This window comes from Rattus rattus, chromosome 10 (genome assembly GCF_011064425.1).
Source record: "Rattus rattus isolate New Zealand chromosome 10, Rrattus_CSIRO_v1, whole genome shotgun sequence".
Taxonomy (NCBI): domain Eukaryota; kingdom Metazoa; phylum Chordata; class Mammalia; order Rodentia; family Muridae; genus Rattus; species Rattus rattus.
The window spans coordinates 60580030-60652118 of record NC_046163.1 but is presented as its reverse complement, the minus strand read 5'-3'; the positions used below and the strand labels follow the sequence as shown (position 1 = coordinate 60652118).

The following is a 72089-nucleotide window of genomic DNA, read 5'->3' as shown; positions in this document are numbered from 1 at the left end:
TCTCTCAGCTGAGGTCAGCGACATCAATGTCCTGCATAGCTGGAAACGTCCTCTGCTTCTAGACTCACACTCATTCCAATGCATGCTGAGTAGATTGTCCCTCCCAAAATAGAAACCCAAGCTGCCATTCCCAGACCAAGTATTTTAATGGCTTCTCATTACCTCCATGGGAGACCGAGTGACCACAGAGAGAGATGAGAATCCATGAACGGTCGGTCTCTCTTTTCCCTCTACGTCTTCATCATGCAAAGATGGAGTCTTTCCTCGGTGTGACCTTCGTCCCTCTCCACACTCGCTCCAAACCTCCCTAGTTCCTATGCATCCCTCAGGATGCGGCTCTGTAATCCATTCTCTGACCTCTTGATCTAGAGGTTTCCCCTACCTAGGGCTCTGGAGCACCCGTCAGAGTGTTTAGAGCTCGACTCCAGTTTCTAGAACTCATCCAGTGGACAGTAATCTATAAAAGTCCAGATGGCATCTGTTTGAGTCTATTAGCTATGAGTTGACTAGCCGCAATGCCTCCTCTCCACCTCACAGCTCCCGGGTGATAACTCATCGACTCATCTGAATCCGGAAGTGGAGTCGATCTCACCATGACAGAATGAGGACGAGCTACCCTCCTCGGTTTCCTATTCATTCTGTTTTACAGGTAGGTCTTGCTCTCTCTCTCTCTCTCTCTCTCTCTCTCTCTCTCTCTCTCTCTCTCTCTCCATCATTTCTTATTCTTCCAGACCATTCTTATTTGTAGGATTCAGGAATTCAAAAACCACATGGCCTTCCTTTCTGACTCCAGCAGAAGAATCCTGAGAAGGACTTGTTTACTTTGCTGGAGGCAACCCCAGTACCTGAACAAAGGAGTAAGTTTATGGGCCAGCCTTGGGTTATCATGGCCCAAAGGACTGCTTGGACAATCCTATTGGCCAGGTCTGGATCTATTGGCCAGAAGAAGGATGATAATGTTCTTGGAACACATTTTGCCACACTCACTATGTCCCCCATTGCCCAGGAAGTAAATGTTCTGTGACTAGTGAATAGACCTGCTTTTGTGCCCACCAGTGCCTGCTACTGTGTCTGTTCTGTTTGCTGAGGAAAATGTAGCAAAATCATCATGTTTTTTTTTTTCCCAGATGCGTTGGCACACACCTATAATATCAGCTACTGGGAAAGCTGAGGCAGGAGGGTTGCAGGTTCAAGGTCAGCTTAGGAAACCTAGGGGGAAGTGGGGTTGGGGATTTAGCTCAGTGGTAGAGCGCCTGCCTAGCAAGTGCAAGGCCCTGGATTCGGTCCTCAGCTCTGAAAAAAAAAAAAAAGAAAGAAAGAAAAAAGAAAAAAGAAAAAAAAAGGAAACCTAGTAGGACCAGTTCAAAAGAAAGTCCCTTTAAAACAAGAAGACGAGGGGAGGTTGCTCAGTGGTCAAAGCACTTGCCACACAAGCAAAGAGACTGGAGTTTGAATCCCCAGAACCTGTGTAAATGCCAGGTAGGTGTGGCAGCCCATCTGTACCTATAATTCCAGCCTCAGAAGGTAATGACAAGGGATCCCCAGAGCAAGACGCTAGTGAGCCAGCCATATCTAAAAGCTCTGGGCTTGACTGAGAAACCCTGCCTCACAAGAATAAGGCGGAAACCATCACAGAAGATGTTGCTCATCAAACTAAGGCCCCGATGTGAATGTACATACATATGCATTCACACCCACCCCCAGGCACTTGAGAACATACTTAGACACGCAGATCACACACATACAAACACATGAAATGAACAACAACAACAAAAAGTCAAAAGAGGTGTGAGGATGTTAGCCCAGTGGTTAGCTTGTCTAGTGCACGTAAGATTCTGGGTTCCCACAAAAGGAAGGAAAAACAAAAGGAAGGGGGTGTGTTAGATTGCTACAATCAATCGGACAAAGTAAAACTGCTGGCCTCCATTGTTTATATGACTCTTGTGGCATGACTCCAAGCGCTTCTTGTGCACTCGCTTACTTCATCTGCAAAATAGCTTGATGCCCTGGACTCTACTCACGCTGTTGAAATTGGAAGTGTATCTAAGTTCTCGAACCTGGAGGGCCTGGCAGCAGATATGCTTGAGGAATCTGGAGGTCGTGGAGGTGGGAGGAACAAGTAACTGTGAACACCAGATCTAGCCTTAGCCAGAAGATATTGCACAGACTCACCAGTGGCTGGAGAGACTCTGAGGGAACACTCCCCACTCCCCAGGTCGTGGCCATGCCCTATCAGGCTCTCCTCACAGAAACCAAGTCATCAATCACACAGAAAAAGCTCCCTGAATTAAAGTATTCTCGTGTGTGTGTGTGTGTGTGTGTGTGTGTGTGTGTGTGTGTGTGTGTGTCCACAGGTTTGGGAGATGTCCATGAATACATGTCCACTCATGTGTGGAGGCCAGCGGGTAATATTGGGTAACGTTCCTTAGGTATCATCCCTACTTATTCATTTTTCATTAAGATAGGGTCTCTTATTGGCCTGGAATTTGTCAAGTAGGCCAGGCTGACTGGTCAGCAAGCTCCAGGGAACAATTCTTCTCATGTAGCAAAGCAACTCTACCACTGAGCTATCCTTCCGACCCCGAAGGCATTTGTTTTTAAATGGATGGTACCTCAAACTGTGTGGCTGAGAATGAGCTTGAACTCCTGATCCTCCTGTCTCCATCTCTCAAAGTATTAGGAGTTCGAACATTCACCAAACTAAAAACATTATCCTTTATCCTTGTTGTTGTTATTTCACTCTCCTCTCCTTGCCTTGGCAAACACTTGGTTCTGGGTTGCAGTGAGCCTCAAGCAAGGGTCCCTCGAAGCAAATTACCCTCTCCCCTTTTAACTAAGTCACAGAAAGGTGAAGACTGACAAACAGAAGGAAGATTGTAGACAGCAAATGAGAACAGAGCAGACTACATTGGCTTCTCATTGTGGCCGAGACTTATCCTTTTATGCAGTCATTCAGTAAGGGTCTTTTCAACTTCAACCAGGCATAGACACTAGCGACACAGCAGTGTCTCCCTAAAGCCCCTTCCATCCATCCACTTCATGCTATGGTTCTTCAAGATGTGGCTGTTTCTCAAAAGAGAAACAGGGAGATAGGCATAAGATGGGACGTCAAAACGAGCTCTCCATTGGGTGACCTAAAACTCCACTGAACTTTCCTCCGGACAGTACATGCCTCACCTGACCTAGATCCAGGCATGTTGCCTCATCCACCTTAAGTGCTGATCAGCACCTCAGCGACACAGTTTAGCACGGAAAATAAGTGTAAGCCAAAGAGCAGCCCTAACCCTAATCCCAAGGAATCTTAATCCTGCAACATTACGCAAGTCCCTGTCATGTTGAAGGAGTACAACTGCCTACGCCAAGAGCCGAGGTTCTTGTGAGTTATGGTTCCACAGCTTTTGACTTCCTCAGCCACAGAAAGATGGCGGGTTCCTGCGGGTGTGCGTTCCTGTGGATGCTCTGGGAGTGTTCACTCTGGAGCCATAATTACCTCACTTTCTGTTTGTCTGAAACTTGTCTTTTCAAAAAAAAAAAAAAAAAAAAAAAAACACTTAAGATAGAACACTACTATAACACGGAGAGACTGAATTATCTGGGTGCTGTTCTCTAGCCTTCAAAACGGGATCTGTACAAAGAAAAAGATGAGGAGGAGGAGAGGAGGAGGAGGAGGAGGAGGAAGGAGGAGGAGGAGGAGGAGGAGGAGGAGGAGGAGGAAGGAAGAGAAATAACCAGCAAAGGAACATACATAAATGGCACTCGCAGTTCTCTGTGTCAGAAGAGTAGCATTCAAACTATACACAGGACAGCCAGTGTTTTGCAGATTAGATACACTGCGTGCTATGCAAATACTGAGAGGAAGTGGGTTTCTTTTCAAGCTATAAAGATGAAGGTAATATTGTCAGACCCAGTGCTGTGATGTGAGGGTGTGTCAAGCATTGTGAGAGGAGCCATTTCCTGCAAGAGTTTAGAACGTGGCCATAAAATAAGCCACTTACAATAAACTACCCAACAACAACCGGTTCTTCGTAAGACTCAGAGCATCATTTTTCACTTGACGGCTTCTTAGCCTAAGTTATTCACAAATTTCCTTTACATTAAGGACATTTCTGACATCTGTCACTTTGACTTCCCTAGGGAGAGCACTACACTGGTGGACTGTGTGTGTGTGTGTGTGTGTGTGTGTGTGTGTGTGTGTGTGTGTGTGTGTGTGTGTGTGACTGGTGTATAGGAAACAGAAGCCTGAGAGGACAAAGCTACTTTTCCTAGGTCAGTGCAATGGAGACCAGCGAGAAGCCCTGCTCTTGGAGGACAACCTTCATTGCCTCTCCAAGGCTCAAGCTTGAGAGACATTTTAGGTGTTGGAACTATTTGAATGTAAACAGGAAGGAAAACAGGTTTTAGCCTTCAGGAAGCTTGTAGCATGACTTTATGGATTCGAATGGAAATCTCAGTTTAGGTTTTCCTAATTCGGGTCATAATCAAAGATATTCCCACTAACCATGAGTACATATAGGCTTTGGTGGTTAGTAAGCAGCCATCCACCAACTTGTCTGGTAGAAATGGGCCTGGCAATCATGTGTCCATGCTGTCAACATGGACAACATGAGCAACAGCTAAGCGGTGCCACTCTTGTGACAGCATCTCCAAGGCTGGTTCCCAGGAGCTGCCAGGCTAACAGGGAAATAAAATGATAAGTAGAGAACTGGGCACCTGTGGAGTCCGACTTCAAGTCTTGGTTTGTCCTATGACCTATGACCTGAAGCAAATTACTTCACCTCCCTCTGCCTCAGTTGCCAAATGTGTAAAGAGACAAGGGGATGTTGTAGCATTTTACTTTCTATAGTCAGGGGAAAGGAAAAGAATAAACTCAAAACATTTTGACCAGTACAAAGTCCAAACTAACAATTATTCCTTCTTTTCTCTCAAACGGTAAAGCTATAAGTATTTTCTATAAACTCCTCATCTGATGTCTTTTTGGTTGTCACTGCGTTGGTCTCTGAACATGTCATGACTCTTTAGAGCCACTGTGAGTTTGGAGTTCTTGCTTTTGCTTTTTCTGTGTATTTGGGGTTTGTTTGTTTGTTTGTTTGTTTGTTTTGTTTCCTGCTGTTTTCTTTTTTTAAGTTAGCCTCAAATTCACTTCAAAACTCAAATGGGCTTTGAGCTCAAGAATGTCCTACTTCAGCTTCCTAAGTGCTGGGCTCTTTCTGTAGAGTCGGAATGTATCAGCCAACTGATACATCAGTACAATTGATCACGAGCTAGGAACTGTGCCTGAACTTCAACGTCTGGAAATTTCATCTGCTGTTCGTAGCGGAATGATTGACTGGACTGTTGGTCACGTGTGTGACTGGCTTCGAGCACTAACCTTGTCTATTTCCTGAAGGTCAAGTTGAAATCTCTAATCGTGTGATCGATCACATCATTGGTCTTCCTAGCATAGTAGCCTGGATGGGTCTGTAATGAGTCAGTTCCTTAGTTAATCCGGGTGCCATTAAGGGCACTCGCCGTGATTAGCAAACTCACTCCCACGCTCAGGAGATCCCGAGGAGGTAGCAGAACTTTTTAATTTCAAAACATTAAGTTACCAAACCCTGTGACTGTTGTCCTGATAGCAGAATGTCCTGGTTCCGATGAACAATAACAAGGTTTGAAGGAGGCCTCAGGTAACACAAGAACTGAAACTCGGCAATCTCATGAGTCCAGTTAAATTAGAAGCAGCCCTTCCACAGTGTAACCCTCAGCTGAGGCTCACTGTCACCTTGTGAGATTCGGGAACAGAAGGCCGCACGAAGCCCTTCTCAGATCGCTGGCTCTTGCTAACTATGGGATTTTTGGTTTTAATTACGTTTTAAATTTTCACGTGTTACAGGTGTTTTGCCTGCATGTGTGTCTGTGCACCGTTTGTGGGCAATGCCTGGAGAAGCCAAAAGAGGGCGCTGGAGCTCCTGGAACTGGTTTTACAGACAGTTGGGTGCTGGGAGTTGAACTCAGGTCCTCTGCAAGATCAGCCAGTGTTCTTAATTGACGCTGAACCATGTCTCCTACCCTCTATATTATATTTTCATCAAAAAAAAATGGAGGTAATTTGTCACACGGTAATATGCATAACTAATGTATTAGCTATGTCATGACCAAAAGTCAATGCAACCTAAACACAAAGGACTTCCAGTAGCAAACAGACCTATGTACCACAGAAGGAGCTAGTCCTGCTGAGCACAAAACCATCAAAAGTCTGGGCTTCCTGACTTACAAAAAAAGTTGGAAACGCTTGGCAGTGATTCCTGATATATAACAATGTTCACCTTAAACTGTGTGCCATCCACAGTTCTATGTGCTTAATGCATTTTATCCAATTTAATTTGATTAAAACATCATTGTTATTTTTGTTACAGCGTACAAGGAAACTGAGGCAAGGATTAAATACCGTAGATCCATCAGGAAATTAGGAAAGATCTGATTGGTTTTGGTTTGGGCTGTTTTAGTTCGGTTTGGTTTTTTGAGATAAGGTCTCACTATGTTGCCCTAGCATTAGGAAAGATTTAAACTTGTCATTAGCTAGAATTCAGAGTGGGTGCACTAAAAACACTACAATACACTACTCCAATAAAGAGTCAAATTATAGTAAATTACTTGTTCATTAAACAGGTCCCAAAATTCCTATTAAAGTGCGTAGCTCTCCTTTTAAATTCTTTCTTTATTTCTATATAATTGTTTACAAAGACCATGTAAAGCATCAGAATTCTTCTACAATAACCCATAAAGATAAAAATAAGGGGATACACCGGAATGAGGAGAATAGAGAGTTTGAAGAGCACAACGAAGCCAGGGACAAAATGAAAACTGTAATGTCTTATTCCCAGGTCAGCCATAGAGCTGGACTCTAACTATGAGTGTTAGCAATTCCAGGACAAAGGAAAAGTATATGATCAATTTTACAGGATGCACAGTGCTTTCAAAGATTAAAGCCATTAGTTTCGGAGGGAAAAAAATGTATTCCTGGTTGAAACCAGAGGAGAATTTCCTGAAAGCTCTATATTACAAGACATTGTATCAACTCCCTTCTGCCAGAAGGGACCTTGTAACAAAGTCACCATTACAAAAGCAGTATATAGGAGGCTTGAAACAATCTTCCAGCTGCTTTCTCCTGCACAGATCTTCCAGTAACCAGAGTATCTTTTCTCCTTTTCTTTTTATTTCTCAATTTGAAAAAAAAAATAATCTTCCTACTCTTGCCATCTGCTGCTTGATAGTTTGAGAATGGGTTGAGAAACTGCCAGGCTAGAGCTGAAAGAGAAGAAGTTTGAAACTGCTGTTAGAGCAGGGTTCTTACAAAGAGCAAAGACAAGGGGCCAAGGAGGTGGCTCAGTGAGTAGTGCCTGCTGTGCACGCTGAGGGAGGACATGTGTATGAGGTGTATCAAGGGTGTTGAGCACATCTTTAACCCCAGTGCCGGGGAGGAGCAGGCAGGTGGATCTTTGGTGCTAACCAGTCAGCTAAATTGGGCTCCAGGCTCAGTGAAGGACCTTGTGGAAAGTAATTGAAGGAGAGACCTGACATTGACCTCTGGCCTCCTGCACGAATACATGAGCACATACATAGCACACAGAAGAGGGAGAAGGAAAAGAGGACGTCCTTCCCTAAAGAAATTAACTTCTTTGTTTAGATTAAACTTCCTCTCTGTGTTTGTGTGCGTGTAGCTGTGTGCTGCATGTATGTGTGTGTGCACATTGTGTGTGTGTGTGCGTGCGTGCATATGTGCGTGCATGCTTGCCTGCCTGCCTGCTGTGATCTCACTAGTCAGATTGTAAATGTCTCTATTAAGACACACTAGATTCCAACACTTCTCTTCCTGTGTCTGCAACATGATTATTTTTAAATCTCTGCTGTGAAATTTAAATCTTCCATTGCCAACTTCAACAGCCCAGCTGGGGACCATCCTGCCCCATGGAGCTATTTGAAGTCACTGGCTAGCCTATTTAAGTGGTCATTATTTCCTGGAGCCCAGTGACCTTTTAGAAATGAAGCTGTTATATGGTTATGGAGGAGCTATTAAAAATAATATCAGGAAGCCAAGGGATGTAAAACAAAGACATGAGCAATTGCTTTGGTTTGGGATTGGTAAATATGTGGTATCCATCAAAGGTGAGCACTTAAGGAGAGGTGGGAATGCTACTCTGTGTCTTTTCAGAACATCCTTTAAGTAGGTCGGTGTCTGTGGTTAGCACATGGTCATTAGAATAGCCGAGTGATTCTCAAGGGTTACAAAGGTGTGAACTCACATTATAATGGTACAATACTGTCTTAGTCAGGGTTTCTATTCCTGCACAAACATCATGACCAAGAAGCAAGTTGGGGAGGAAAGGGTTTATTCAGCTTATACTTCCCCATTGCTGTTCATCACCAAAGGAAGTCAGGACTGGAACTCACTCAGGTCAGGAAGCAGGAGCTGATGCAAAGGCTATGGAGGGATGTTACTTACTGGCTTGCTTCCCCTGGCTTGCTCAGCTTGCTCTCTTATAGAACTCACAACCATCAGCCCAGGGATGACACCACCCACAAGGGGGCCCTCCCTTCACGATCACTAACTGAGAAAATGCCTTACAGCTGGATCTCATGGAGGCATTTCCTCAAGGGAGGCTACCTTCTCTGTGATAACTCCAGCTTGTGTCCAGTTGATACACAAAACCAGCCAGTACAAATACCGTTCATATCGGGAGAAAGGAAATGCAGAGAAAGATTGACTCTGAAGGTCATTAGAGAGTAGGAGTAATGGGGTCATGCACAATCTCTCAGGACAAGACCTGACATTCTTATCCATACCCAGAAAGGACAAGGACATCAAAGCTAAAAACTGTGAGCAAGGAGGCACAGTGGCGCCTGCCTCCTGTAGGATCAGCACTCAATAGGTAGAGATAGGAGAATCTCAAGGTCGAGGTCAGCCTGGCTTACGCGGTGAGCTCTAGACTAGCCTGAGCTACACAGTGAGAACCTGCCTCGAATAAACAAAAACAAAACAAAAGGCAAATTCTAGGAGTGTGGCTAGTGATAGAGCACTTGCGTAAGGTACCAAAGGCCGTGGGCTCTATCTAGCCCCAGGACTGGGAAGAAAAAAGTGAAGCCCGCATGGAATCCAATTCATCTGTCTCCCAAGTGTTTACAATTCTAATTAAGCAACACTCTAGGACAGTCAGGCATAATGCCTCACACCTACAATCCCAGCACTTGGGCGGCTAAGGTAGGAGGATTGACAATGTGTCTGGGGCCAGCCTGGGCTATATAGCAAGTACCAAGCCAGTCACAGCTACACAGTGAAACTGCGTCTTAAACAAACAAATAAAGCATAGAACAATTATGGAATGAATATGGCCAGCAACAGTTGCTTGTGGCAAGAGGCTAAGAAATGGAAATGAACTCCAAGGAGCACAGAGCTTTGCGTGAGATACAATTCTCAGTTGTGAGCTATCCTGTGTATAACACGTACCCACACCTGTCATGTGTATACACGTGCCCACACCTGTTCAGCTGAGTATCTCTACACGATCTTTGGTTCCGCTCTGAAGAACTCTAACATAATCGTGCACTTGGCCCCTTCTTTGTTACTCAGGTCACAGCCTAATCTTACTTTCCCTGTTGCTGCCCTCCGAGACCACCCGGTCTCTGTTACACTCCTCACATCACCGGCTCTGCCATTGCTACCTAAGAGTGTCTTCCCTCTGCATCCGTGCGGTCACCCACGTCTCCATTGCTCCGCTCTGAGCTCCATAGGACTCTTTCTTTTTTGTGCCCCGTAGCATCTCGAGTGGAACTGCTTGACAGCACATAGTTGCTATTCCAATACAAGGAACGCATTTTAAATATAAAGGTTGGGGGTGATGTGCTGCCGAAGGCTTACGAGCATTTTAAGACCAAGCCTAGTTACCCAATTTCTATCAGCGATGAAACAGAGCATGCTCCAACATTAATCATTCTAAATTTAGGATATTAAGACTCCTTGACTTATTAATATCGTTTCTGAATGATTATTCCAAAATTGCTCCTCAATACTGCAAACAGCTCTATGTATAGGTATGAGCTATTACATCATTTACAATGACAACAAAGCCTTACATGACAGCCAAGGTGTTCAATACTTGGTAAATGGACAGATTAATCATAGATACCTAATGTTGTAATGATTGAGTGCTATTGTCTGAATATTTGTGCTCTCCTAAAAATTCTTATGTCAAAACTAATCACCAACAGGATTATACTGAAAGCTGGGGAAAGACTTGGAAAGGACTCCGTCGGCAAACTGCTTGCTGTGTGAGCATGAGGACCTGGATTTGGGTCTCCAGCATCCATGCCTAGGGCCTGCTGGCATGGCAGTCTAGCTGACAGCCAGCTCCGTGTTTACTGAGGGTCCCTGTCTCAAACAATAAAGTCGGTAGCACAAAGGTAAAGGCACTCGCTGGCAAGCCTGTGAACCAACTCTCTTGCTTGTTTATTTGCTGTTGGGTTTTTGGAGACAGGGTTTCTTTGTGTAGTCCTGGCTGCCCTGAAACTCACTCTCATACACACTCACATGTGCACACAGATATATAAATAAACGTAATTTTAAGAATTAAAAAATAAGGGCCCAGCATAGTAGTGCTTTAATCCCAATGCTCAGGATGCAGAGGCAAGAGGTTCTCTGTGAGTTCAAGGCCAGCCTGCCGTACATAGTGAGTTCCAGTACAGCCAAGGCTATGCAGAGAGATTCTGTATCAAGAAACAAAGCAAAAGTTAACAATAACAATAATAATATATAGGGAGAAAGTTCACAGACATTGAGAAAGACAATGAACATCAAACTTCTGACCCTCACATACGTACCTATGCATGTGTGTACACACATGAACATGTATACACATAAAAAAGAAGGTGAGGGTCTTGATAAGTTATTAACATGACCCTAATTATTAATGACTCATTGGTCATGAGTGTGGGGCCCTCATGAATAGGATTAGAGCCTTATCAAAGGGACCCAAGAGAGCCAAAAATAGTGGTATACATCTTTTTTAAATTATTTTAATTTTTTTAAAGATTATCTATTTATTTCAGGTATGTTGGTCTACTGTTGCTGTGTTCAGACACACCAGAAGAGGGCATCAGATCCCATTACAGATGGTTGTGAGCCACCATGAGGTTGCTGGGAATTGAACTCAGGACCTCTGGAAGGGCAGTCAGTGCTCTTAACCGCTGAGCCGTGTCTCCAGCCCTTGGTGTACCTCTTTAACCCCACTATCCAGAAGGCAGGAGGAAGCAGATCTCTGAGAGTTAGACGCCAGCCTGGCTTACATAGCAAGCTCCAGACTAGCCAAGACTGGATAGGGAGACTTTGTCTCAGAAGATAAAGTGAAACACAAAACAACAACCACCAAAAGATGCCCAAGGGAGTTTGTTTTCCCTTTCACTATGGAGGACACAATGAGAAGGTATCATTCATGAGATGGAGTGGGCTGTCTCCAGACACTGAGTCAGCTGGCACCTTGGTCTTCTACTCCTCAGCCTCCAGGACTGTAAGAAATACACTCCTGGTGCCCGTGAATGGCAGGAGCCTGAGTAGACTAAGCCACCAACCTAATGTGACATCAGAGGAAAAGTCTCCCTGGCGTTGAATGTAAAGGACTCGTTCAGTTGCTAGGGCACTTGCTTGCATTCACAGACGCTCCGGTTCTGTTCCCAGCATCCCATCAACTCAGCGTGGTGGGGTGCACGGGTCAGCCTCTGCTGTGCGGCCAGCTCAAGGCTATACTGCAAGTTCAAGGCCAGCCTCTTTTCTAAAAGGGAAAAAAAAAAAAGAAAGTGTCACGAGAATCGTTATTGGTATCTTTTTGTCTTTATATGTACAGACGAATATTGTTACAAGGAGTTCCAGAAAAGTGAAACTGATACAGAAGAGCGGTAGAATGTAAGTAGATTGGGTTTAAAATGTTTCCATTAGCGTTGGAGTCAATACAGTGTCATAAGAAAAGAAAACAAGTGAGTGCCAGATAAAAGTGCACACTCAGCTCCTGAGGCCACTACTCAGCAAACGCGTTCCTAAAAAGACAGAGTTTTCCAAACCTGCCAAGACCCAAGACTCTCCTCTAGTTCAATACAGGTTCCCAGGACCCAGACCAGCCAGATCTACTGCGCCTTAATCTCCAAGGGAGGAACCCAGGAAGCGTTGTCTCTAATAAGCACGGATGATTTGGTAACCACTAATTTAGGGCACCAAATGACGTCACCGTGACTTGAAAGAGTCAATATAATCTTCAGTCCACCAATTGATCTTCCCCACTAAGTATACGTTTCTCACTCTACTGCATTCCCTCTTATTAAAGAACCACAACCTGGTTCTTCCGGGAGCTCACAAGGTAGCAATGTTCTCAAATAATACGCAGTAACAGGAGAGAAATCTGAGCTTGACTTGGGTTAGTTGGTTGAATTACAGGCGCAGAGTAGACCAAAATAGTATTTAAGGCATTTGAAGGCAGATGCGGGGAAAACCTACTTGCTTCTTTAAAGGCTGTTAGAAAGATTGTGTCGATTGAAGAAGAGGGCCTGACGGGAGTAAATACGAACGCGGAACTTATCTTCCTGCGAAGAGAGTCCATCTGCCTCCTTTCCTCCACAGCCGCGACCCAAGACCAGCTTTGCGTGGCCAAGTGACTGAAGCCTGCCCAGCACCTCACCTCAAGTGCTATGAAGCTGATTGCTTGCTGGTCACATGAACAGCCAAAGGCTGTGAATGTAGATTAGTGCGCATGAGGCTCTGCGCCAGGGCTCCCGCGTGAAAACGGGAAGGGGCTGTGTTGAACTAAGAACGGGGCCCCCTTGGGAGGAGTAAGAGAAAGGTTTGAAGGGGCTAAAGGGGGTTGCAACCCTATAAGAACAACAATGCCAACCAACCAGAGCTCCCAGGGACTAAACCACCACCCAGAGAGTACACATGGACAGACCCATGGCTCCAGCTGCATATGTAGCAGAGGATGGCCTTGTTGGGCACCAATGGGAGGAGAAGCTCTTGGTCCTGCCAAAGCTGGAACCCCAGTGTAGGTGAATGTTAGGGTGGGGAGGTGGGAAGGGGTGGGTGGTTAGGGAGGGGAAACACCCTCATAGAAGTACCCTCATAGAAGAAAGGGGAGCAGTATGGGCTAGGAGATTTATGGATGGGAATCCGGGAAAGGGGATAACATTTGAAATGTAAATAAAAATATCCAATTTAAAAAAATCTAAGCCCGGGGGTTGGGGATTTAGCTCAGTGGTAGAGCACTTGCCTAGCAAGCGCAAGGCCCTGGGTTCAGTCCCCAGCTCTGAACAAAAAAAAAAAAAAAAAAAATCTAAGCCCACCTGTGATGGTTTGTATATCCTCTGCCCAAGGAGTGGCACTATCTAAAAAAAAAAAAGAGAGAAAAGAAAAGAGTGGAGAGAAAGAACAGAGTACGTAACAGGTCAGGAGTTCAGTGGTTAGGGCCTTGAAGGAAGCACCCCTCCCTTCTGAGAGAATGAACTGACTGATGGTAAGGGTGACCAATTACTTGGTGTCTTTCCCAGTAGTGTACAAGACCTTCCTGTTTCTTTTATCTTGCTGGGCCAGCCAGTAAAATTAGAGGCCTTCCTGCCCTGGTTGCTGCATATCCACATTTAGTGCTTTTCATATAAGCCCCTCACCTCCTGCTCTTTGCAGTGATTCTGTTATTGTTGTTGTTGCTGCTGCTGTTGTTGTTGTTGTTGATGTCGTTAATGTCTTGCTATTTGAGAATTCCGTACTTGCATAAAATGTACCTTCATACTCACCCCGAAATCCTTTCACATCTACCCCTAACCCCTTCCTAACTCCGCATCCTCTATCTTTTCTATACCCCGCTGAGTCCAACTTGTACGGTCCATTCACCTGTGCTTTAGTGCCATCCACTGGAGCATGATGACGTCCTAGAGGCCACGCCCTTAAAGAAAAGTGACCCTCCCTCTTCCAAAAGCTGTTAATAGTTCCTCAGACAGGGATGGGGCTCATGACTCTTCCCAGTCCGTTCAGGATGCTGACTGGCTTGCTCTTGTGCCGGTTTCGTTCAGGCAGCCACAGCTGCTGTGAGTCCATGGGCGCAATGGTCCTGCCATGTCCACACACATTGATTGGCTTTGTTCCTCCTGGACCTCTGGCTCTTACCATGTCACCACCCCATCTTCTTTGATGATCTTCGAGTTTTTCTTTTGGGTGGGGAGGGGTGATATTGTGCTATTTGTGGTTGAACATTCTTGGTGGCAACTTCTTAAACTATCATTCTGACAAACAGTGCTCTCAACCACTGAGTAAAATGTCCTGTGAGAAGAATAACATGGTTAAGCTTGAGTCTCTCCATTACCATATTGGATTGCCCGACCCTCCATCCTAATAGTTTTTTCCACTGGGTTACATCTAGTGCCCTCTATCCCTACCTTTGACCTTTCTTTAGTCAGCATAAAAGGTAACTGATACACTGAAGCCTTTTGAGCGCCACTCAGAATGTGAGCCCCCTCCACGCACCTAGCATTTTGAAGCAGTGCAATGCATAAAAATACCTTTTGAAAGGTAATGACTGCCTTCTCTTTCAGAGCAAACAATGCTGTAAGAAGCTTAGAACCTGGTCAGGGAAGAAGGCATCTAGCTCTTTTAAAAGGCTCTCATGGGGGGGCTCGGCCACCGCGCTTTGTGCTACGGCTTGCCGGCGGGGCGGTTCCTGGGCATGGTGAGCAGGGGGCTGCCGCGCCTTGTCTCTTCAGTCAACCGCAGGAGGATGAAGCTTCTGCTGGGCATCGCGCTGTTCGCCTACGCCGCCTTTTCACCTAGAAATACCCACCAGTAAAGTTTTTGTCAGAAAAGGACCGGAAAAGGATTTTGATGACCAGATATACCATCTGGCTTCTCCAGCCTCCTCTCCAAACTACGTGTACAACCCGATCAAGACGCTGAAGACAAATAGAGTTGGAACACTAAGCATGTTGGGACTGGCAAAGCATGTGGCTGCCCGTCTGCTCCTAACCTCCACATCTGAGGTATATGAAGATCCTGAGGTCCACCCTCAAAGCGAGGACTACTGGAGCCACGTGAATCCCATAGGACCCCGAGCCTGCTATGACCAGGGCAAACGTGTTGCGGAAACCAATTGTGCTATGCCTACCTGAAGCAGACATTGCAGAAGGAAAGAAGAGTGGAGAGCCCCAAAGACCAAGGAAGACAGCCAGAAGCCTGATGACCCTGCAGAACAAGACCGCCCCTGTCCTGAGCCCGCGACACACATACACAAACACACTGAATAAACATAGAACAGTGTTTTAATATAAAAAAGGCAACTAAAAAACAAACAAACAAACAAACAACAAAGGCTCTCATGGCCTCTGTTTCTGAGATGCATTCACATCCAAACCATAACTGTTAGTTCAGACCGCATCAGCCAAATCAAGAAATATTTCAGGGCCTGCAGAATGGCTCAGTGAGTAAAGGAGTTGCCACCAGGGCTGGCAACCTGAATTCAAATCATAGGATCCACATGGTCGGAGGCGAGAACTGACTCCTGCAAGATGTCTCTGACCTCTGCACATATGGCATAGTGTGTGCCTGCCTGTATGTACATGAGTACATATACACAGTAAATGAAAGTGATTTATTTAACTTTTTTTTTCTTTCTTTTTTTCTTTCTTTCTTTTTTTTTTCTTCCAGAGCTGAGGATCGAACCCGGGGCCTTAGCGCTTGCTAGGCAAGCGCTCTACCACTGAGCTAAATCCCCAACCCCTATTTAACTTTTTTAAAAGTGAAATATTTAAGACACCTCTGACTGTAGTTTTTCCTGTCACATCTTTTATTCTGGGCCTCCAGCTCTGCACCCCATCTTTATCAGCTCTTGGCTTTTTCTCTCCTGTTATATGGTAGACTCACTTGGCTTGATCTGCTCTCTCTTGTATTCCTGCTGCCCATAGTTTTTTAACTTTATTTACTTTCACTGCACGTGCATTAGTAGTGTTTTGCCTGCTGACATGTCTGTGCGACACGGTCGGATACTTGGGAGCTGGAGAACTGGAGTTACAGACAGTTGTGAGCTGCCGTGCGGGTGCTGGGAATTGAACTCAGGAAGAGCAGAAAGTACTCAGCCACTGAGCCATCTCTCCAGCTCCTATTGCACCTAGTTTCATTACTGAAGTTGAAAATGAGCCCCTATCAGTGGTACAGGGCAGTGAACAGAAGACACCAGAGACACCAGCTGCTGTAGGGATTATTTTCCATTTAGAACTGTAGAGTCATCCCAGTTGCTAAACCGTTATTTGTGGTTTAGCAAACCAAACAATGATGTCACATTTGAAGAAGAAAAAAAGAAGTTAATGAGACATGTCATCTCTGGGACCATAATTGTCGTCAAAGTTTCAGTAGACAGCACTTTTTGGTTAGTCTTACATCAGAAACACTGTGACCCTAAACCTGTGCTGGTTACGACTTGCGCTGGAGAATAATGTCCTCCTGGTTGCCCACTGTTTGTGGTCCATACTGCTGACGTCAACTTTACTATCGCTCAAGCCTTGGAAATGGTAGGCCATTGTGCTGAGCCTTCTGCTGTTAGACAGCAGGCACTCCAACTCCTTTCTAGACCAATGACTAATAACCAGACATTCTATCAACAAATCCAAAGACATTTAAAGGTGTGGATGTGTGTGTGTATGCACGTGTGCACGCATGTGAACATGTCTGTCTGTTTGTGTGTGCTCATGTGCATCTGTGTGTGTACATGTGTGTAGATTTCTGTTTCTATATACATAGGCATGTCTGTGTGTGTCTGCATGTGGGCGTGTGTGCATGCGTGCAGGTATGTATATGTATCTGTCTGCGTGTGAGTGTGTGTGTACACGTGTGTATTTTCATACTGCAACGTGCAAGTGGGGATCGACTTTTCAGGGGTTGGTTCCCTCTTCCCTTGTTTTGAGGCAGGGTCTCTCTCCTTTCTGACGTTACGTTGTCTGAAGGAATTTCCAGCTGACTCTTCTTTCTCTGCCTTTTTTTCTGGTGGGAGCGCTGGGATTCAGCCATGCACCACTGCATCTCTCTCTAGTTTTCCTCACATGGGTTTGGGGCTCAAAGTCGGGTCATCAGGATTGTATAGCAAGTGCTTTTATCTACTGAGCCGTGTCCCCATGCCCAGCCCAGAGATTTGTAAGCATCTGCTTACCAGTGCTTCATGCCACATATTTGAGCATCCAGAGACAAATAAGACACGGTTTTGGGAAGAATTACAAATCCATACAAGGGAATATTAAACATTTATTTAATTTAAAAAGGTCAGATGTACTTCTTCCCCAGAGCTTTGTGGAGGCTGAGGTACCATGGCCTGAGATCAAAAAGCAAATGGCAGAAAGAAGAAACAGTCTTAGAGAACTCTCAGCAAACCTGAGCTCTATGGTACTGTGAACTTGACTGGGCGATTATACAACCTAAAAATAGCAGCTGTCGCTGACGGCGGGAGGCAAACACAAACACAGAAAGTTGGACTCGGTGATCTACTGATGAAATGGGTGTGGGCTTGTGCAGGATAAAGAAACTCGGGGTGGGGAGGGGGCATGAAAGACCTCAGTTTCTGATTCAGTGGATCTTGAGCAAGGCCTGGGGACCTGAATTTTAAATGAATGTTTCAGACATTTCTGGCACTAATTTCTGACTACAGTTTTAAGCTACGCTAATTTTTAACAAGAGGACACAGGGACAAATTGTGACTAGTTGGTCTGGGGTTAAATTAAGATACTGAGATCCAAATACCAATTTATAATTTCTCACTTTTGTCCATGAAAATGCTCTTAGAACTAGGAAATAATTTTCTATTCTACTCTGATTACATATGTACCACCACAAGCCCAAGGCCACAGGGCCACCTAAGCATACAGAGACCTCAGAGACAGTGAGTCAAAACAAACTTTTCCCCTTTCTAAGCTGATTGCTTCAGGAATTTTGTCACAGTGACAAAATGGTAACGCCTCCATCCCTTGAGGTCGAGGGAACATACAACCTCCTTTGTGTAGCTTTCTCTGATCTCTCGGATCAGAAGTAGCCTCTTGCATTTGCATGTTCTCTGTGAATTGTTTTTGCCCACCTTTCCAAAGGCAGGGAAACGCTGTTGGCTGAATCACTTTCTGAGTATTTAACTTCAGAAAGGGTTCTCTGGGAGAAATAAGGAAATGTCAGTCCAGCTAGCCCAGCCAACGAGATCAACTCATCTGTTCCGTAGGGGATGAGATTGCAGCCAGACTCCTGGCATCCCTCGTTGCAGGAAACAGTACTTCTACCTTAGCATCTTCCTAGTGCTTCACCCTTCTAGCAGCCAGGAACATTTCCTGGATTGGAGGTTTTGTGGATTCTTTTCTCCAAAGTCGAACTTTATTTAAAAAAAATGCATCCAATGATATAATTTTAGATATTAGCAAAGATAGGAAATGTCAAATCTACTCAAAAGACTGACGAGGGGGGCTGTGTGCACACATGCGTGCACAAATGTATGTGGCAGCCGGGGGTCACCCTTTGGTGTCTTTCTCAATCGCTTTCTACCTTTTCTCTTCAGTACCTCTCACTGAACCTGGAGCTAGACAGTGGGCCAGCAAGCTCCCATCTCTGCGTCCCCACTGCTAGCCCGCTGCAGTGTCTGGCTTATTATGTGGGTCTTGGGGACCTCAAATCAAGCTCTCATGCTTGCTTGGCAAACTCAGTCTACAAAAGATGTTGTTTCTCATTCACCAAAGATGAATCTTTAAAAATACAGGTGGAGTTGGAGAGATGACTCAGCAGTTCAGAGCACTGGCTGCTCTTCCAGAGGTCCCAAATACAATTCCTAGCACCAGAACAGCAGGCCTTGGATGAACATGGTACGCAATTACACAAAGTCAAAACACCCACACATAAAATTAAATAAATAAATCCGTTTTTTAAATGTAGGTGATAAAAAAAATCACAAAAACTTAAAGCCTTATATTATTTAGGATGAGAGTTTATTTATCCCCTCTAAATACTTTACAAGTCCGCTAACATGTAGCAGATAAAAAGGTATGGTTATAGCGTTCTCTTTTATACATAAACCCAACTCCTTGTGGAAGGGTCAGTGAACAAGTGAAATCTCTCACCATATCCACCAGACCCAGCTTCACCACACAGGCCCCCAACACACACCCTGATCAGAAAGACAGAAAGATGGGAAAGCAGTGGGTACAACGATAGCACTCAGTGTCAGCGTTACCGTGAACTGACTTTAACGCTTTGAATCAAAAGAATACGCGTCCCCATCCATAGGTGTGCATGGTGGTGCAAGTCTGTGTCCTAGCGTAACAGGAGGAATGCAAGCTTGAGGCCAGTAAATCCCTATCTCACAAAACAAGGCAAAGAGATAAATAGTTGATAAAGGAACAAGGCCGGAGAGGTAGCTCGGTGGTGGAGTGCTTGCTTATCAAATGTAGGTCCCTGGACTCCATCCCTGTCGCTGAACAAGTGTCTACATACGTCGATAAAGTAAAGGTGCCATTCACTTCCTGCCTCAGTCTATCCTTATATCCACTACAAAGGAAGATTTTATTCTCTTTCACGTCTTCGAAAGCATGAAATTAGACACATGTGAGTCTTGAGAAGTATGTGTCCATTTCCTACTTGGAACCGCTGTCTGGTAAAGCACCTTTGATAGCTGGCTGGCATAAAACTACACTTGGAATTCACAGCTTCTCCAAAGAGCGCCAACTGTTTGTTTTGGTTGGTAACTATACCCAGAATAAAGGTGGGGTTCAAAAAAATGAAAACAAAACCACCATTTGCTTTGAGATTCTCTTTGTGAGCATTTTTAGAGGCCGTGGCTATGCCCGGATGGTGGAGTGCTTGGCTAGCTCCTACAGGACCATGAGTTCGATTCCAAATGCTTCCAGAACAGCAACAATAATATTGACCTCAAACAAGCATGGGAAATGAAAGGGTAGGAAACCAGTGCATGTAAAGAAAGAAAAAATTGAATGAGCTGAGTGGCAGGAACTGTTTAAAATTAGTCCCAACCTTGTATTCTGTCGTTCAGACCAAAAGATCTATTAACCAGTGGTCCACGTACGGAGCCTTAAGGGGGAAAGGATTGCAGTTTATAGGCTCCGTTCACACAAGCAGTTGTACAAAATACAAGAGCTAACTGAGGGGACGATGGTTCACGTTTACAGGATTCTCTGGGCGCTTCTTCTGTGCGAGAGTTCCCATAATGTACTTAACGCATCTCCTCTTATAGAAATTCTATTAAAACTTAACCCACCAAGAAAGCTTCCAACTCTAATAAAACTAGGTAGAAAATCATTTCCATTTAGACTTAATTGAAGCTGGTTCTCTGAAGAGGTAGCAACGCCTGAAGCACAAAAGTAAAATTACAGCCTATTAGTAGAGAGAAAATCAGCACATTATAAATATGCAAGCATCTGGAAACAGACATAAAATACTTATTGAATACTAACCAGCCCTCTGCCATGTGCGTGTGGTTTGAGTGTGTTCACGACAGCTCGTGCACTGGAACTTTGGCCATCACGGATGGAACTTCTGAGGAATGGAATAACGGGAGGCAAAGACAGAAGCATTACAGGTTCGGTCTGCACGTTAGCCACTTTAATGTCACTGTGATAAAAATACCACGATGAAGGCAACTTGCAGAATAAACGAATCCATCACAGTGAGGAGACTCGGTATCAAGAGGCAAGCACGGCAGTAGGAGCAGGAAGCTGGGAGACAACATCTTCAACCTCTCGCACAAGCCAGAGGGCGCATTGGAAGTTGGGTGAGAGGATAAACAATCAAAGCCCACTAGGGACACACCTCCTTCAGCAAGACTCCACCTCCCAAAGAATCCCCAAAGGGCAAGGCCAACCCAGAACTGAGTGTTCAAATATCTAAATTTATAGGAAACATTCTTATCTAAAGGTTTATTTATTTTATTTATATGAGTACACTGTAGCTGTCCTCAGACACACCAGAAGAGGGCATCAGATCCCATTACAGATGGTTTTCAGCCACCATGTGGTTGCTGGGAATTAAACTCAGGACCTCTGGAAGAGCAGTCAGTGCTCTTAACCGCTGAGTTAACTCTCCAGCCCCCAAAACATTCTTATCTAAACCACCACAAAGTCCAACCTGACTTTGTTCAGATGTAGATTATGTATTTTTATGCACGGGTCATCTACTGGGCATCATAGTAAAAGGCCCACGATGATGGTTTCTCCCACAGCCTGTGGTGATATTCCTAATCATTTGACTATAAGCCTGTTCCCTGACTATAAGATTTGCTGCATCATGCCTTTCATATTTCGTGATTAATGCTACCCATGAGAAGTGGGTTATTTTGTGACTGTGCACTGCACCTTACCACATGCTTGTCCTCTAGTTTTAGCATCTTTTCCGTGGTTCTCGTCTGAATAAAAGTTGTTGTTTTTAAAGCACACAATTCAGGTGCAGGAGAGATGGCTTAGAGGTTAAGAGCACTGGCTAGTCTTCCAGAAGACCTGAGTTTGGTTTCTAGCACCCACACTAGCAGGCTCACCACTGCCTATAGCTCCAGTTCCAGGAGTTCTAGCATCTCCTAATACCCATATCTACATGTGCATATGCACATATATACACAAATTTAAAAGTAAACTAAGTCTCAAAAGCATGCAATACAGTGCTTTTAATATTTTCACAAGGTTGCAGACACCCTCCACCACTACTTAATTCCATTAAAACCTACGATTTATTTCATGTGTATGAGTGTTTTGCTGACGACGCATGTCTGTGCACCAAGCTGCCATTTGGGCACTGGTAATGGACCACAATTCCTCTACAGGAACAAATGCTCCTTAACCACTGAGCCATATCTCTAGCCCCTAATCTCATTTTTAAATTATGTTTATTTGTCTGTGTAATATGCCGGGTTTCTCCTTTCGTCACGTGGGTCCTAGAGATCAAAATCCAGTAGTCAGTTCTGGTAGCAAGTGCCTACCCACGAAGTTGTCTCGCTGGCCCACAGTTTTACTTTTTACTGTCTGTCTTCTTCCACACTTCCCTGTTCCCAGCAATAGGCAACCACTAATCCGTTCTGTTTCAGTAAACTGGCCAGGGTGAGTGCTGGAAACCAAACTCAGGTCCTCTGGAAGAGCACCAAGTGCTGTAATCAATCTCTCTCTCTCTCTCTCTCTCTCTCTCTCCCCTGACTCTAAGGATTTGCCTAAAATGGGACATCTCATATAAAAGTAGCCATGTGGTATGTGACTCTGTGTTTTTATCTCATTAATGTGCTTTCAGGGTTTATCTGTTGTCTTGTAGTGTTTAAATAGTGGTGTTTTATTCCCTTTAATATGCTGAAATTATCACTATGACTTTCAGGAAATGCTGATCCAAATACAAATTTTCGTCTAAACTTATGAAGTGAGGATGACATGGTTTTTAATCATCCTTTGGCGAGTTGCTTTTAAAGAAAACTGTTCCACTGTCATTTATTTAATAGATCAGATGAAAGGGACTGTGTCGACCGCCTTTCTTGGAGTTTAAGGAATCGTTTCCACTCTAACAAGGCAGTCTCCGATTTTAGAGAGCTACAACGACCACCTTTCTTGAAGTGTGCACTATCTTCCCTCCTTTCCATTGGAAGAGGCGTCTCTCTCCTCCTGTCATCCCACCAGCTCCTCCCTCTCCTTAAGCTACCTCCGCCCCGAGGAGGCAGGAGGAGGAAGTGACGCACAGGAAGTGTCCTGATCCCCCTTACAGTGGAGGAAGGAATCAAACTCCCAAGATGGCGGCGGCGTCTGAGGAGCGGATGGCTGAGGAAGGAGGCGGCGGCCACGGCGACGGCGGCTCCTGTTCGGCCGCCAACTCCGCTCAGCGACAACCCCCGACACCCCCGTCGCAGGCCCCGCAGCCGGGGTCTCAAGCACCCGCCGCGCCCGCGCTGGCACCGGACCACCTGCCTCAAAACAACACACTGGTGGCGCTGCCCATCGTAGCCATCGAGAACATACTCAGCTTTATGTCCTACGACGAAATTAGCCAGCTCCGCCTGGTGAGGCTCCCGCGGGACCCCGCCTCTGCGCCCCCCGGCCCGAGGTCTGGGGAGGGCGGGCAAGGACAGCGCGTTCCTGGGGAGGGAGCCCCCGCCGGCTACGGACACGGAGTGTGCTCCGGCCGCCGGGAAGTGTCCCTGGCGACGGTCGGCCGGGTGCTGCTGCACTGGCATCCTGACTGCCCGGCGGCCGAGGCTCCGTGCCTTGAGGGTCTCCTGGTCCCCAGCCTGGGACGCGCCCGTCTGCGAGAAGTAACGGAGTTGGGCTTGGTGCCCCTCCGCCCGGCTGGAGGGACAGGGATTCCCGAGGGGACAGGCGCCTGCCCGCCTTGACTTACCGCTCTAGCCCCTGCCGCCCTTTGAGTTCACTCCCAAGTAGGCGGACGATCCCAGCTAGGCTTGGGCTGTGTTGCAAGAATAGTGTATTGTTCCTCCAACCCAAGCTTCCTGGTTGAAAAGGATGAAGTAGGTTTGGTCTTTTCCCCTCCCCGGTGAGCTCCAGTTGAGGCTTCTAAAATTGCAATTGTGTTGTGGGTTTAACCCCCAGAGCTAAGCTTAGTTGGCCACTAAGGTAGAGCCCTGGGAAATGACCAGTCCGGCTTTGCTTCCCTGACACCCGTGCCCAAATCGGAGCAACTTGCCCCTTGACAAGCTATTACCCCCTCCCCCGGTCTTGCAATCTTTTTTTTTTTTTTTTTTTTTCTTGATGTGCTTCAAACCCACCCTCCTGCCATGGTTTACTTATACCCTAAAAATAACACGTTATCCTCTCCAAGATTTAAAAAGAAAAGAAATTGCCTTTGGAATTTTACTATGTCCCAGAGGCTTGACTGAAGATTTGATGAATTCCTTGGTTTGGGAAGATATCTCACTTCCTTCCAGGGAATTTTTCCTTAAGTGGTTAGGAAATTGGAGGAGGTGGACATTTTGAAGTGATTGTGAGCCAGTTTCTGTGCAGTCACTAAATCTGCTCGGGATTGTTTATAAAAGGACAAAGACATCTTTCTGACTGTGCTATGGGTAGCGGTTTCTTATTAATCGATATGCCATACTTTAGACCTATACTTCCAACTCTAAATTGACCGTAATTGTGTTTCAAAGGAAAAATCATCTTTAAAAACAGCTTGCTGTCATTCATTCAAACACGGGGCAGGTTTTGTGTGTGTTTCCCCTACTGTAGAGTGGAAATTTTCTTCTGTTGAGAGTAAGTATTTCAGAATACAGTGTCCTAGATTTTTCAGAGCATCATCCTGGAATTTCATGTGGAATCGTAAATAAATCTTTTATATTTTATAAAGAATGCTGCTTGACCAAAATTTATGCTGTATGTACATGGTGTTTGGCAATTGGTCATACGTAGCATTTGATTGAATTGAGCCAGTCAGCCAGACAATGGCTTTGGAGAGCTTGGAATGTTCACAGCTTTGTTTTGTTTTGTTTTTGTTGTTGTTGTTGTTGTTAAATGTTGAGGAAAACTGGGTTTATTGGCTTGTTAGTCGTTCTCCTCCCTTTTTTCATTCACTGTTGTTTGGTGTTGAGTGCTACTGTTTTGCCACCATTCTGGAGTTCAGCCTTGCATCTGCTAGACAAATGCTCTATGAACTTTAATTTTTCTTTCCTTTAAAAAAAAAGTTTAAAGAAGAGAAAATAGACTGTGCTTGGAGACCTGAGATAAAATGGGTCCCACAATTCGTTGACAATTGGCATCTCTTTCATGTGAAATGTATAGCTGCATATTATATATCTAAGCCTTTTCCCTTGCCCTTAGTGTTACAGATTTGTAATTTAAAGCATTTTTCTTAAGAAGCCCCTGTGGCACTCCCTTTCCCAATCCCGACCAGGTTTATACCTACACATGTGGTTTTAGAAACAGCAGGCCCGGTCCTTTCTTTACCTGATGTTACTGGGTTTTTATGGAAATTAAGGTTTTTAGATTCATTGGTTTCAGAAAATACAATTCAGGTGACATAAAATACAGATGTACTTGCCTGTCACTAGGTGTTAGCATTAATTTAATTATGATCTTTTTGTGAAATTGATAGAAAAGAGAAATTGCCTCGTTAGGCTCCTTGTATAGATCTTTTAAATTGAAGTAGTTATTTCTACCTAAACCATTTGCCAAAAAAATCAAGAGACTTAAGTGTGTGCTGGCATCGCTATATATCTTACCTACGTTCCTTTTATTGTGTTTTCTTGAGTCAGAGTAAGGCTGGCCAAGCTTGGAAGGGAGCAACGTTAAGAGCTCAGCTGGCTTCCATTCAGCAGCACTGTGACCCCTGGGCTAGTTATGCATTGCTGAGATAAACATCTTCTCTTTTTCATTCTTTCCCGGTTTTCTTTCTTGCCTCATCCTGAAAGAGATCAAGTTTCCTTACTCCTAGCACCTAACTTAAGTGGCAGGTACATAATTCAAGTACTTAATAGTCTCTACTTTTGTAAAAGATCTCTGACCTGAAGCTGCTTCAGTCACATTTCAGTTACTTGTTCAGGTGAGTTGATGATAGTCTTTGCCTCCTGTAACAATAAATAATTGTTAATTCCTATAATGTATTAAAGTGTATTTGGCTGAATACAGCTTTTCAAATGGAAAGGCGTGTACTCTCAGTTGGTTGCTTTCCCAGTAACATAGTCAGGTTAGTACAGGAGCAGCTTTGGTGTGTGGAGCAGACAGACCCCGTAATAAGTACCTGAGATGCTTTGGAGCAAGCACCAAGGGTAAGAACGCAGATATTTCACCCTTCAGGACCAGAACAAACTTAACTTTGAACATGCTACTTTGTCTCATGAACCCAGGGAGAATTCCCAAGATAGTAGAGATGCTGTCATTGGTTCCCCTGTAATTCAAGTGGTGCTCATGGAAATACAGTGGAATTATTAGCATTTCAGAATGTAAATATGACTGTAACAAGAATTCTTGCTTATTATCTAGAATAGAAATTTCCAGTTAGCAACCAAGTATATAAAACCATGCTCCGTCCTGAGGTCTTTGTCTAGATGACTCTAGAGAGTTGAATCTGCTATTCATAGTTTCTTTCATGATTTTCCTTCCAGCATTAGAGACCTGAGAGTTATGGACTGGGTTGGTGGTAGGAAATCTAACAGGCAATGAAGACGCCTTTTCCTTTTGCTTTGAATTAGGCATCTTCTCTGCCTTGTTTCTCACTGCATCCTGGAAGTTCTGACCCTTTATGAGTCAGTAACCTTTATATTCTTTAAAAGCCATGATCCCAAGAGTTTACCGTAGAAAATTCTATAAAGCACAAGAATACAAAGCGCACATCCATCAGCTGTCAAGGTAAGGATGCATCATGATATTGCTGTATCGCTGCAGAAGCATCAGCTGGATACCCAGGAGCGGGTGAGGCTCCTCCTCCCCACACACAGGGTGGTAGTCCTCGGTGTGGGGGTGCTCCTGTGTGTGGAGGGGTTCCTCCCACTTTCCTATGGACTCTCCATCTTACTAGGGGGTACTTAGGTAAAACTGAGGGATGATAACCTTTTGAGGACAGTTCCTCCCTTCTACTAATTCTTCCTGATAACTCACAAAGTAAAGGAGTTCAGTCAGCAATCCTGTCACAGTGTTGTTATGGAGACAAAATGGACATATTCTTCCCAATACATCTACAAAGCGTCAGAATAATGAAGCACAAAGCATAGATAAGAGTGTAGAAGGTAAGCAGGACCATGGTCAGCTACACAAACAGAACACTACCCGCAGAAAAACCTGCAGAGTGCTGAAGAAATGGGGAGGATTGGGATGACCTTAAATCTGGAAGGATAAAGTCTTAAATGTGCTGCTAGGTGGTTTCCACCTATACTTGAGCTTTATTCCACAAATAGTGACGTATGAGAAACTTTTTGATGCTCTCCAGAATTGACAACCTTTGGTGAGCAGACATGTGAATAAAGTGGCCTGGCGTGGCATATGCCTTTAATCCCAGTCCCCAGGAGGCAGAGACAGGCAGTTCGATGAGTTGGAAGCCTGCCTGGGCTACAAAGTGAGTTCCAAGAGTACACAGAGAAACCATGTCTTCAAAGATCAACAACAACCAAAAGAAAGAAAGAAAAAAAGGAAAGAAAGAGAGATGATAGAAAATTACCTATGTCTCAGCGTGCACATGTGCTGACACAGGTTAGCATGTATGCACATAAAACAGAAGAAGGCTCAAACGTTTTTTAATTATTTTATAGAAGCCAGATGTGTTTGTATCCCCTATACTGTCATTTAGATCTCAAATGTCTCCCAAAAGGCCATGGTCTCTAGCTTGGCATTGATAAGAGCTGCCCACAACTTTTAAGAAGTAGCACCTACTATCAGTGGAGCTGTGGCCTAAAGGGGATTCAGGAACCCTCATTCCAACAAATCTCATTCAAGTCTGGTTTTCTGGTTTTCTGGCCCACTGAGTTTTAGGGTTGTTTGTATAAGCACAGACTTTAAAGAAGATGCTGGTGACCCTTGTGCACTGGGCTCTCTCCCCAGCTCTCCCAAGACCATTGTAAAAATGAGCAATTCAAGCAAAGGATTTTTGCCTTTTTTTTTTTTTTGGGTCATTGTTGTTTTAAGTAGGGTCTCAGGTAGCTCAGGCTAGCTTCAGACTTGCTGTGTAAGGTAACCCTGAACCTTGGATCCTCTGAACCCTCCTGTAGGCTATTGTAAAAGAATTCTAATATGGTAATGATACAAAAGGAGTTAGAAATACTGCATGAAGTCCAGAGAAGAGTCACAGAAGGCTTTAGTAAGGTGCCATCACCTCACATTCTGAAGCCATGTTTTCTACAAGGGGAAACAGGAGCCTGTGTGCTCATCAGACTATGATGGTCAGATGGTTTACCCGATCTTAAGTGCAAAATGCTAGAACCAGAAGCTTGGGAGAAACCTCTATTAAACGTTGTCTTTTGTGTCTCAAATGATTTGGTCTGTGTGCAGGGGCGATAATCTTAATACAGCGCCATGTTCACTGCATGAGAATCGTATGGTTCACTTTGTTGAGGTGTTTGTTATTCGGGTTTCTGTCAGTGGAAGAAGCTTGGGGGAAGTTGACTAATGAGGACCGTGGCTTGTGGTGAGAGTCTTGGGGTTCTCATTCTTTTCTATGCAGGACCTACACGGGTGCTAGTGCAGTGGTGTTTACTCTTGGTGGGTAAGGGGAAAAAGAGCCCGGGTGTCCACAGTCCCCTGACGACATCACCTCCAATGATCTACAACTCACTAGTAGGCCCTCCTTAAAGTTTGGACAACTCCTAACAGTGGCCTAACCAAGTCTTTAATGCATTTCAGATCCAAATGACAGTTCAAGGTGTGCAAGTACATCTGATTTCTTCTATGAAATAATACTTTGCATGTTTTGTGTGCATACGTGTTTACCTGTGTAGGTAAACATACCTGAAGAAAAATACAGTCAGTGTCTAATCCACCTTATTCACCCTGTATCATTTGGGCCTTCCAGAGCCTGTGATAAGTAGAAGTTTTCAGTGTATTGAACAAAATAGTTCTAAACATCTCACTTCTGTCATTGTGAAATAAAGGGGTTTTCTGCGAAACATATACAACTACTAAAAAAGTGATGCTTATAGATTGCCTGAAACATGAGAATTTTTTTTTTAGGTTTTTAATTCGCCCCAGCATGAAGTTAATGTTTTACACGACTTTAAGATTCTTCTTTGTGTATATGTATGAAGGTGTAGTGTATCGACGTGTCTGTGCGGGTGCACATATACACCAGTGCGTTCACGTGTGTGCTTGTGAGTGTGGAAGCCAGTTTTGCCAGATCTGGTGGAGTTTTGGTTGACTTCAAACTAACAAAGGATAACCTTGAACTCAGGGTCCTCCTGCCAGTACCTCCCAAATGCTGTGATTACAGGCATGTACCACCACTCTTAGCTCAAGGAAAGAATATTTTAAGATTTACTTTACTTTTATTTATATGTGCATGTGTGTATCAGCCACATCTATGCGGGAGCTGTGGAGGCCACAAGGCATTGGATTCCTTGAGCTGAGTTGCACGCCCGTCTGATCCCTTATGTGGTGTAGGAACCAGACTCAGGTCTCCAGAAGAGCAGCAAGCACTTTTAACTGCTAAGTCATCATCTCTTGCTCCTCAAGACAAATTCTGAGAATAAGTTATTGTATATAAATAAGATGGCCATTTTTAATGTTTCATTAGAGCACCCTCATTTTAATTGATGCTCACTTTCAGTGCATTGGAACAGTGCAGACAACAGAAAACCACCAAAAAGTCTTCTATTTTGGCTTTTGGGTGCTTTATAGGAGCTTGGGACAGACTCTTTCTAATTGTTTTCCTCAGGCTAATGTAAAATGAGTTTAAATTTTCTTTCAAGTAAATATCTAGGGGACAAATCACCCAAAATAGAATATTTTTTTTTTTTTTTTTTTTGGTTTTGTTTTTTTTTGAGCTGGGATCGAACCCAGGGCCTTGCGCCTTCCTAGGCAAGCGCTCTACCACTGAGCTAAACCCCAACCCCAATAGAATATTTCTTATAATTCTACCTGCTGATGACTGAGGATTGTGGTATATGTAATATACTGGAGGCTGGAGAGACAGTTTAGTGCTTAGGAGCACTGGCTGCTCTTCCAGAGTCCCTGGGTTTGATTCCCAGCACCCATAAAACTGGCATGTCACAACTGTCTGTGACCCAGTTGCAAGAGATCTGATGCCTTTTTCTGGCTTCAAGGACACATGGTGCACAGACATGTGTGCACGCAGATCACCCACACATAGATATACCGTGTACTAGCACAGGTACCATTGGACAGTGTACGTAAAGTGGGGAGAATTGTCTTGGAAACACTAACATGCTATTATTAGTAAGACTTGGGAAAGTGAGGTCCTGAGAAAGTAACTAGGAAAGAAACCAGGCAGAATGGACGAGCTCATTACTCACTTAGAGATGGTCCCGCCTGTCACTGCTCTACGGTACATCTGTCTGTACCGTACATCTGTCTGCTGTCTTCACAGGTGTGCTCGTTCTCTTTAGCACAAGCACATGAACAGTTTAAGTGCACAAGCACGGGCAAAGATGTAGCTTGCCTTTTCCTAACCCATTTGAAGAGCTCAAATAAGAAACAGATCTCTAAATACTTGTCTCAGAACCACAGTACCATCTACTTCCAGAGAATTGCACATTCCAGCTTATATTTAACCTTCTCGGTTTCCCTCAAAGTTGGCCTCTATCGGTTTTTTGGGGTTTTTTTTTGTTTGTTTCTTTTTGTTTTTTTTTAGGGGAGGAGCATCTTAGCTCTGATAAAGAATTAAATTCTACAATATTCCACATTTTCATTCTTTTCTTCTATTGATTCTTTTGAGGAGTTTGGGGCATAGAACTTGTAAAGTCTGTTTCAAGTCAGGTATAGTAGCAAATAGTTATATTCTTAGCACTTGAAAAGCTGAGGCAGGAGGATTGCTCCAAGTTTAAATTCAGCCTGGGCTATTTACAGGACCCTGTCCCAAACAGTCCAAACAAGTGAAAAAGGAAGTGTCACTCTGCAGACTGTTGTTAGGGGTTTGAATCCAGCATTAACTCTGTAATGACAGCTTTTGAGTTATTTAGAGAAAAGCATCAAGTGCCTTTAAAAAAAAAACTATAGAGTACCAAAGAATGTTCTATTAAAAACTTAGCAGATTTATACAATTTCCTTATTCCAAACTAGTGTTTCACAACTTAGCACTTATGGATAGTCAGAGTGTATCTTGATGCGCTGTATATGTTACTGTGACATATGAGTTGCATCTGAATGTCTTCACAGCCTCCTGAACAGAATTGAAGACTTCTAGGGTGGCATTTCTCAAGGCAGCTAAGGTGTCAGAGGAGAAAATGCCGCAAACGAAAGGCATCATGTATTGTCTTATAAGCAGTCACGTGTTACGGTGAGCACCTTAGGAGTCACTAAAGCTTGACTTCAGAGAGATGAGGGAAAATTTCAAGTTTCACAGATTTATTGTGCAGTTGCCTTGCACTGTCAAGAAAGGCCATGATGACTGAGAAATCCAAAAAGATTTCTAAACAAGTGTATGTGAAAAAATTCATTACCACATTTAAGTTAAATGTGACTTTTGAAAAGGACAAATAAGGGGTTGGGGATTTAGCTCAGTGGTAGAGCGCTTGCTAGGCCCTGGGTTCAGTCCCCAGCTCCGAAAAAAAGAAAAAAGAAAAGAAAAAAAAAAAAAGAAAAGGACAAATAAGACATTTTAAATCCTGAAGGCACTAATATGTTAGGAAAACCTATATTCATTTCTAATTCTAAGACAGCAAGGATCAAAAAGCCCACGAGTGTCCTCTCTGTATAATGGTGAGTCTCATTAACTCCCTTGGGTATTTTGGGGGGTGGGGGTGTTTTTCCAAGAATGCTTATGTAGTGTTTATTTTTCCTTCTCAATAAAACTAGAAAAACTGGGCCTGGAGAGACAGAGTCAGGATCACTTGCTGCTCTTCCAGGAGACCTCGGTTCTCTTCCCAGCTCATATGTGGCAGCTCACGGTCATCCATAACTACATTCCAGGGTATTGTCTGGCCTCTGTAGGCATCAGGCCTGAACATTGTGTACAGATGTATGTGCATGCAAAACCTGTACATGTAAAATAATTGTAAGCTGTGGAAGCTGCTGATTAGCGGATGTATACATTTGTTATGTACATTTGATTTTACACCTGACACATTTAAATTGACTGTGACTTTAGAAAGCCATGAGCGCTGCCAAAAACTGTCTCCTCCATCATTGGGGTCGTGTTTCCAGCCTTAACTCTTTTCTAAGTTGATGCATAAATCTTGTAATATTTGAAAAACTATTAGTTTGTTCGCTGCAGCAGAGTCGCACTGTGCTGTCCAAGCTGGCCGGGACTTGACCTGTAGCCCAGGCTGGCCGGAACTTGACCTGTAGCCCAAGCTGGCCATAAATGCTACACCGGCTCTTCCTTCCAAATATTGACATTACAGGCATGTACATCATGCCTGGAGCAGGGTTGAGCAAATGTGTGTGTAATGTCCAAATTAGGTTAAACATAGACCTCAAACCTTTGTAGTTTTTTTTTTTTTTTTTTTTTGGTTCTTTTTTTCAGAGCTGGGGACCAACCCATGTAGTTTCTTTTATAGAGGAAAACTCTTAAATCTTTTGATAGTGTTTTATAAGTGCACTGTACATGATGTGTGTCTGTAGTTATCTTGCATTCCAGGACTTCTATACCTCAAAATGGAGCTCAGTGACCATTGATGAGATGAGCCTTTTCCCCTCCACTCAACCCTTCTCAGCCTTTCCTTTACACCATTGTAGCCATCCCTGGAGTCCTGATAGTTTCTAACACAGGCATCATCTGTGTTCATTATATGCTGTATTTTTAATTTGTGTCTTAGGGAAACTACCAATTTGGTAGGGTTAACATTATGATGTTAATAGCCAGAGAAACAACATTTTTCCCTTGAGCCTTGGAAAATTATTGACATACCCCTAAATTCAGAACTACACTTCAGATGAGGCAGTTCGGGAATTGTTTGTGCTGTGTTCTGCTGAGCTGTGCTCTGCACTCTGGGTGCTGTGCTCTGTGTGCTGTGCTGTGTGCTCTGCTCTGCTCTGCTCTGCTCTGCTCTGTGTGTTGTGCTGTGTGTGCTATGCTGTGTTCTGTGATGTGTGTGCTGTGCTCTGTGTGCTCTGCGCTGTGTGCTGTGCTGTGCTGTATTCTGTGCTGTGCACTGTGTGCTGTGCTGTGCTGTGTGTGCTGTGCTGTGTGTGCTGTGCTGTGCTGTGTGTGCTGTGCTGTGCTGTGTGTGCTGTGCTGTGTGTGCTGTGTGTACTGGGTGTGCTGCATGTGCTGTGTGTGCTGCGTGTGCTGCGTGTACTGTGTGTGCTGTGTGTGCTGTGTGCTGTGTGTGGTGTGCTGTGTGTGCTGTGTGTGGTGTGCTGTGTGTGCTGTGTTGTGTGTGCTGTGGTGTGTGCTGTGTGTGCTGTGCTGTGTGTATTGTGTGTGCTGTGTGTGCTGTGCTGTGCGTGCTGTGCTGTGTGTGCTGTGCTGTGTGTGCTGTGCTGTGTTCTGTGCTGTGCACTGTGTGCTGTGCTGTGCTGTGCTGTGCTGTGCTGTGCTGTGCTGTGCTGTGCTGTGCTCTGTGTGCTGCTCTGTATTGAACCCACACCTCTGCTCTACCACTATGTTACCTCCTCACCCTAAGTTAGGTAATTTAGAGTTGCAAGTTAGTGTACATTGGCAACAGTGATTATTAAATTGTTTGCCATGGGGAAATTAATATCATCCAGTTTTTTTAAAGATGACTTTGCCCCATTGTGAATCCTGAACAAAGGATACAGGATATGTGTGCCCTTTTTTGTGTGCATTGCCAGTGTTTATTGAGCAGTCATGAAAGGAGAAGGCTAATAAAGCGCTGCGTGTCAGACGCTGTTGACTAATGCTCAGTGTGGTTTTGATGTTGGCTTCTGTGGCCCTGTTCTAATTTGTCTTTGTGACGTGGGTTGTTTTTTCTCTCTCCTGTTTTTGTCCTTTCTGTTAACTTCCATCTACAGACATCAATGGAGGTGTCATTTATAAGCATTGGTTTGTTTTGGGTTTTTTTTTTTGTTTTTGTTTTTTTACTTTTACTGTTTCCTCTGAGGTTTGTCCATATTGATTTCAGCGTCTCCAGTGAGTTTCCAGAAGAACACTTTTAGTCCTGATATTACAGTACCTACCAGAGTAACCAGCCAACAGCCGTCTCAGAATCTTTTAAAAGATCGACGGTCATCTCTTTAGAATGATTTCTCATTTTCTGATTTCCAAGCTCAAGACTAGGGAAATTTCTTCTCACCTTTCCCTGTACACCAGATGTGTCTTCAGAAGTATTTGCTTGGTACTTTGCTCTGTCCAACGTTTTCATTTTGCAGACACCATAGCCTGTAGTGCTGTGTGCAGTCTTGGCTTTTGTTCCTTCAGAGCCTAATTCTAGTCATGTGCCTTTTCCCTTGGTTGACTTTTGTGTTTCCTCAGGTTCTCGTCGCGACTCTCAAGTTAGTAAAGCACTCCTTATTGACTGTCTGCACGATTAAGGAAAGACTGTGGAACCTATAGAACTAGCTAGATCCAGTGGAACAAAACTTGTAGCAAATAATTTCAACAAAACCTTCAAATTGTTACAGTAATAATCGACTGACCTTGGAGTGTGAATATGTGGTTGTTCAAAAACAAAGTATTCAGTCTCAGAACTTAGCAATGTTGCAGAGTCTACAGAGACAAGAAATACCCTACAATAGTAGAGGGCTCTTAATAATTACCTTTGCTTCTGCTGAACTCAGTTCCTAGTCCAGGCACAGCACTCTGAAATCTTTGACTACTTATTTCACACGCTTTCTTGACTTCCATGGCATCTTGCCATGGAAGATGAGAACTTAGTCCTCTCTGTCTTCATTTCACACCTAAATACACTGTTTGTCCCTCACACTTCACAGAATACTCAGTACTCGTGTCACAGTGATCTGTTTGTTGCAGATCAGGGTACTGAGGGTCTAAAGTGCTTTAGAGCCCACAGACCAAACCATCGCAAAACTTTTGGGGGAGGGGGACACTAGGTTTTATGTGCTGAATTTAAAAGATACTAGGATTACTCAGGAATATACAAATTAAATCAGCAGAACAGAGACTCCAAGTTCATCTTTTAAAAGAACTAACATTTTTATGCCTCAGTATAGAGTTTTTCAGAGGCATGTGTGACTTCATGTCGTTCTCCTTGCTGTCTGAGTTGTCGCTGGGCTAATCCACCACTCACCATGCAGATCAGGCTCTGGGGCTTTCCAGTGGCAACACTGCTTCTGGTGGTTGCCTTTCTGAAGTGTATAACTAAGATGCTTTGGAGAACAGCAGTGTCTCGTACGCAAGCCTCGGACATCAGAAGCCAAAATCACTTGAAGAAATAGAAATTCTCATTGTGCTTAGATTTTTGGGATTGAAGTTTGAATTTACCTGGGGTTTATTTGTTTGTTTTTGATAAAAGGGAATGTTTCAAACTTAAAACTTTGAGGTACATCATTTACTGGTCTTCCATACTGCAGACAGGATATTCACTTTACACCTAAGTAAGCGGTACTGCTTGGCCCAAACATTAATATTTTCTTGGTGAGACAGCACCGTAATTAAATGGCACTGATGACTCTGGCAGTGACTCAGCTTACACAGCTCTGGGAACAGTACCAGCACAGAGACCTTCTTCCCACCCAAGTTCATCATTGATGGTTTGGTTGTTGGTTTTATTTATCTTTTAAATTCTGTCTCCCCTCTGCTTATAGGTTTGTAAAAGAATGGACTTGGTCTGTCAGAGAATGCTGAATCAGGGCTTTCTGAAAGTGGAGAGGTACCATAACCTGTGTCAGAAACAAGTTAAAGCACAACTACCAAGGTAGGTTCAAGGTAGCCCCGGCCTTGACTCACACTGTGGCAGGGTAGCTTGCTTGGTGAGCTTTGGTTTCTTGTTTTGTTTTTTTAGCACAGATTTTTTTTTTCATATGTAAGTTTCAACTCTTTATAGTGAAGGACATCCCATGACAATAAACACTATCTCTTGTCATCTGTTCTTATTGCCATTTTGGTCAACATTTTATTGGTTGTTGTAGCCAGGGTAAGAGGCAAAAACCGAGAGGACCTAAGTGTCCCTCAGTGCCAGCATGACATGTTCTTGGATACAAGGAGCACCCGATAATGTATTGTTAGAGGCAGTAAGATCAGCAAGGGTAGTGGGTTCTATGCACAAAGTGCATTAGTGGGTTCTATGCACAAAGCTAGAAGTATACTAGAAATGAATGATCTTCCCGGGCAGTGGCGACCCACACACTGAGAGGCTGAGCCAGGCAAATTCTTTTTTTTTATTTATTATATAAGTACACTGTAGCTGTTTTCAGACACACCAGAAGAGGGCATCAGATCTCATTACAGATGGTTGTGAGCCACCATGTGGTTGCTGGGGTTTGAACTCAGGACCTGTGGAAGAGCAGTCAGTGCTTTTAACCACTGAGCCATCTCTCCAGCCCGCCAGGCGAATTCTTGAGTTTGAGGCCAGCCTGGTCTACAGAGCAAGTTCCAGGACAGCCAGGGCTACACAGAGAAACCCTGTCTAAATTTTTTTTTTTTAAAAGAGGGCTGGAGGGGTTGGGGATTTAGCTCAGTGGTAGAGCGCTAAGGCCCTGGGTTCAGTCCCCAGCTCCGACGAAAAGAAAAAAAGAAAAAAAAAAGGGGGGGTGCTGGAGCAGTTACAAACACTTGTTCTTAACTTGTCCAACCCGATTGGATTTCTGATATCCAAAAGCAGCTCGTCATTGTCCATAACTTCAGTTACAGGGAACTCCACCCTTTCCTCTGACCTCACAGACACACATGCAAGCACAACACCCACAAACACAAATCTTTACTGGGGAACAAGTCATGGGCAGTGTTGGTACTGGTGTGCACTTCTAATCCCAGCACTTGGAGGTAGAGGCTAGTGAATCTCTGTGAGTTGGAGGCCAGCCTGGTCTACGTAGTGCATTCAAGGACAGTCAGGATTCTGTGCATAGAGCCTGTCTTGGAAAAAAAAAAGGATCAGAAATTCAGGGCCAGTAAGCAAATTTCAGGCCAGCCTGGGCTGCATGAAACCCTGTCTCTAAAAAAGAAAGAAGGAGAGGGCTGGAGAGATGGCTCAGTAATTAAGAACACTGACTGTTCTTCCATAGGATCCAGGCTCCATTTTGAGCACCCACATGGCAGCTCACAACTGTCCCTAATTCCAGTTCCAGGGGATCTGATGCCCTCATAGACATGCAGGCAGAATACCAATGCACATAAAGTAAACAAATTATTTTTTTAAATGAAAGAAAATAGACATGAGAAAACACAAATAAATAAATAGGCACTATGTTTGTGGACTGGAAGATTTTATATTGTTAATGCGACAGTATTCCTCGAGTCTTTCTGCAGTCCTGTACAGTCCTGAGCAATCTTATCTACACAACCTTATATTTGAGCATTTGGACAGCTAATCTTAACATTATTGTGGAAATATAAGAGACCCAAAATAACTAACACAATTTTGAGTCTTAGTGTTGGAAGACTAATACTTCCAGATTATAAAACATAGAACTAAGGTACAGTGATCAAAACAGTAGGGCACCAGACACAATGACGGAGATCAGTGGGATAAAACAGATCCTAGTACACGTACTTGGTTTTCAGTAAGGGTGACAAGACAGTTCAGTTGGGAAAAGAATGGTGTTTTCTAAAAGTTGGCCAGGCATGGTGATGCATGACTTCAGTCTCAGCATTTGGGAGGCAGAAGCAGGAGAAGCTCTCATGAGATCAAAGCCAGCCTGCTCCACATAGTAATCTCTGGGACATCCAAGATACACAGAGAGACCCTGTCTCAAAATGAGGAGGAGGAGGAGGAGGAAGAGGAGAGATAGAGAGACTTTGTGGCCAGCAAGATTGTTTACAGGTAAGGGTGCTGATGACCTGAGTTCTGTCCCTAAAATGTACATGATGCAAAGAGAACCCATTCCCACAGGTTGTCCTATGATCTTCATATGTGTGTGTGCACACACACACACTAAATGTTTTTTTAAAAATGGAGCTAGAACAAAAGCTTATGCATATAAAAATGGTCAGTGCCAAACCATATAGAGAAAGGACTGCAGCTGACTGTACTTGTTTGAGAACCCTAAGGGAACATAATGTTACAAGCAGGGCATGGTACACACTTCTAATTTCAGAACTCAAGAGACTGAGGCAGGAAAATCGGAAGCTTGAGGCCTTCCTGGGCTACAGAGCAAGTTTAAAGCTGGCTTGAGCTGAGTGCTGAGATCTGTCTCGAGAAGACAGACGGGAGCCTAGAGAGGGCCCAGCAGCTCAGAGCACTTGTTGCCCCTGCAGAGAACCAGGTTCAGCTTCTAGCAGCCACATGGTAGCCCCCAGCCTTCTGAAACCCTAGGTCAGAAGAAATCCAGCACTTCTTCTGACCTCTGTGGGTATCAGGTACCCACATGGTGCACATAAATACATGCATACAAAACATTCATAACATAAAATTAAATAAATGCTTTTGTAAAAGACAAGATGAACAAAAAGAGATAGCCAAGTTAAAAGTAAAACAGACATCACATTAAAGTAGTTTGCCTCAAGTGTGTATTCAAGAGAAATTAAAATGTGTATCCATAAAAAACTTGAAGGCAAGAACTGTTTATAGCTCGGTGGGACACGTGACTGGTGTGTACACCTGATGTGGTCTCCAGCACAGCCAAAACACACTGCACACAGATGTTCTCGGGTTCCTTATTCATAACTGAATGTAGAAACAATCCAGATGTGTAAGGGGGTGGTGTCGGTAGAAGGGGCTGTCACTCAGCAGCGGGAAGTCCCTGCTAGAGCAGCAGTAACCTGTGAACAGCACCAAGTGTGAGAGGCCAGGCACTGAGGGCTGCCCAGCACGGCCCACCCCCTCCAGTGCTCAGAGTGTAGACACTGTAGACACAGAAGGATGTGAGGGGTTGGCAGACGGGTGTACCTTATGGGGTCCGGGCTGTGCTGAGCTAAGAGAATGGGAATGGCTCTGCCCCTCTAAATACACAGCCCACTCTGAATAACTACATACTAAATAGGGTGTGGCACTGCTCAGTCTATGCACAGTGGCTCCTAAGTAAAAAGATTCTGAATTTTACAGTGATAGCAATCGACTGTTAAAAAAATTGAAGGAGCCAAGTCTTATGAGAAAACCACTTACGCATGTATATGCGTTTAATTCCTTTACCTAACATGTTTCTCTGATTCTGATAATTATTGGGCTTAGCGTAGCCAACAAAAGAAATCTGATGTTTCTACGTATGTATGTGTGTGGTGGTGGGTTCAAACCCAGGGACTCAGAGACACTGGGCAAATGATCTACCACTGAGCCATCACTGTGTCGTCAAAGTGATTTTTTTAAACAGATGTCTTATTAGCAGTGGTTCCTGTTAAAGATATCTGAGCGTCACGGTTATGGCCCCACTCCTAGTGTCTGAACCAGCATGAAGTCCGTCTGTTTAAGACACCCTGATAGCAAGCACTTGACTCTGCGCTGCTGCTGCTGTACTGGTTGACTGACTCTTCCATTATTTTAGGAGGGAGTCAGAAAGGAGGAACCACTCTTTAGCTCGCCATGCAGACATCCTTGCTGCTGTGGAAACGCGGCTGTCACTGTTAAACATGACCTTCATGAAGTATGTGGACTCCAACCTCTGTTGCTTCATCCCAGGAAAGGTAACCAGTGCTACACACTCAGGAAGCTGGCCGCTCAGTACAGACGGAGTGCAGGCAGTGACTGACGCACTGTTTGGGATATAGAACTACTTAACCTGAAGGAGTTTCTATTAGTGGCTATATTTAACTTTTTGTACCGTTATTAAATGTATCATTCATGTGACCCTAACATTTAAAATTCTAATTATAGAATGCAAAAAAGAAGTGAAAGGCTTGGTAAGGGCTCATACTTAAGAAAACATTTGACTTTTACAGTCAAAATATTAGAATTGCTGCATTGAACAAGACAGAGGCTATGCTGTCTTCCAATTGTTGCCGTCTGTGGGAAGGTAGGGTGGAGGGTATGCTGGGTGTGGTTTTATTTGAGAAGTGCTTTGAAATGATGGACTTAGAAGTTTTCAAATTTGACCAGCAATATTTGTTTTGTGGCAATACACCACGGCAAAGCAGTGGGCCCCTTTACCACACTAAGTATAACATTGAGTTACTAAATGAGTTCCCCTCCCCTACCACACACTACATGGCCTGAAGCTTCAGGACTGTCTTCATGTCAAGTTCAGTGTGGATTCGAGTGAGATATAGAAGTGGTGGAAATGCACTTAAAGAACATTTTGTTTCTTGGACTGGCAAAAGCGTCCTTTCCGTGGTTAGAACTTCTTAATACCTAATGAGTTTATTTCCATAAACAGTTTACAGAGGCAATATCATATGTAGATACTGTTTGCATTCTCAGCTTGCAATAACATCTTTCTTGGTGGCTTATAATTTTATTTCACAGCTTCCTTGTTTATCTCTGCTTCTTTATATGACCCACAAATGCTTTTTTAAGATACTGTGAAAGCATGACTACCTAACAGTTTCGGGTTCAGATTAATATACCACATCTTATCCGTTTATAGTCTTTAACTCTTTATGTGCAACTGAAAAGTCCTTTGAGTCCAGTAGATAGTTGTCACTGCAAGTCTCATTTTTAATAGACGCATGCGAGACACAGCTTCCAGTCTCCTCCCATCAGAGAATGAGCAGTCAGTTGGGACAGACAGTTTGTGGCTGGACCGGGGGCCTGCAAAGATGAGTCTTGTGTATCTGGCCTTTACAGTTGCTGCCAGTTTTGGTGTGGGTTCACATGGCTGAAACAGACGGGTCAGCCTGAGCAACTGCAGTGGAGTCCAGTTGAGTCCCAATCCTTTCGGCAGCGGCTCCTCAGTACCGAAGCAGCAGGCACTAGTAAACATCTTGAGGCTTGTGATGCTGTGTCCTCAGCACTGCTAGGCAGCCCCCTGGCTTGCCCTTCATTCGTCCACAGTGGAGCTCACCAGAGAGGAACTTTCTATGACCATCACCTCGGAGTAGGGGTTTCCTCTGTCCCCTTTCTTGCCAGTGCTGTGCTGTGTGTTTGAGGAGCACCTTCCTGTGCATTTCCTTCCTTGCATCCCCATCCACGAATGGCAGGTGGGACAGACTTCACTGTCCTCACTCATTGGGACAGACTTCACTGTCACTCATTGGCAGGAAACCGAGGCCTAAGGGAAGCTGTTGGTGCAGGGCTGACTCCAGCGTGTGGTCTCGCACCCCCACTGCCTGCTCACGGCCTTCTGCACCGCAGCCCATTCCTGCACAAGGGCTTTCTCCTCCAGCAAAGAAGTACTTGACTGGAAAGAATCAAAAATGTTTTTATTCAGATAAATGTTGTATCATACTTGGATTTCTGTTTCTTAAAATGACCTTTAATAGCTTATTCTAAAACAGCAGGATATATACTCCATAATTGTTATTTAAGCCAGGCCTGGTGGCACACACCTTTAACCCATCAGTGGAGAGCAGAGGCAGGCAGATCTGAGTCCAAGGGCAGCCATAGCTAATCCAAGAAACCCTACCTCGAGGATACATCCCTAATGAATGACTTGAGTCCCTTCCACCAGGCTTCACCTCCCAACAGTTTTACACCTAACTAAGGACCAAGCCTTTCATACGAGGGGCTCTGGAAGTCACTCTGGAGGGAAACATTAATAAACATTCTAACAAATTCTCTTCCTAACATGTAATCTTGGCTTAGTATATGATTTGTTGCCCACCAAGATGACATTCCTTTCCATTATTAGAATAGATCCATTTCGCTGGAAGTGAGCTGTCCAGTCAGCACTTTGTTAGTTGTGTAAGAGAAAACCACATAATTTAAATTAGGTTGCCAAACAGCACAGTATTGGGATTTCACCACTGAGGAACTCATGCAAGGAATAAAAATGTGAGATAAGAAAAGTTATTCAGACAAACACATGCTTTATAAGGGATAATTCAGAACCATTTTGACTGTGGAAGACATTTTTAAAATTAAAAGAGTTGGAAGCGTGAAGTTGATTTAAAGGAGTCCTGAGTGAAAAGACAGAGGTGGGTAACATGAAGATGGGAGTGGGAAGATTCCTGGGGATGGCTCGCCTGTAGGTTCTAACAGATAAACGTTCGCCCACAGATGCTTGGAGGCACAAGGGGTCAGTGTTACTACTTTGCAGTTTGAACGTGGGATAGTGATTCACACTGGGGCTGTGCCACACTTTTAAACGCTGAGACATTTCTGATAACTTAGCGTAAGGCCCTGGTAGGATTTGGTATGGGGTGTATTACTTGAAAGTCATACAGACAGCTGTTAAGATAGCCTACATGAGGCCTGCTGTCTTTCGGCTACATCTCAAATGATATGTTTGTTTTGGTTTTGTTATTGTTGCTTGTTTATTTTGATGTGGGATCTCCACGTTGACTCTATTCAGCCTTGGAACACTAGGTCACAGGTGTGTCCCACCAGGCTCCAGAGCAGTGTATGAGAGGTGACCAGATGTGCTCTGAAAACGAACTAAGTTTTTGAAGGGTTTTTTTTTTTTTTGGGGGGGGGAGGTTGGTGTTTTTTTTTTTTTTTTTTTTTTTTTTTAAGACCAAACACCTTTTAAATCACAGCACTTGGGAGGCAAAGGCAAGAAGATTTCTGTGAGTTAAAGGTCAACCTAGCCTACATATCAAGTTTCAGGCCAGCCATGACTGTGTAGATCCTCTCTCAAAACAAATAAATGAATAAAAGAAGTTTTTTTAAGATTTTAATTTGTGGGACTGGAGAAAGGGTTCAGCCGTGGCTATGGAGTGAGACCCCCTCTCAAAACAATCAGACAGATCCAGATTCAATTCCAAGCACCCATGTGGCAACTCCCAACTGTGTACCATATGCATGCAGTACCCACATGGGCCTGAAGAGGGCACCAGAACCCTGAGAATGGGAGCTGCAGTCAGGTGGTAGCCCCCATAGGCTGGCTGCAGGGAACCAAACCTTGGTCTTCTACGGGAACAGAAATGTTGTTAAGCCTTCTGCCATCTCCTCAGCCCTGAACTACATTTTAAATGTAGTGAATGCTGTGCTCTCTCAGCCTTGCCTTTGCAGCTGCCTGGCCGAGTGGACAAAACACGCAGTGCTGCCACGCAGTGCTGCCACGCAGTGCTGCCACGCAGTGCTGCCACGCAGTGCTGCCACGCAGTGCTGCCACGCAGTGCTGCCACGCAGTGCTGGGCTTTGGTTTGCTTGTCTTCCATCATACCGTCTATTCTTGACTGTTAGAGGAGAGAAGTCACTTGTGAGTTTACTGAAAACATGGGTTATCCCACAGCATTAACATCTCTGTATAATAAGGTTTGAAAAGGTGAGCTTTCCTAGAAGAACTTACATGCAGAGAGATACTTTGTTATGTATAGAGAACTGAATAGAATAAAGGTAAAAATGTTTGATAGTTTAGTTTACAAATATAATTTAATGTCTGTTAGCCGTACCCTTTGGTATGTCCTGAAAAACACTAATGATACTCTGTTTGCTTTGGTTGTTGGCTTTTGTCTTTACTTTGACAACAGGGTCTCACTGGGTAGCTCTGGCTGGCCTCAGACTCAAAGACCTGCCTGCTTCTGCCTCTGGACAACTGGGGTTAAAGCCAGGCCACCGTGCCCAGCTGATGTTTGTTATGAGCGCATACCGTAGACTAAATGCCGGAATGCGGCTCACACGTGCTAATGCCCACCTTGTCACCTGTCCATTCCCGCCTTCTGCCCGTCTCAGCTCCATTGCTTCACTTCTCCTTGTTTGGTTGCGTTCATGTATTCATTCATCAGTGCCTGTTCAAACAGGATCTCGCTGTGTAACTTAGCCTGGCCCTAGACTCTCAGTTTTCCTGCCTTAGTCCCTTTGGGCTTGGGCTACCTAGCATACTGACTCCATTGTTTTCTTCATTCGGGTGTTGACAAGCCTTCTGCCTTACCCGTCTCCCCTGCTTGCTGGACGTTTACCATTGAGGTTTCATGCCCTCAGTAGACTGCCCAGACCATAGACTAAAGCAGGCCATAGCTCTGCCTCTGTGTCTCACAGCGCATGGAGCTCTAATCTGTCTGCTGCGAGCTCGTTGTTCTGAGTCGTTCACTCGGTTACTGCTGGGTAGGAGCTGGCTTCCCACACCTGCACAAAATGAAGTCACTTTAGACTGAATGTGGTACCAATGTTAATCTACCAATGCTTGTATATATAATATCTGAGATTTAGCCATAAAACTGAGGATACTTGATTAAACATAGAAGAAGCACATGTAAGAATTGTGTATTTTGAGAAATTACTCCCAGTAGTCATCTTGTTAAGTCTTGAATTTTGTGTTCAAAGCAACCAGCCCTCTAAAACCCATGTTCTTAATTTGACATAACATGTAGCTTGCCCCAAAACAGTTTCATTTGGCTAAGTCACTATTACACAGGACAAATATTTGATTACTGTCATCCCTTATTTAGTTACTACTCAGAAGCAGTTGGCATGTTCCAGTCATTGGGGAGCTCCCTGTATCCAATAGTGAGCTGGCCATGGTCTCTTCTGTTAGGAAGACAGACTAACAGAAAGGTGTGTTTACAGTGTGTAGTTTTCTGAAGAGAAAAAAACTGATGAAGCCAGGAGGTAGTGGCGCACTCCTTTAATCCCAGCACTGGGGAGGCAAAGGCAGATAGATTTGTGTGAGTTGAGGGCCAGCCTTGTCTACAGAGTTCCAGGACAGCCAGGACTACACAAAGAAGACGTGTCTCAAAACAAAAACAAACAAAAGAACTTTGGTGAGGATGTTTATATGATTTAACCTGGAAGAATGTCCAGAGGTGAAGATGTTATGGAAAAAATATACAAGGAAAACACTCTAGAAAAGGGATCAAAAGATCAGAATATACAAAAGCCTGGGGACAAATTAAGGCAGAGGGCATGATTTTGAGATGGCATAAAAACAAACAAAACCCAAAAATCAACTGTCACAATGTTTTTCTTACTTATAACCCACATGTACTGCTTGGACACAAACAATTTTAATAAAGTGACTCATTTAACCTAGCCCAAGAATGTAAAATATCAGTCAACATGAACAGTCTTTTACAAAGCTGGACTCCTGCCTTGGATTTCTTAAATTTTTCTATATATACTCTTTGAATGTATTCAGAATATGCAGAGTCCGTGTGTGTTACTAGCACTGGTGACTGTTGCCAAAGGGTGTGGGATCCTAGTTGTGTCTTAACATTTTTTGTGTGTGTCGTATGAAGTACTCCATTTGCAGGCCTAGATTTCCTCTCCGACTTCAGGGAGCCAGTCCTGTCTCCTCACTCAGTGTCACAGATGTCTAAGAGCTTCCTGGCCCTTCTCTAATGCTTCCCTGTGCTCCTTCCTCTGCTCCCTCTCTTTACTTTGTGACACTATTCAGCCTTGGGGTGGGGGAGGTGGGGTTGTTTGTTTTGTTTTTCCTTTCCCAAGCCTCATAAGAATAAGAATCTTGTTATGGAGACAGAGTCTCACTGGAGCCCTCACTAACCTGAAACTTGCCAGGTGGCCTCAGCCTCAGAGACTGACCCGCCTGTGCCTCCTGAGGGCTGAGAGTAGCAGTGTCACCCCACGCCTGGCTGGCATCCATGTTCACTGGTTTTACACCAGTGCTTTGAAATGTTGTAGAAATACTTGTGTTTATTTTAAACTATGCTTGCAATTAGTCCAAGAAAGGGAACTCCATTTTACTCTTACTGGCTTTCTAGCATGATACTTGAATGGCCTCCTGAAAAGTTAATGTTCTTCTGACATGAGCCTGTGTGGAATAGTAATGGTAGAGAGACACAGCACCAGCCGTTGGGTCCTTGGTTGCACCCTTGACTCCCCAGGTCCTTATGTTCTCTCTTTGTGGGCTCAGACCCTTTTGGGCTGTTCTGAACCCACCCATATATGCAGTTTGTCTCCTGGACTCCTGACCTGGCTCTGGCTACTGATTGAATTCAACACAGTGTGTCTGCCTGACACCCTGCTTCACCTCATTCAGTTTCTTTCCGTGCTCGCCCACAACACTGGCCACTTGGTGAAGTCATCTCTATACAAAAACCTAGAGTAGAACAGCAAGGGCTGGCCTAGGCATTGTGTTTCCCTGTAACTAGTAACTATTGTACGTGTGTTCTCATCAAGAAGAGAAGGCAGATTACAAGACTGACCCAGGGCTGGAATAAATGCAGTGAGAGGACTATGTATGATTCAAGGAGCTTTGAGACTGAATGGTTTGGCTGAGAGCTCCAGGTCTCACGAGATGAAGTCTCATTGCAATAGACATTATCTAGACTGTGGTCCTCAAAGACATGAGTCACTGTTTCCAGGTCTGTGTTGAAGCCCTTGAAGTGTGAGCAGTGCCCTCTCGGGGAGTAGAGCTGAGAGCACCGTGGCTAAGGCCATTCGGTTACTGTTCAAGTGGGGGAGGAGGGAGTTAGGCCACGCATTGAGCACGTTTCTTCTCCAGGGCTGGCAGCTTCCCCATTGCAGTTATCACTGAACTAAGAAAGCACATTCTGCTGCCCTCTCGTCCCATTGGGAAAGCGTGGTCTGAAAACTCATTCCAAGCTGTGTCAGCTCCTAGAGAAACAACGTTTTAAGGGATGAAGCCTGTGGTGGCAGTACCCAAGAGGAAGGAGTCAGACCGAGTTCTCGGGAGCTGGGGACAGACTTGGGTTTAGACTGCAGCTGTGGGTGATCCTTTGCCCTCCCACTACTCCAGGCAGAATTGAATGCCCATTTGGTTCTCTAGCTTCTTTGGCAAGCCGTGCAGCTCTTCTCGTCCAGTGTGTATGGCGTCTCCCCAGATGCTCTGACCCACCTCGGGCGGGCAGGGGCTGCTTCTCACTTGTTTTGACTCTGGCTTCTGCAGCACCCAGAACAGTAGAGATGCTTACCGCTAAGTCTAAGCACAGTACTGTAGGAAGGTCCAAAGCCTGTGCTGCGGGTTCTCCAGGCAGTGACTTCAAATGCCTTAGTCCTCACGGCAACTATAAGACGGTAACCTTGCTATTTAGCTAATCTCTTTTTTAAACTTCAAAAAGTACTAATGAGAATTCATGTTGTAGGTGATTGATGAGATTTACCGTGTACTGAGATATGTCAATTCTACCAGAGCCCCTCAGCGAGCTCATGAAGTCCTGCAGGAGTTGCGGGACATCTCCTCCATGGCAATGGAGTACTTTGATGAGAAGATTGTTCCGATCTTGAAGAGGAAATTGCCAGGATCCGATGTGTCTGGAAGACTCATGGGCTCTCCTCCAGGTATGGTTTTTTGCTTGTTTTCACTTTTTCAGACAGGGTCTCGGTGTGTATTTGTAGCCTGTGCTGGCCTCAGGCTTGAGTGATGCTCATGCCTTCGCCTCTCAGGTGCTGAGAGCACGGCTGTGCAGCACCACCACAGCCACTCTCTGGAGCATCTTGATGACGTCTTCAGTGTCTGAGAACCATCATGTAGAACTTGATAGCATCTTTATCTTCCGTTTACCTGTGCCGAGGATGCTTTGTACATGTCTTCCTGTAAGGCTACGTCCCCAGCTCCGTTTCTTGGGGTTTTGGTTAAATTATGCTCTCTAGATCCATGTCATGCCAACTGTTTGCATGTGACCACAACTGCTGACTTAAAGTGAATTTTCTATTGTAATAAACCCAAGAACCTAAAGTGAGCTGGACGGTTCCCAGTAGGAAACAGGAATGATTCGCCTTTTTAAATGCTTTCTCCACAGTTCCTGGACCATCCGCAGCCCTGACAACCATGCAGCTCTTCTCCAAGCAAAACCCGTCCAGACAAGAGGTTACCAAACTGCAGCAGCAGGTCAAAACCAATGGTGCTGGCGTGACTGTCCTCAGGCGTGAGATTTCTGAGCTCCGCACCAAAGTGCAAGAACAGCAGAAACAGCTGCAGGACCAAGACCAGAAACTGCTGGAGCAGACCCAGATCATAGGCGAGCAGAACGCTCGGCTGGCGGAGCTGGAGCGGAAGCTCCGAGAAGTCATGGACAGTGCTGTAGGAACATCCTCAGGGTCCGGGCAGAGCGAGGAGTCGCCTCGGAAACGAAGGAAGGCAACGGAAGCCATAGACTCGCTTAGGAAATCCAAACGACTGCGGAATAGGAAGTAAACTGGAATATGGCTCTAGCTCCAAGGAAGACGTCCATGGCTGAGAGTTTAAGCAGTTACTCCTGTCAGGATATCGGAGCAACATGGTGTCCCTTAGGCTTCCAGGCGATCAGACACAACTTACACTTGGCTCTTGTGGTTGGCATCCTCCGCGCTTCTCTGTGGCGCTGATGCACAGAACCCTCTTTCCTTGCAATAGATTTGTACTAACCGTGCCGTTCTGTCATGTTGGGGGAGGGCTAACCGTGTTCCCGTGCAGGTGATGTGTTACGTTTGTTTGTTTCTGCATATATGCACATTACATGCGGATTTTAAACAAGCCCATTCTTGACAGACTAAAAGTTAAGTTAATACATAAAATGTCCTGTTCACTTGAAAGAAAAATCTACTTTTTAAATGGACACTGTCTTGTTTTTTAAAAAAAAGTTGACTTTTTGTTTGTTCTAAGTGCCCTTTGTCCGGAATGTTGAGATGCGGTTAAGACTTGGGTATTGAGGTGAAGGGTGGCAGGAAGGACTGAGAGAGTGGGCGCGACAGTAGTGGCAAGGGGCGTTTCCAGGCGTCACATACAGTTCCGCTTTTCTTTGGGGCCATGTCCTCCCATCTGCATGGACGGATGCATGCACTGCCTGGTCAGCACTTCACACAGCTCCTGCTGGTGCTGGCCTTGAACCTCTCTCCTCCACGGGAGAGCTGCGCCTTCCTTCACTTAAGCACTCAGCATCTTCCTCCTCAGCGCAGCCTGTGGGGTGGGGTGTCAGTCCATTTGTCCTCCGGTTTTACAGGCACAGGAGACTGCTAACGTCCACTGCTGTAGCTCTTCTCTGTAGGCTTCAGGTACACTGGCTAAGGCAGAACCTCAAATCCAAGGCTCTCTGTAGACATGAGACCTCTGAGAACCAGTCATGATCTCACTCATCTCTGTGCTCATGGGTCAACCATGACTTAATAGGGACCCAACTGAGGGAAACTGTACCATGAATAAACATTTCATTTCGGGGACATGACCCGAGTGAAGCTTTAATTCCACTTTCAAGCTCCCATTACAACGCTGAGTGGAAGCTTTAGCCTCGTTTGCACTCCGGTTTTGAGTTGTAACTGGAAAAGCGTCTTGCACTGTTGAACCTTCTGAGTGGCCCCTTTAACAGCCTCCAAACTGTATGAAATGGTTCTCTCTCCCGGTTGTATATTTGAAACATTCGACTGTCACTGTCCTGTTTTTATTTTAATTATGTACTAAATTATGTAGTTTTGTTCTTTTAAACGCCTGTTGCTTTGGACGTCGTTTATTTATAGTAAAGGTAGGCGTGAGATAGTAAGACTGTCCCTTTCCCGGGGAAAGCTGCCATGGTACCTGGGTAAACCTAAGGTTTCGGTAAATCCCACAGTGGGAGAAAAGCACAAGGTTGTCATCCGTCCAATATGACATGTTATGCATCCTTGAGGTTACTTTTACCAAGTGACACTCTCCTACCCATTCTTAGTATTGTCCCTTTGTGATCCTGCCCTTGAGTTTTGTTCAAGTCTCTATCTGACTTTGAAAGTGTGTCCTCAGTGAGAAACCGTAATGTGGTGTTTCATGGTTTGTTGGGAAGGTAATTTTAAAATAAACAGTTTCCTAAAAAGATTTGTCAGCCAAGGTCATAAAGCCAAGGGACCATAAAGGTCCCTGTCTGGAACACGTTTTCTCAGCAGGTCTCACTTTTGCAATCCTAGCATCCTAGCATCTCACAGTAGCCTTGGAGGAGGCCCACTTAGTAGCCTTGGAGGAGGTCCACTGAGCACACAGAGCTTGACTTTGCCAGTCTGCTGTTCTGGTAGAGGAAGACTTTGAAGCGTCAGCATACAGGTTTTCAAAGTATAATCCTCATGCATCAAAGAAAATAAGCCTCAAATTATTTCTTCAATAATTATTCAAAATTTCTCTTAACTACATCTAACTAGCCTAAGTATAACCTCTAGTCTTCCATTAGTCTACGTACATGGCTTTTATGAGCACTTACACAGTAAGCAGGGAGGGCCTACAGCACGAGCCTGTGCTCTGCAGCCCATCAGATGGAGCTGTACTTGTTCTCGAGTATCTGTAACGAGAATAAAGCTCTACCCCTCGCTGGCCTTTAGCCTCACTCGGAGTAGCTGACACGGTAGAAGCTTGTCTTCGCCTTTTATTAAGGCAGCTATCGGGGAGCTGTAACGCTCACTCTGGGAGAGCATAGTGGTATTTAGTCTCCAAATCACTATTTTAGTAGCTGAAACTGGCTTGCCATGGAAAAACTCACCCAGCCTCCTGGGAGAGACCGCTCGCATTCCCTGGCAGAGCCTTGCGTGCTGTAGGTGGTTTACAGCACATTTCATAAAGTATTCCCACCCAGAAGAGAGTCCCCTGTTAGAAGGGGCCACCCCGTGCATAAGTTTACCCACACTACACACTACACACAAGCATACACATGTGAAAAGACGGATGGGAGGTGAGGACAGGCCCTGTCCGACAGAGCCCTGCTCCCCTACCCCACACACTTTGCCCACATGGTATCCACCCATCTTGAGTTTCAGAAACTAGAAACTTCCCTTCTGATGTATAGAGAGCCGGGAGGTAATGGGGGCAGTTAGCAGTACTCCCGTTGTGAAGATTGACTGGGTACCCCCATGTCTAAAGCCACTGGTTTGAGTCAACATTTTTCTTTTTTTGGTAAAACATGGTTTTTGGAGTACTGAACTCACAGGGGCTTGCCTTAATTCAGTAGTTTCAAGATGTATGCGCTATATTCTATGTGTTAAAATGGTAAAATATTCTATGTAGCCCCAAGAGTGGGTAAAACAAAGTTTAATGCCTAAATAAATAAGCCAAAAGGTGTCACAACAGCTGGATTTTTTTAGAGAAAATGGACATAAAAAACTAGGCTATGCGTCATGGACAAAAGCGACGGCACCTGGGACTGCACTACGTCATGCACTATTTTCTATGCCATTTCCTAGCCTGCACTTTGACCTCCAAAGAAACGCTGTGTGGTGCCTGTTCCTTGTTAGTGAGCTCACCCCCTGAGTCGACACTTATTTCACTCTGCGGAGTTAGCCTCCTGGAGCTGGCGTCCTTATTTGAGTTCTCTGCTTCCTTAGCCATAATACTTTGTAGGATCTGAGAACTCCTGTCTCGACTATTTCCAACAGCACAGAAGCCCGATGTAATGTAAATCTCACCCGTGGTGACCCACGCAGTCATAGATCCTCTTCTAGTGGTGAATACTTGTGCGTTACATGTATTCATTCGTCACAGCCCCTCAGAAAGCAGACTCTACGATTTGAAGGCGGGAGTAGAAGGCCTGAAAAGGGGCGCTCAGAGCGCTGCAGCTGCTGGGAATTGGCTGAGTCTTAACAGGAAGCTGAATTTACCGTTGAATGCTTTGGCTTGGGGTCTGCACAAGATCCTTTAGGGCAGACGAGGTTCTGTTTAAACTACTCACATGTAGAGCCCATCTGCAGAAAATTCTCTTTAACAAAACGTTAAGACTACAGAAGCCAGTACCTACTGCGGTGGAGTGTGGCCACCGGCTGCTCTCTGAGTAGCCGTCTATCACACAGATCAAACTAAGGCAGGCTTGAGTGATGTTGGCCTTTCCCAATTTCCTAAGAACCGTTCAATTTGTAAAGCTCAAGCATTAAATTCACCTTCTTCCCATTGTGTCTGCAGATAGCCACAAGCTTTAGAGGCCTAGGGATCTGAGCAGGCGGGCTGTTGCCAAGGTCTAGCGGTTCATTCTGCCAAAAGGTTAGATGTGTTTAAAACTCCTCTCTGTGGTACCATGTGTCTGTTTACTTATGCTCTTGAGCAACAATAAACCACTAGTTTACCTTCTGGAGTTTTCATTGTTTTGACCTAACCAATTATTGGAAGGTGATAAAAAGCACCTCCTAGTCACACAACAGGACACGGAAATAAACATGTTGTCACCAGGCCCACTCGTTTCTTTATTTCATGCACCAGGGTTCAGAGTGTAGCTATTGTCCCAAACCACTGCACTGTGTTTACACCTCAGAGCCACCATAAAAAGCAGGGTTGACCTGAACGGGGGTAGTCGAACACAGGTAAGCCACATGACCACAATGTTAGACCAGGAAGCGACCTCGGTGGGGTTCGAACTGGACCCACCTGCCTGAAGCTTTGTGCTTCCCAGCAGTGACATACTCCATTTCTAAAAAGGCAAGAAGCATGAAGATGCCACGTGGGGTGGTTGCCCTAGATACTCAAAAACAAGCCATGTAAACCCACCAGTGGCAGAACTGACTGGGAAGAGGCCGGGAGCCCTGGGGAAGCCCTCTGCTGTAGAAGAGGCTTGCTTATTTGCATGTATTTACAACGTCCTGAGAAAGAGCTAGGCTTGCAGGCAGCTTGGAACAGATTGTTTCGACAGTCGTTTCCCCAAGGTTTATAAGTAAAAGACTTATTGACTTATAGGCCCAAGGCTACTAACAGGTCACAATTGTATGTCACTGTGACGGTCCGTTAGTCCGTAAGGGGCTCTACCTAAGGCTTCAAAATTCTTCCTGCGTCCAACCCAAATAGAATTTTTGATGAACTGCGGCCGTACAGATCACTTTTAGTATAATTTATACAGAGGTTTCATGTTGATGTTTCCATACATATAGTACACGTTGATGTATTCACCCCTGTGTTAATCTTATCCTCCCCCATCTTCACCTCTTCATGTGCTTAGCCTCCCCCTTTTAATTTGCCGTCCTTTGTTTTTCGGATTTCCACATAGAAGAGAAAACATGGCTGTGAAGTTGGTTTATTTCATTTAGCATGGTTACCGGTTCTATGCGTTGCCCTGCAAAGAACATAATTGCACCCTTTTTTGTTGAGTAAGCTCTTCCGTGTGTATGTTCTTTTTTTATTCACCCATTGACAGACACCAGGCCCATTCCATTTATTGGCTCTTGCAGAAGTGAGGTAAACGTGGGTGTCTCAGGTGTACAACTAAATGCGGTATTGCTAGATGGATGGTAGTTGTGTTTTCAATTAAAGTTTTTTGAGATTTATTTTTATATGTATGGGTGTTTTGCCCGCATGTATGTCTGTTCACAATGCAGTGCCCGTGGCAGCCAGAAGAGGGCAGCACTTCCTCTGAAATGAGAACAGGAAGTTGTGCACCTCCATTTGCGTGCCAGGAATCCAGCCCAGGTTCTCTTCAACCACATTCTCTTAATCATAGAGCCATCTCTCTAGACCCCCTCCTGCTGGCTCCCACGGGGGCTTGACTACATCCCCACCAACAGTTACGTTTCTTTCTCCCCACATTCTTAAAAATTCATTTTTTTTCAAAGACTTTATTTATTCTATGTATATAAGTACACTGATGCTGTCCTCAGACACACCAGATCCCATTACAGATGGTTGTGAGCCACCATGTGGTTGCTGGGGTTTGAACTCAGGACCTCTGGAAGAGCAGTCAGTGCTCTTAACCACTGAGCCATCTCTCCAGCCCCTCTCCCCACATTCCTGCCAACATTTGTTGTTTTCTTGATACCATTCTGGTGGGTAAGGTGGAATCTCAATTAAGGTTTTTGTTTTATTTTGGCCACATTTGTTTGAGCGTCTCTATAGCCTTACCTAGAAATGTTCTAGGTAGCCCAGGCTAACCCTGGGCTCACAACAATCCACCTGCTCCCGTCTGCCACTGGAGGAAGTCTCTCTGATGGTGACTAGACAAGGCACTGATCTATGAGTATAGAAGAATGTCATGAGAAGTCATTTCATGGTTTGGTTTGGCTTGCTTTTTGTTTGGTTTTGCTTTTCGTTTTGTTTTTGCCAGTCATGTTTGGTTCTATCCTGGGTCTCTAGACTACCCAGACTCCAGGTAGTATGAGGCCTGGGTTCCCTCTTGTGGAGTGGGCCTCAAGTTAGATCAGATGCCCGTTTCTCACAGCACCAGCATTGCTCCAGCACGTCTTGCAGGTAGGGCAGATCGTAGGGGGGAGGTTTTTTGGCTGAGCTGGTGTCCAGGTTTCTCTTTCCATAGCCTGAAGAGTACCTTCCTGTGCAAAGAGACCAGTATGCAGGGATGAGGGTTCCACCCAGGCACCAGCTGGAGCTCTCTACACTTCAGTAAACTGTGTGCACTCTCTCCCTCCATCCCCTCCCCCTCCTGTACCTGCCCCCAGTTCACCCATAAAATCTAATTCTCCTTCCTGGGGAGGTCTATGCTTCCCTTCCAGAGTCCTCCTCTTTACCTAACCTCTCTGGGTCTGTGGACTGTAGCTTGACTATCATTTACTTAACAGCTAATAGCCAGCACTTAGAAGCGAATGCATACCATATTTGTCTTTCTGGACTACCTCAGAATAATTTTTTAAAGTTGCGTTATTCGCCTGCAGATTTCATGATGTCATCTTTTTAACAGCTGAGTAGTACTCCATTGCATAATATGCCACCTCCTCTTTATTCATCTTTTGGTTGAGGAACATTTAGTTGAGGTTATTTTCAGTTTCTAGCTATTTTGAATAAAGCCACAATGAACATAGTAGGGCAAGTGTCCTTGTTGTCATCCCTAGGGTATATGCCCAAGAGTGGTACAGCTGGATCTTGAGGTAGAACAGTGCCCAATTCTTTTTTTTTTTTTTAATGAACGGCCATGTTGATATCCACTCCCACCAGCAATGGAGGAATTGCTCCATATTCTTGCCAGCAGGAGCGGACACTTGGGTTATTGATTTTAGTCATTTAGGGTAGATTTTAGCCATTTAGGGTAGAATCTCAGAGTAGTTTTGATTTGTATTTCCCCCCTTGGCTAAGGATATGGAACATGCCTTTAGTGTTTCTTGGCCATTGAGATTGTCTAGTGAGACGTCTCTGTCTAGGTCTGTACCCTGTCTTCTAATTGGATGACTTGGCTTTCTGACATCTGTTTCTTCCGTTCTTTGTTTTGGAGATTAGTCCTCTATCAGATGTAGATTGGGGAAAAACCTTTCCCATTCTGTAGGGAGCCATGTTGTCAGATTGATGGTGTCCTCTTAGCCTTACAGAAGTTTTTCAGTTTCATGAGGCTTCATTTATCAATCGTTGGTCTTCGTGCCCGAGCTACCAGTGCTCCGTTCAGAAAGTCGTCTCCTGTGCCAATGCACTCAAGGCTGTTCCCCGACTTAGTCTTCTGTCAGGTTCAGTGTCTCTTTTTTATGTTGGGGTCTTTGATTCCCTGGGACTTGAGTTTTGCGCAGGGGGTTAGATAAGGGTCTATGTGCGTTCTACATACCAACATCTAGGTGACCAGACCATTCATTGAAGGTCTTTCTTTTTTCCATTGCATACTTCTGGCTTCTTTATCAAAACCAAGGTGTCCATAGCTCTGTGGATTTACGTGTGGGTCTTTGATTTGATTCCATTGATCAGTGTATCTGCCTTTACGCCGATACCACATGGTTTTCATTGCTCTATCTCTATAGTACAACTGGAAGCCAGCAATGGTGACATCTCCAGCAGTTCTTTCATTGTTCAGGACTGTACTAGCTTTCCTGTTTGTTTGTTTGTTTTTCCTTATGAGGTTAAGAATTGTCCTTTCAGGGTCTGTGAAGAATTGTGTTGGAATTTTGATGGGGATTTCATTGGATCTGTAGATTGCTTTTGGTAAGCTGGCCAATTTCACTCTATGAATCCTAACGATCCATGAGCATGGGAGATTTTTACATCTTCTGATATCTTCTTCAATTTCTTTCAAAGTATTGAAGTTTTTACCATACAGATCTTTCACTTGTTTGCTTAGAGTTACCCCGAAGATGTTTTATATTATTTGAGGCTATTGCGAAGGGTACTCTTTCCCCGATTTCTTTCTCCGACTGTCATTTGAATACAGCAGGGCTACTGATTTTTTTTTTAATCCACCCATTTTGGTGAAAGTGCTTTTCAACTGTAGGAGTTCCCTGCTAGAATGTGTAGGGTCACTTACGTATACTACCATATCATCTGCAAATAATGATGCTTTGACTTCTCCCTTTCCTATTTGTATCCCCTTGATCTCCCTCAGTTGTCTTACTGATCCAGCTAAAACTTCAAGTACTATTTTGACTAGATATGGAGAGAGTGGACAGCCTTGTCTTATTCCTGATTTTAGTGGAATTGCTTTGAGTTTCCCTCCATTTAATTTGATGTTAGAGAAAGGCTTGCTGTAAATTGTCTTTATTGTAGTTAGGTATGTCTTTTATATGACTAATCTCTCCAAGACTTTTATTATGAAGGGGTGTTGGATTTTGTCAAAGGCTTTCTTCCAAACTTAATGAGATGCTCATATGCCTTTTTTTTTTCTTTCAGTTTATTTATATATGGATGTCTTAGTTTGAGTTTTATTGCTGTGAAGAAACACCATGACCAAGGCAACTGTTATAAAGGACAACATTTAATTGGGGCTGGCTTACAAGTTCTGAGGATCAGTCCATTATCATCATGTCAGGAAGTATGACAGCGTCCAGGCACATTGGCCCTAGAGGAGCTGGGAGTTCTACATCTTGATCCGAAGGCAGCAGGAGAAAACCACTACTGGGCAGCTAGGAAGGGGGTCTCAGAGCCCACACCCACAGTGACACACCTACTCCAACAAAGCCACACCTAGTCCATCAACCATACCTTCTAATGGTGACAATCCCTAGGCCAAGCAAAACCAAACCACTACAGTGGATTGCATTTACTGATTGTCATATGCTGAACCGTCCCTGCATCTCTGGGATGAAGCCTATTTGATCATGGTGGATGATCTTTTTGATGTGTTCTTGGATTCTGTTTGCAAGTATTTTACTTAGTGTTTTTTTCATGAGGGAAACTGGTCTATAATCTCTGTCTGTTGGGTCTTCGTGTGATTTGGTTATTAGGGTAACTGTGTCATCATAAAATGAATTGGGCACTGTTCCTTCTGTGTCTGTTTTGTGGAACAATTTGTATTGGGATTAACTCTTCTTTTAAAGTTTGTAGAATCTTATGCTGAAATCATCTGACACTTGACTTTTCGTCGTTGGGAGACTTTTAATGACTGATTCTATTTCACTAGGGGTTATAAATCTATTTAAATTGTTTATCTGATCTGTTGCCTATTCAGTAAATTACCTATTTATGTACTACTATTTAAATAATGTTTCCTATTGATAAAATTAGTGATTTCCTTTAACTTTTCCAATTTGGTAGAGTACAGGATTTTAAAGTATGTCCTTATGATTCTCTGTATTTACTCAGTTTCTGTTGTGTTCCCCCTTTTCATTGTTTATTTTACTAATTTGAGTATTCCTTCTCTATCCTTTAGTTAAGGATATGGGTTGTCAATCTTGTTGATTTTCTCAATGAACAAACTTTTTGTTTCATTGATTCTTTGTATTGTTCTCTTTATTTCTATTTAGTTCTATTTTATCGATTTCAGCCCTCGGTTTGATTATTTCTTGCCATCTACCCCTCTTGGGTGTGCTTGCTTCTTTTCATGTGGGAGCTTTCGAGTATGCATTGAGTCTTTAGCATGTGATTTCTACAATTTTGGGTTGTTTTTTGTTGTTTTTTTTTTTAACATAGGCACTTAGTGCTATTCTCCTTTTAGCACTGCCTTCATTGTGTTCCACACGTGTGGATATGTTGTGTATTCATTTTCATGGAATTCTAAAAGGTCTTTAATTTCTTACTTTATTTCTGTCTTGACCCACTTTTTTCTTATCTGATAAGGAACTCTTTAGTTTCCACGAGCTTGGAGGCTTTCTGCTATTTTGGATATCCTTGGTGGTCTGAAGGGATGAAGGGGCTTCTTTCCGTTTTCTTGTATCTTATGAGACTTGCTTGTGTCCAAGTATGCCATCAGTTTTGGAGAAAGTTCTGTGGGATGCTGAAGAGAAGATGTATTCTTTTGTGTCTGGGTGAAATGTTCTGTAAATATCCTTTAAATCCATTTGGTTTCCAACATCTGTTAGCTCCAGTATTTCTCCTTTTAGTTTTTTTTTCTTTTTTTTTTTACCTTTATTCTTTTTTTCTTTTTTTCGGAGCTGGGGACCGAACCCAGGGCCTTGCGCTCACTAGGCAAGCGCTCTACCACTGAGCTAAATCCCCAACCCCTCTCCTTTTAGTTTTTGTCTGGATGGTCGATCTGTCCTTTGGTGAGAGTGAGCTGTTGAAGTCTCCCAGTATCAGTACGTGAGGGACAATATGTGGTTTAAGATGTAGTAGTGTCTCTTCTACAAAAGTGGGTGCCCTTGTGTTTGGAGCATTGTGTTTGGAGATGTTAGGAATTGAAATGTCATCTTGGTGGATTTTCCTTGATGAGTATGTGGTGTCCTTCTCCATCTCTTTTGCTTAATTTTGCTTTAAAGTCTATTGTGCTGGTATTAAAATGACTGTGACAGCTTGTTTCTTAGATTCATTTACTTGGAATATCTTTTTCCAAACTTTTACCCTGAGGTAATGTCTATCCTTGATGTTGAGGTGTGTGTCTTTTTTTTTTTTTTTTTTTTTTTAAGATTTATTTATTTATATATATAAGTACACTGTAGCTGTCTTCAGACACACCAGAAGAGGGCATCGGATCTCTTTACAGATGGTTGTGAGCCACCATGTGGTTGCTGGGAATTGAACTCATGACCTCTGGAAGAGCAGTCGGGTGCTCTTAACCGCTGAGCCATCTCTCCAGCCCGAGGTGTGTGTCTTGTATGCAGCAGATGAATGGATCCCGTGTTCCTATATATTCTGTTAGTCTGTGTCCTTTTATTGGGAAATTGAGACCATTGATATCTGGGCGATATCAATGACTGATGATTATTAATTTCTGTTATTTTGTTGGTAGTGCTGTTGGCACACAGAAGCTTGCACATGCAAGCGTGCACGTTCACGCACTTCCCTTCTTTTGGTTTTGCCGATGTGGGCTTATTTATTTCTTACCTTCTCATGGGTGTAGCTAACCTCCGTGGGTTGGAATTTTCCTTCTAGCACCTTCTGTAGGGAGGTGCTAGATTTGTAATTAGATATTGTTTACATTTGACTTTATCATGGAACATCTTGTTTTCTCCATCTATGGTGATTAAAAGTTTTGTTGGGTAAAGTAATCTGGGCTTGGCATCTGCAGCACATCTGTCCAAGCCCTTCTGGCATTTAGACTCTCCATTGAGAAATAAAGTATAATTCTAATAGGTCTGAATTTGTGTGTAACTTGGTCTTTTTTTCCTTGCAGCCTTTAATATCTTTCTTATTCTGTATGTTTAGTGTCTTGAGTGTGGTGAGGGGACTTCCTTTTCTGATCCAACCTTGTAAAAGGCATCTCCTTTTTTGGTTAGAAATTTTTTCTTGTATGATATTGTTGAAAATATTTTCTGGGCCACTGAGTTGGGATTATTCTTTTTCCTCCTCTAGTTCTTTTTTTTTTTTAAGATTTATTCATTTATTATATATAAGTACACTGTAGCTGTCTTCAGACACACCAGAAGAGGGCATTGGATCTCTTTACAGATGGTTGTGAGCCACCATGTGGTTGCTGGGAATTGAACTCAGGACCTCTGGAAGAGCAGTCGGGTGCTCTTAACCGCTGAGCCATCTCTCCAGCCCTAGTTCTATTATTTTTAAGCTTGATCTTTTCACAGTGTCCCAGACTTCCTGGGTATTTTGTGTCAGGAGTGTTTTTAGACTCAACATTTTCTTTGACCAGTATCTCCATTTCTTGTATCATATCTTCAATGCCTGAGAGTCTCTTTTCCATCTGTCGTATGATGTTGGTGAAGCTTGCCTCTGTAATTCCTGTTTGCACTCCTGAGTGTTTCATTTCTGGGATTCTCACAGATCGTGTCTTCTTTAGGGCTTCTATCCACATTTTCATTTGTTTCCATCAACTGCTCTTGTTTTTTTCTTGGCTTTGAGGGATTTATTCATTCCTCTTTAAGGACCTCTATCATCATCTTACAGTTTGTTTTATGGACTTTTTCTTGTGCTGTCAGCTGTGTTGGAATATTCAAGACCTGCTGTGGTAAAGACATATTGCCTTGGCCATTGTTGTGTTCTTATGCCGATGTCTAGGCATCTGGGTTTGGGGTAATTATAGGCTCAGGTGCTTGTGATGGCTCCTCCCGGTTGTCAGCTTGAATACATCTGGAATGAACTACATTCCAGAACTGGAAGGCACGCCTGTGATCCAGATCTTGAGACTGAAAGACACAGGCTTTTGATCTGGATCTTGAGGCATAGTGGCCATGAAAAGCTTAGGCCCAGACAAGATGATACCTACCTTTAACCCCAGGAGACAGAGGAAAGCAGATTCCTGGGTTCAAGGCCAGCCTGGGACAGAGCAAGTTCCAAGTAAAGAATAACGTAGGTCCAGGTGTGCTGGTAAACACCATTAATCTGGCCATACCTTCTGCTGGAAGCCTACGTGAGGACAATGGAAGAAGAAAGGCTTCCTTCTCTGCCTGCTTGCACTTGCTTGCCAGCACATCTATTCTTCAGGATTCTAGCTTATGCAGAAGACCAGGTGAAGCAGCCAGCCTTATGGAACTGAGAAACTACTGGATTATTGGACTTCTCATCCACAGCTACCTACCCATTGTTCCTTGATTTCTGTTTCCTCTCTAGTTTTTAGAGAGTGTGTTGACCATGTGATGTCTGTTTTTCAGGTCTGCTCTGCTGGTGAGCTCACATGGAATGCTTGTTGATGTTGGAGGCCGAGGGAAGGGAAAGCCATGGGGAGATGGTCTATTACAGCTCTAGGGGTGACCCTGAGAATTTAAAGAGCTAGGTGCCACGAGCCTAGGCACCAGGATCAAATCTTCCCTCTATCTGAAAAGTAGCTGGAGAGTGAAGCTTACCTCAGTTTGCCAGAGGACAATGAAATGGTGACTGTCAGGCAGTTACATCACTCAGAACGTGGTATCAGTGGGCAGATAGATAAATGACAGGACAGAATAGAAGCTATGTAGTGATACAGGCCCATTTCAACTCCAGGAGAAAGGACGAGCATCTGATAGTGGTCTCCAAATGCTACATGGGTTGACGGTAGTCCCTACCTAAGTGACACACACACACACACACACACACACACACACACACACACACACCTACTCTGACAGATTTTTTAGACTCCTGAAAAGTTTATTTCCTTTCCGTCTTAGTTTTGTTATCTCTCAGAATCCTAGAGCCACAAAGGTTGTGGGAAATATTCCTGAGGTCTCATTGATGTGCACGGGAACCCACACACCTGAGGAATGTTGTTGCTCTTGAGGACCCTCTGATTTGTGGAAAAGAATTCAAGGGGCAGGAGATGGCTTGGTGGTTAGAAGCACTGGTTATTCTTGTAGGAGACCAGGGTTCAATTCCCAGCATCCACATGGCAGCTTGTTACCATCTGTAACTACAGTCTCGTGGGATCTCTGGACTCTGTGGGTACCAGGCAAGTCAGCACATGATAAATAGGCATACATTCAAACAAAACACCCAGACTCATAAAAAATAAACAAACAGCTAAGAGACAACAGTGTGGCCAGGATAACATTGTGTTTGTGTATAAAACTTATCAAAGAATAAACAAACAAAAGTCATTTTAAAATTTCTCAAGTAAACCCAGTAGCCCAGGCACCTGGCACAAATGCTTTGGGAGTATTCTGGGGTGCTTTCTCCAAGCCAACTTGTGGGGACATCTTGAGCAAATTTTTGCACTCCTTCTGACTCACAGCTGTTTGTTCTCTCCCATGAGGAACAAGTTGATCAAGGAGCTGCCCTGTAGCAATGGCTTTGAAGAATGGAAGAAAGACATTCAGGCCATGGGAGGAATCACCGTTTACACCAAAACCTGGAGACATCTTCAAGAAAAAGAAAGGAAAAAAGAACTGTGGTGAAGGTTCTGAGCCTCTGTGTTGCTTTCTCTGGAGACTCCTGACATGACCACCGGACAGACATTCTGAGGTTACGAAGCAAATTACTCCCACCAGTTTTGAGTCAGGGACTGAGGAAAAAGGCATCATCAGAGATGACTAACTCAGTAGGTTAATAAACTGGTTTACCAACTTTGCTTTTTTTTTAAAAAAAAAAAAGTTCTAACAAGCTGTTCTCCTTGGGGACAATGACAACTGATATTAGCTTGCACAAAGCAGCTTGGTGAGTCATGTGGCTGCTTCTTTCTTTGAAAAGAAAGAGAAGAAAGCATGCAGATCAACGGCAAGTCGCGGTTGCACACCAGCAGCCTTCGGTTACTGAGGAACGTCTCCGAAACCTAGAATCTCAGACCTCATTCTGGGTGGAAATCTTCATTCGAACAAGATCTCCAGGAGAACACTGGCTAAGAGCGGTAGTGAAGGGTACCTTTCTGACTGTGAGTGAGGCTTGCTGTGATAAAACGCCTTGTCTGAATGCAAATTAGGGAAGCAAGGGTTTACGTGACTCACGCTTCCACATCCCTGTTCATCCCTGAGGGAAATCAGGACAGGAACGGGGCAGCAATCAAGAGGCAGGAGCTGGTGCAGAAGCCATGCAAGTTAGAGTTCTTCTCACGGCTGGCTCAGCCTGCGTTATTACAGATTCAGGATCGTCAGCCCAGGGATGAGCCCCTGGGGGAGGCTGGACCCTCCCACATCAATCGCTAAATAAGAAAATGCCCTATAGTCCTGCCTACAGCCTGATCTTTCTCAGCTGCGGCTCCCTCCTGTACCAGTGACCCTAGCTGGTGTCAAGTTGACACAAAACCAGTCTGCACAGTGACTCTGAAACCAAAGGTCCCAAACGCCTCATTCCGTGTTGCTATAGCAACAGAATGGGGAGAGCGGAGGGAAGACGTAAGAGTGGAGCTGTAACTCAGTTGGTAGAGTAAATTGCCTGGCTTGCCTAAGGCCCTGGGTTTGATTCCCACCATCCCTCTGGGTGTGGTGAGTTCAAGGCCAGCCTGAGATACCCAGTTCAAGTGTCAGAACAGAAATTAACCATAGGCTAGAGAAAACATTTACTCAGAGCCCTTAGCCAAGCAAACAAGAAAGCATTCCATCACCTTCAATGTCATAAAAATAAAGTTCCATTAAAATTTCTACCATCGGGGACTGAAGAGATGGCTCAGTGATCAAAAGGATGTGTTGCTTTTCCAGTGGCCCCAGGTTAAATTCCCAGCACCCCTATGATGTGCATAACCGTCTGGTACTGCCCTCTCAGGTGATCTGATACCCTCTTCTGGCCTCTGAGGGTACCAGCCATGCATGTGGAGCACAGACGCTGCATGCAGGCAAAACATTAATACACATAAGGTAATAAAATAAATAAATCTAAAAACAAATACTGAGAACAAAGAAACTTTTTAAAAAGATCACGTTGTCCATCAATGGTTAAATAAATGTGGTCTGTCCTTGTGACGAGATCAGGCAGCTATAAAATGAGGACATTCTTTATGTACTGTGAACAAGAGTTTCCGAAACAAAACTGTACCCACTATTAAAGCCTCTGTAGCGGCTGATTCACACTTTAGAATGTTAATGGTTGTGAAGAGGTAAAATGTTGCAAGTCCTAATCACAAATAACAGGCTGATTAGAATTGATCTCGGGCTGTAGATGGACCCTAAGAGCTAATTACTGGCCGCCCCTGTCTATGATCTAACACCCTGTAACTATTAGGTAGGTTCTTTTGGAATGTATAAGCAGGTCCCCAGCTTCCACCAACCCCAAAAGCTAAGGAAGTCATCAGACAGCCACACAGGCCTCTGGACGCCGGCCTCTAGTAGATGTTTCCCATTTTGTTATCATTTGCCTACCCAGCGTGCCCACCACCTTATTCGAAATGTCTCTTGACTTACGACTTTCTTCGTTCTGCCTCTATAAAATTTCCCATAACTACCACCGCGTTCTCACTGATTCCCAGTCCTACCTCAGCCTCGGATAGCAGCTCACCTCTCTGCGACGCACAGACCCACTGGACCTTCCGGGGTCTTCGTGGATGGAGGTGGAGATCATGTACTCTTTGGAGTAAGGCTCCTGTTCGACTTAGATTTCTTTCTGTTGCTGTGATTACCACAAAGACCAGAAACAACTTGGGAGGAAAGAGTTTATTGGCTTTCAGGCCATAGTCCATCATGGAGAGAAGCTAAGACAGGTACTCAAAGCAAGAACCTGGAGGAAAAGGCTGAAGCAGAGGCCATGGAGGAACCCTGCTACTGGCTTATTTTCCATGTTGGGCTCAGCCTTTTTCTTACACAACCCAAGCCCACCTGCAGGACCCTCCCTCATCAATCACTGTCTTAGAATTTCTATTGCTGTGATGAAAATACCATGACCGAAAGCAACTTGGGGAAGGAAGTGTTTGTTTCCTTTTATAGCTGGCAGTCCGTCATCCAGCCAAGTTAGAGAAGGAAGCTGGAGGCAGAAGCTGATGCAGAGGCCTTGGGGGAATGCTGGTTCCTGGCTCGCCCACCATGGATTGCTCACCATGCATTCTTATACTGTCTAGGACCACCGCCCCATGGGTAGCAGCACACACAGTGAGCTGGGTACTCTGACATCAATCTCCCACCAAGAAAATACACCACAGGCCAATCTGCTGGGCGCATTTATCAAGTCCCTCCTCCCAAGTGACTCTAGTCTGTATCAATTTGACATTAAAATTTAGCCAGCACAATCAGTTTTCAAGATACTGCTTCACTGACTTGCCTACAGGCCGATCTGATGATGGAGGCATTTTCTCAGTTGAGGTATCTGATGAGCCAGCCTGCCTTCGTCTTAGATTTAAAAGCTCTGCTCTGGTAAAGACCAACAAGGCTCATTCCTGTTTATGATGCAACCTCTGTTTCTCAAGGATTGGGCTAGGCCCCACCTGTAACCAGAACTACTTTCTTGCCTGTTCCAAGAAACAGCACCCATGCCTTGATTTCAAAAGATATAATGACCATCTTGGAAACCTACCTTTTTTCCAAAAGTCGACTACTTGGTCAATGACTACCTGGTGTTATGACCAGCTTGTTCTGCCCACCTTGCAACTATGTCTCAGTTTTAGGAGCTCTTTATGACTAACCTACTATGCTTATCTTCTGTACCCTGTACCCCCGTAACCCTGTACCTCTGAACCCTATCACCCTGTAACCCTGCCTATTTTGCCTACCAAACCCCAGACTTGGAAACCCCTACCCCTGGGCTATAAAAACCTTGTCTCCCTCATATCCAACTCTGACCTCTGGAGCTCTGCCTTAGGGGAAGACAACACATATTCATAAATTAAAAAGCTTGCTTTAATTAATTTGGCCATGATGGTTTGGTCCAGTGGTCTTTCAAAGGGATTAACAATGCCCTCTTGCCAGATGACCTTGACCTGTGTTAAGTTGATTAAAAAACAAAAACAAGGGGCTGGGGATTTAGCTCAGTGGTAGAGCGCTTACCTAGGAAGCGCAAGGCCCTGGGTTCAGTCCCCAGCTCCGAAAAAAAGAACAAAAAAAAAAAACAAAAACAAAAACAAAACTAGACAACACAGCTCCCGTATCCAGGGTAACTTGGATTCTAACATGGACATGCGTTCTTGATGGATAATACTTCATAGTACAGATGTACTGTAGCAGAATTTTAATTCTGCTACCTGCCGATACCTACGTGACTCTCCTTTTGACTATGTATGCACCTGCTGGGAACGATGGCACCGTGGTTTCTCTGACCTCCCTTATAAGTTATGGAGTCAATCTAAGTGTTGCCACAGAGGCATAGGTGCTGTAAAAATGGCACATCATTAAAAGTAGTCCTTACCACAGGCAGCAAGTTTCTGACAGTGATACCTACCACAGGATCTTGAACTTGTGTGTTTGGTGGTGGTTTTGTTTGGTTGGTTTTGGTTTTCAAGACCAGGTTTCCTGTGTGTCCTGGAGCAGCAGGCTGGCCTTGAATTCATAGAGATCCACCTGCCACTGTCTCCCAAGTGCTAGGATTAAAGGTGTGTGTGCCCACCTTTGGACTTGTGTTTTTAAGCCCACTATAGCTATGTGACATATTCCACTATATCTGAAATTGGCATTTATCAGATAGCTGATGTGCTGCCAATTTTTAATGTCAACTTGAACAAGCTAGAGTTGTATGAAAGAAGGGAGCCTCAATTGAGAAAATGCCTCCATGAGATACAAACTGTAGGTCATTTTCTTAATTAATGATTGGTTGGGAGGGCCCAGCTCATTGTAGGTAGTGCCATTCCTGGGTGGTCCTGGGTTCTATAAGAAAACAGGTTTAACAGACCATGTGGAACAAGACTGTAAGCAACCCCCCTCCATGGCCTCAGCTGCAGCTCCTGTCTCCAGGTTCTTGCCCTGCTTAAGTTCCTGTCCTGACTTTCTTCCATGATGAATAGCAAAGGGGATATGTAAGTCAAGGAAACCCTTTTCTCCCTCAGTTGCATTAGGCCAAGGTGTTTCGTCACAGCAGTAGAAACCCTAGCTAAAACAGCAAACACACAAAACAGCCTTGCGCATGCTGGCGAGCCATCTGCAGATCTGCTTTAGGGAGGAACTACCTACACATCTTTTGCTCATTTCGGGGAATTGCCTATTTTGCCAGTTTAATTGTCGTTAAGACCATGTTTCGGTGTGGTAATGTACACCTTTCATCTCAGCACTCAGGAGGCAGGCAGGAGGCAACTCTTCAAGTTCAAGGCCAGTCTGGTCCACATAATGATTTCCAGCACAACCAGGCTTACATAGAAAGATCCTGTCTCAAAACAGAAGAGATAAAATAAAATAAAAAGGGAGTCTATTTGGTGCTATTAAGGATTTCACAAGCTTGCACACGAACCACCTATTTATTACCAATAAAATTCTATCATCCTGAACAGAAACATCCTTATTAAAACAAAAAACAAAAACAAAAACCCACAGCTCCTCATTAGTTCCAATTATTATCTCTTACTTTTTCTGTTTCCAAATCCAACCAATTTTTATACTTGAATCACTACAGTTCCTTTCTGTTTGTTTGTTTGTTTGTTTGTTTGTTTGTACAGGCCAAAGTAAAAATTCTTTGATTTAAAAATCATATAACGACAGGAAGAGAAAGGAAGTCATGGTTGGGCGTGAGGACTGCCACTCTCCTTTTAAGGCATCAATGCAATGACTTTATGAAAGAGGCCCCATAACCAGCACAGTGCCACATGCCTACAATCCCTGCACCTGGGAGGCTGAGGCATGGGAAGGCTAACCAGTGCCGCATGGTAATAGCCCTTCTCAAAAACAACAACAAACTTCAAACACACACAAAGACAAAGGGCCAAACAGACTCCAGACATTGTGGAAAGCAGGCCTTCACCAGGCTCTGGCTGCCATCTAGCCTTCCCACCTCCAGAATCATGAGAAATAAATGTTGACTTCAATGCACTGCTTCATTCAAGGCCTTTCGCTCTACCACCCAAACAGACCGAGACACCGAGAATGCTTACTATGCCCCAATGTCCATAATTTGGGAAGCCTCCAAAGAAAAGCAAACAAGAAAGAAACCCAAAGTTCAATCCAATCATATGATAGATTTAGACTTACACACATAGACTTGTGGCCTGGCAATGTTCTCACGGACTCTGCCAAGCATTCCACAGCAAGTCTGAATTCCCCTTTTCCCCTAGCCTGTGAGCAAGTGAGAACAATGGGGCCCACACAAGTCCAGCTTCAAGCATATGCTAAAAATGCATGGGAGGTTTCTGTGCAAGAGCACAGCAGCTGGGAGAGGTGTCAGAGGTATCGGGCTACAATCTCCACATTATCTACTAGAGTAGGGGGTAAAATTATAGAGTAGGAGGTACATCGAGAACCTTCTAAGAGGATTTCTCTGACCCACTTGTGTGTGTGTGTGTGTGTGGTGTGAGAGAGAGAGACAGAGACAGAGACAGAGACAGAGAGACAGAGACACACACACACACAGAGAAACAGAGACAGAGGGAGAGAGACGGAGAGAGAGGGAGGGAAGAGAGAGGGGGAGGGAAGGAGAGAGAGAGAGAGAGAGAGATTAAAGGACTGACAGGAAGGAATGCATGTGGAAAATACAATGGTCTTTTTCTACACTCTGCTATCAGTAATTCCTCACACAAGTACCCTATTAAGGATCCCTAACTTTTGTTTTCCAGCCAGACACAGATGGGAAAGTGTAGGTTGATGTCAAGGTGATGCATGATTGAACAGTGGAGAATGGGGCAGGGACAAAGTTTTTGATAGGCAAGAGAGAGGAGGAAGGAGAGAGATCAGATGGAGTCTACGGAGAAGGATGGTGAACTAGATAGATTTTATCTCGTCTAGGTGAGCAGTTTATATCTTTATCAATTGGCAGTGAATTTGTTGTGTGAATGAATTGTGGGTTGAGAAATTAACATGTAAATCTAATTGCTAAATTGCAAGTTTCTGGAACTTTGATTTTACCAGGCTAAAGAGGACAGTGTGTGAAAGAAATGGCTGACAGGCAGTTGAGTTGTGTGAATTCAGTTCTGTTGCCCACATGGAGTGAGAACACACAAGGGCCCGCAGAACGAGGTGTGTGTGTGTGTGTGTGTGTGTGTGTGTGTGTGTGTGTGTGTGTGTCATGGTAACTACCACTCGGAGAGGGCAGCTTGCAGATTGAGTGGTAGAGTAGCAGCCGGAGTGAGCAGATCTGGCTCGAGGGAAAAGATAGCAAACGATCCTCTTTAATTTCTACCACAACAGGAAAGGATGCTCACAAATGGGTTATATATCTGCTGCACAAACCCCTCCTGAGAAGCGTTTCTTATTCACTGTGACATCTCTTAAAGACTCATCTGAGTTGGCTATACCTTTTTCTCAGCTGAGAAGCCATGTTTACTGTTGAATCAAGGTTTAAAAACAAAGGTGAGGTCTGAACTGACCCCTGTCCGGGACCCCTTGAGTGAGACTCACAGAGGCAGTAATTGATGCAAAAGCAAGAGGAGCTTTATTTCTACAAGTTAGGGTCAACTCCCTTTCAGAGAGGGGCAACCCTGAGCAGACTCTAACAGGGAGTTATGTACCTTGCAAACAATTGGGGCAAAATCAAACAGTTCGTAACTAGGCAGGGTACTATTGGTGGGGTGAAGTGACCTTCAAACTGACTCGTGGTCAGTGGACCATTCTGGACTTTCCGGGCGTGGGGGGGACAGACAGTTGGGAGTCAAAGGGGGGTCGGTTGGTATTCACAGGTGGCTTTGTTTGACCATTTGGCTTGCAGTTGCTCCAGGAAATAAACTGGCCCTACCCTCCCTGGAAGGGAGGGGTCTTTGTGCTTGGAGGTTTGTGGTGGAATTTTCCCACTGGCCTTAGATTGACCCCAACTCTGGCTCTTTCAATAAGACCATTTGGAAGTATTAGGAAGAGGTGACAGGTTGCAGGTATGTGCTGGTTTTTAGGTCACCATTTAAATTACAGATATTGTTGTGGGGTGTCCACCAGAGAAGACTACTCAGATGTGGATTTAAGCCAATAGACATGTAATTAAGCAATACAAAGTCTTAGTTAAGCAGCTGTAGAATACACTGAGTATTCAGGATCCCCAGTAGCCCCAAGCCTTTCTCAAGGTATCTAAGCACAGAATTTATGAAGTATCCACATACTTCATTTAGCAAGAACAGTTATTCATAAGAACAACTACAGAAGCCAAAAAGCAAGGTTAGTTCCTTTAGAGACTTTCCCAGTACTATGGACTTTGATGAATTAGGTCTTTGTTTTCATTTTTGGCAGATGGTGCTGTCTGTGTGCTGAGGCTTGCTCCCGTCTTGGAGTCGGATGTGCTAAGGTCTGGGGCCTGGGGGCTGGAGAAATGGCTCAGTGGTTAAGAGCACTGGATGTTCTTCCAGAGGTCCTGAGTTCAATTCCCAGCAACCACATGGTGGCTCACAACCATCTGTAATGGGATCTGGTGCCCTCTTCTGGTGTGTCTGAAGACAGCTACAGTGCACTTATACATAATAAATCAATTTAAAAAATTAAAAAAAATGTCTGGGGCCTGTTACAATGTGTACTGTCTCCCAGTTTAAGCTGAGAAATAGAGGGGTTAGCAGGCTTGGTGGCTTTGCAAGGCTGTGAGAGGTGAATGTTACAGATCTTTCTCCTTGAGTTATGTATGAATGGCTGTTTCCTGTCTATACACAATCCCACCTGTGTCTGTCTGTATGTCTGTCTGTTTGTGTGTATATATATATCCACAGATCCACAATGGAGCCTCCCTAGTGAGTTTGGTACCTCTGCTATAATCTCCCCAACTCTAGAATTTCCCTCGGGGTCTTTGATAATTTCTGTCCCTTTATAAATACTCTGTGATTTAGTGTCATCACTGTGGGTCCCTTCTCTCATGGTTTCTTCAGATTTTTTTGAACAGGTTGTTGAGAAAATGCTTTCTGAATCCAATATGAAGGCCTCTCACAGTTTTTTTTTTATTTCACCAGCCACAGGGTCTACCCTCCTCTTTCCTTGTTTCCTTGAATGTCTTCGTTTTTCTAATGGTCAGCTTCAGATGGGTCTAACCAGTGGCCATAACGCATCCCAGGATAGCTATGAATAAAAACCAATACAGATAATGATTTTTACTTGAAATATTAGGAGGTTTTTTCCTGTGGTTTTCTTTTGTAACATGACTGCACAATTTTGGAAAGTAAACTCTGCCGATGATGATTTTACGTTGTGATTTCAAAAGAATGAAGAACAGTGGCACAGGCCTTTTTAATCGTAGAATTTGGGAAGCAGAGGCAGGTGCATGTCAGTGAGTTCCAGGCCAGTCTGATCTACACAGTGAGTTCCAGAACAGCCAGAGCCACACCGTGAGAACCTGCTGCAGAAAAAGATTGGACACAGCCAAATTAGATGTTGTAGCAAAGGAACTACCAATACTGAATCCTCCCGACTTCTCAGGCTGAAAGACTACACCTCCCAGCTCCCCTAGAAAGTACAGGTGGGAACATAATACATGTGTGATGGTCGTTTCAGCCTCTATAAAGTCCTCAGCCTTCTCTCTGTGAGATTTCCTCTTCTGCTCCCATGATGACATGAGACGTAAAGCTTAGTGAGATGATGCTCCTTTACCACGTGTCTGCCAATAAACATGGCCCTGCCCAAGGTCAGACTAGCTGCTCTCTGCCTTTCCATCTCTCCTATAAGCCCTTGAGAAACATAAAAATGGCGCCCAACACCTGAGATGGGCATCTGGAGCCCCTGGTCCCAGCAGGCAGGTTCAAGCCTTTTCCCTAGGACCTGAGGGCCTAGCGGAGCCACCTGTTTCTCTTCCTTTTCTTTCACTCTTTGACCACCCTGGCACTTTAGCCATCCTGCATTAGACCAGAACACACATGCAACATACCAAGAGTGCTAAAACGAATTAATCCCATAGGAACTTACTCAGAGGCGCTCTGGTGAGGTCTAAGAAGTTCACAGAAATCTCCACTGGATGAGGGGACTGAGTGACTGTTGGAGAGCTCCTAGAACTCTTGGCACACCACTCTATTAGTCTAAAAACCTTCCACTGACCCTGAGATCTTAAGAGCTGCAATTTGTAGAAGCCAAAGATAAAGCTCCCCTCCCCCACTCCCACTTTCTAAGCCTGTCTGGTTAAATCCAAGGTTTGAAGGGTTCCTTCAGTGGCTGGATTTGACCCTAGTTTTTGCCTGGGTCCTACACCCTCTACAGGTTCCAAGTTTTCTGTGCCAAAAGAGAGACCCTAATAGCCTGTTTGCAGGTACATTTAAAAGAGATCCTACCTCTATGATAATGGACTGAACCTCTGAACCTGTAAGCCCTAACTGTCCTTATACTAGCTACCTTGGTCATGGTGCTTGTTGACAACAGTAAAACCCAAACTAAGATACAAGTTGGTACCAGCAGTGGGGTATTATTGAGAAAGGTCTGACCATATTTTTATTTGGAGGATTTTCAATTTTGGGACTTTGCATTTGGAAAGCAGTGGAATGCTTTACGTGGGACTTAATGGACCCCCCCCCAGTAGGAATATGGAAGACTTTGTTGCTGAGAGTGATTTGAACTGTGTAGACCTGGCTAAGAGGTTTCAGTGGAGAAAAATATTAGTATGTGGTCTAGAGATTGTTTTTGTGATATTTTGATAAAGAATATGGCTGCTTTTTGCCATTGTCTGAAGAGTATGCCTGAGGTTAAGATGAAGAGATTTAGATTAATTGCTTTGATAAAGAAGTCTCAGAACAGCCTGGTATAAATTCTGGTGTATGATTGCTAAAGCTCACTCTTATGAAGAGTGTTTTAATGAAAAGGAACAAGCGGAGAAAGGAAAAATACAAAACATGTGGTTCAAGTATTAAGCTGAACCCTGTGTTCAAGGAGATAAACAGATTAAGGGAGTGGTGACCTTTAGGCAAGATCTCACCCAGCTAGGCTTATTTTTATACTTTTGCAGTGGAACAAGGG

At 44.3% G+C, this 72089-nt stretch overlaps 1 protein-coding gene across 1 annotated transcript; it reads left to right on the top strand.

Annotated features, from left to right (window-relative positions):
- The first annotated feature begins 22769 nt into the window (after positions 1-22769).
- On the top strand, positions 22770-48169 carry Fbxo28 (F-box protein 28). Its single transcript, XM_032914613.1, has 5 exons — positions 22770-23054; positions 35332-35441; positions 39163-39301; positions 46718-46913; positions 47375-48169. The coding sequence occupies exons 1-5, from the start codon at positions 22788-22790 to the stop codon at positions 47767-47769; spliced, it is 1107 nt and encodes a 368-aa protein (XP_032770504.1). The 5' UTR covers positions 22770-22787; the 3' UTR covers positions 47770-48169.
- Positions 48170-72089: the final 23920 nt, after the last annotated feature.

Coding starts and splice junctions, on each gene's coding strand:
- Fbxo28 (XM_032914613.1), top strand. CDS start 22,788: ATGGCGGCGGCGTCTGAGGAGCGGATGGCTGAGGAAGGAGGCGGCGGC. Junction 23,055..35,331: donor AAATTAGCCAGCTCCGCCTG/GTGAGGCTCCCG, acceptor CTCTGCTTATAG/GTTTGTAAAAGAATGGACTT. Junction 39,302..46,717: donor GTTGCTTCATCCCAGGAAAG/GTAACCAGTGCT, acceptor TTCATGTTGTAG/GTGATTGATGAGATTTACCG.